The sequence below is a fragment of the Teleopsis dalmanni genome, chromosome 1, assembly GCF_002237135.1.
Source record: "Teleopsis dalmanni isolate 2A chromosome 1, ASM223713v2, whole genome shotgun sequence".
NCBI lineage: Eukaryota > Metazoa > Arthropoda > Insecta > Diptera > Diopsidae > Teleopsis > Teleopsis dalmanni.
The window spans coordinates 14,045,356-14,117,444 of NC_051846.1; the positions used below are offsets into that span (position 1 = coordinate 14,045,356).

General features: G+C 31.5%; 3 protein-coding genes across 3 annotated transcripts; 2 read left to right on the plus strand and 1 right to left on the minus strand.

The window, feature by feature from the left end:
• Positions 1–23,453: 23,453 nt before the first annotated feature.
• On the plus strand, positions 23,454–24,292 carry LOC119669182 (dopamine N-acetyltransferase-like). The gene is made up of 2 exons (XM_038078992.1): positions 23,454–24,186; positions 24,256–24,292. Exon 1 carries the CDS (start codon positions 23,463–23,465, stop codon positions 24,183–24,185), a length of 723 nt encoding a protein of 240 aa, XP_037934920.1. The 5' UTR covers positions 23,454–23,462; the 3' UTR covers position 24,186; positions 24,256–24,292.
• Positions 24,293–25,907: 1,615 nt separating this feature from the next.
• On the plus strand, positions 25,908–26,821 carry LOC119671224 (dopamine N-acetyltransferase-like). The gene is made up of 2 exons (XM_038081761.1): positions 25,908–26,657; positions 26,725–26,821. The coding sequence occupies exon 1, from the start codon at positions 25,931–25,933 to the stop codon at positions 26,654–26,656; it is 726 nt and encodes a 241-aa protein (XP_037937689.1). The 5' UTR covers positions 25,908–25,930; the 3' UTR covers position 26,657; positions 26,725–26,821.
• A 2,193-nt stretch (positions 26,822–29,014) lies between these two features.
• On the minus strand, positions 29,015–30,267 carry LOC119671225 (MIT domain-containing protein 1). The gene is made up of 4 exons (XM_038081762.1): positions 29,957–30,267; positions 29,658–29,893; positions 29,405–29,601; positions 29,015–29,330 (listed from the first exon to the last, which is right to left on the minus strand). The coding sequence occupies exons 1-4, from the start codon at positions 30,246–30,248 to the stop codon at positions 29,180–29,182; spliced, it is 876 nt and encodes a 291-aa protein (XP_037937690.1). The 5' UTR covers positions 30,249–30,267; the 3' UTR covers positions 29,015–29,179.
• Positions 30,268–72,089: the final 41,822 nt, after the last annotated feature.

Genomic DNA, 72,089 nt, shown 5'->3' on the forward strand with positions numbered 1-72,089 from the left:
AAGGTGCTCAAATCACAAAATTTGTGTAAATAAAAGCAGAAATTTGAAAAATAACGCAACTATAAAGTGAAATAAGTGGAAGTTAAATAGTTGCGGCAATTGTACTTGTAACTTTAGTGTCTACCCTGGCACGCTACGTTGATGCGGTGTTGTGATGCTGTGATGCTGTGTTGCTGCAATGTGAGATAGTCTGCTTAAATATTTTTGCCTTGCTTTAGTTAAGTAGAGTTTACAACTTAACTTAATTGCTAGAGTTATTGCAGTTTTTGAGCTGCAGCTGCATCTTAATTTCCCCAGAAAGTCTTCAAAGTCAAAGTGCGGAATGAAATTTAATGAAATTGTAAATCATACAAGACACACGAAGCGGCAGCGTCAATTACAGCAAAGCAGCTCCATAAAGCATCCTTAAGTGCAGCCACAAAGTATGCAACAATGAAATCGGCTGCGAGTTAAGCCCGAGATACAAATGCAACGGCGGCAGGGGCAACGCTAAAAGCGATTGTATCAAACTAAAGCAAATATTTTTAGCTACTTTTTGTATAAAATTAACTTGGCAGTCAGCAATAGCACACTTCTATAGCTGATGAGCTGAAGGACAATACCATCACCACCGTCATCACCGTCAGCACCAACAGTAGCAACAACAGCATTAACACCAACAATGCTAACGAATCCATTTGGAGTGGTTCCTTTAAGACAACAGCAGCTTCGACGTTGCTGTTGCTGTTGCAGTTGTAGTTGCAGTAGCAACTGCAGTCGTGCGTTTCATTTATCTTTTTTCTCTTTTTGTTTTGCTTAATTTTGTTTGTTCAGTGTCTAAAGTCCGTGTGCAGATAATTACATTTTTAAAGATTGTTGAGCTCAAGGATTTATTTACAATCTTCGTTCTTGAGTCTTAATATCAGCTTCAAAATATACACAACGCATAACAATTGCTGGTTGCCATACTTATAGAACCCATATCCTTGGGTCTGTATGTCTGCGTATCTGTTTAAGCATTTAAATTAAAAACTCAACTTGGCTACATTTACTACATTTACTACATTTAGTTGTTCATCCAATTCGTTTGGCATTGGAATGAGGTATTATTTGGATTTTATTGGAAGCGAATGCCTTTAATTTGTTACTTCAGCACTTGAAGACACGGCTGACATATTTCCAAAATTCAGTTAAACGATGTTTTAATTTTACGATTATATACACGATACATTGTAGATTGTATATCTTGTATAAAATAGGTGTCATATTTTTGTATTTGATTGAATAAATAATATTTTAAAATAAAACACAGGACAACTCTGTAGGTTATCCTATAGAATAACTCTACAGGAATGACGAATTCAATCTATCGATGATAGTCGGTATGATGCAATGTGGAGACAGTCCAAATATACAGAAGTTCTCCCATAGATATATTTCTCACGCTATATAAAAAAATTGAACAGTAATAAAGAGTATTATCAGAAGCCTGATCTGCTTCTAGGCAGGTATGAGCATTTGTCACAAACACACTTTAGTTTCCTCAAGTAAGTTCATGTCTTATTGAGTGCGACATCTCTATGTAGTTATATGGGCAAACCAGTATTTAAGGTTGGTGGTTCTTTGACACGTTCTGATATTGTTTGTTTTTTATTCATTTATTTCTGAGAGACTAAGCTATGGACCAATGATGTTATATTTTATACACACAGGGTTGGCTATGTTATTCACTCATCTGATAACACTGTAACTTTGAAAAGAAAAGTGCGTATGACTAATGATAGCACGTGCTTGAAACAATTGTTTTAGGATATTTTTGCTATGGAGCAGTACCCACCAGTCGGATGGATTAAAGCCCAAAAAAAAGTTTGACAAACAATCATTAGCAAGGATAAGGTCTGATAAATAATAAGCCCTATTATAAATAGGTTACAGTTAAATAAATCCTCAAATGATTAAGTTACTATCATAAAGTGGCAGTGTGGAGCGGAACTTGATATGATCATCGCATTATACTTTTTCGAAAATGTGATTGGCAAAGCAATAACTGCCAATGAGGTGCATTATCGGGCTAGAATAATTAATTTTTTGATGCAGTTTCTTCGTGAAAATGCTATTCAGTACCTTTGGTTCAAGAAGATGGTGCGTCATCTTATACAGCTCCAACCATAATCGATTTTTTGAAAAAGATACATTAAAAGTGCTATCTTGCAGCTCTAAAAAAATTGAAAAATTAAAAATGTGAAAAGAAAATAAGAAAAAAGTACTACAGAACAACACTTAAAAGATTGAAGAATAATTTTACAAAAGATTTCTGTAAAAACCGTTGTATTAAAACTATTGCTGTTGTGCTCAAGAAGCCATTTACTATTTGACAATCACTTATTTAGCCAGATTAGTTGAGAAAAAGCGGCATATATTCCATTTTCGAGACTGTGATAACGAAAGAATGAAGTATAAAATTTATCTAATCTGTTAACTACTCATCAGAGATGAGCTAATCATATCAGAATAATAAATTATGTGTAATATAAAACTAGAGAGGAAATTAAATATTTCCCATATCTATAAATATATTTTGATGCATATTCCTTTAAATGAGGTGTTCATTTATAGCAATCTGTGATTTATTATAAAGGAAGAAGGCTATTAATAATGTATTTAAATTAATCAATATCCTCGTTTGCGAGTATAAAATAATTATTTATGGGGAATTATATGCATTTTGTTGTGTTTGTAATCTTCCAGTAAACATGCAACACGTCTCGATTTGCAGTTTAAATTGCTGTTTTCCTATCGGGTAATATCGACATACGCACAGAGTCATTAAAGGACATTTGCTTATCTATGATGCGTTGCGAGCATTAAGCATTCCCCGCAGCTTTCTAAGTGGGAGAAAATATTTCCAACAAAATATGATTGCCCCAATAATACCCTAATTCCTAGTGTGTGCTTCCTTCCGCGTGTCCGTCCTTAACGTCAATTATTGTACATTTTTCCACGCTTCGCTGGCTTTTTTTCCTTTGTCCTTACGGTATTGACACGATACACCGTGTCCATCCCTGACTCCGTTGGCGTTAGTTCCATTGCTACTTATCGCTGCTGCGACATCTTTATCGCTTCTATGCGATATGCACATCACCTTAAATGCTTTTCTCCACAGCTTCGCTTTTTTGCGTTCGCCTCTGCCTTGCCTGCCTTTTTAGGCAATTGCATGCGTGTGCGTTGGCTGCTGTTAAATTGTTTGCCCACTACTTGCGCTTCATCCCCCACATCGAGGCTCTGCCATGGTTCATTTATGTTGTGTTCATGTGTTAGTTACGCTTCAGTGCCTTTGTTATTGTTTTGATTATTTAATCGGTTTACTGTTTGCTACGAGAAAGTATGTATGCGTGCCCGTGTGTGTGTGTGTGTGTGTGTGTGCTATATGTGTGTAGCTGAGCAAAGATGTTAAGCTAATCTAATCCTTTCTGCTGGTTTGAATTCAAATTGATTATAGGACTCTTGGTATTAGTGGTTACACCAATGAAGGTCATTTGGCTCTGTGCTTGTGCTTTGCCACCCACTTTTACATTATTTTTTATACATGCTCGTAAAATAAATTTGTGGACATTAATCTATAGAACCAGATACGGGAATAGACTTTAATTTATATATATGTGTGCTAGGAATCTACAGGATGATTTTTTATTTAAGTATAACGGCTTAATCAAGAAAATATCAATATAATTAGTTGAAATTCTTTAGAATGGAAAATATCAAAATAAGGAACTTTTCATTTAATGGACTTGTAAGAAACACCTTTTGTAAAGTTAAAATATTCAATTTATATTTTAAATTAAATAAAAAATATTTAGTCTTCAGTTACTATTGTTCTTATAATTTCCATAGTTTAGCTATTTTTATAATTTTTATACAACACTTTTCTTGATTAAGTGTTGTTTTTAGTGGCTCTTCAAGCGACCAATTTTTTTCTCCTAAGAAAGTTTTGTAGAGATCGAAGCAAATAGTACTCAGACGATGCAAGGACCAGACCATTTTATGGATGCATTAGAACTTCCCAACCTAGCACCGTCAATATGTTCTGAGTCATCAGAGATGTATGTGTTCTGACACTGTCATGATGGAACATATTTCCTTTTCTATGAGTAAATTCTGGTAGATTTTCTTTAATTGTTTTATTTACATGGTCAACTTATGCGCTTTTAGGACCATATCAACCGTTGCACCAAGTTGGAGCAGCATGTAATAGAAAATTCCGTACGAATCCGATCAAACACTCAGCATTACCTTTCTTGGCGTCAGTTTAAACTTCATCGGGAGTAATCGGCTTGTCAGAACTGGTTTGATTATTTGGTGTTTCACTTATATCCAAGTCGCGTCTTGCGAAGCGGGCTCTTATTAAATAATTTTTATTTAAAATTAATTTGTTGATCTTTAGTGTCTCCGATTCCTCCTGCTTGCTTGCTTTAACAGTTGTAACATTTTTTCGGATTTTAACAGTTGTAACATTTTTTATAGATTGAGTCTGATGTTTACTGACAGTATACGAAGCGTAATACTTATAATGTTTCTGTATCATTATATAACATTTAGTTATGTCAATATTTAATCGAAATTTTATTATATTGAGAGATTGAGAGATTAAAAAGTTCTAAGATATGAGAAATCTCAAGGTAACTTATGAACTGATATGTATGAGTATTGGAATCTTAATCACGATTAAATATTGTTTAATATTTGCAGATATCAGCAGATGAAATATAAAATATTCTTTCAGGATTGGTTAATTGAATTATAAATAAATTCCAAAATATTTTCCAATTAAATACAATAGAAAAACGAGGAGAGGAACGCTGTGACTAATGCTGATCATTTTTAGTCGATCTTAACTAACATTTTTTAAGTTCGGCAAACCGTAGTCCGCCCTTCGAATAAAATGTCAGCTACTGACGACATTCTAATGTGCTCTGCCGGACAGAGTCCATAGTTTTTTAACGTGACTTACCACGGTGCTTTCAATGGTGCCCATCAGTGTAATGCAACGATAAAGTATTAGAATTTTAAAGAATTTTTCAGGTACCAATTAAACCTATACGTTTAGGTATAATATAGTAACTTCTTGAGGAAGAAGCGAAGGACAGCTAACATTTTTGCAATTTTTTGGGTAGCAGCACTTGATTGGAAAATGTAACTCCAGATCGAACAAAAGTAATGAATTCAGTTATTCTATCCACATAACTTTGGGCTTTCGCCACAGCCTTTACAATACTCTCAATAAAGGGCGCAGCCGATGTCCTGATCTCTGGTAAAACGGGTAACCAGATTTACAACTCCGACCGGGTGCCATAACTGAAACTCATTCACTACCAGTTATACTCCCAAAACTATTAGGTTGTACCTACAGAAATCTAGTAACCTCTTGCGATAGGCATGGCAAGAATGTGCTTCGCCTGTAAACAGAGCTAACATTCATTCTTCTTAGAAAAATCTGCATAGTTAAGAGGCTATTAATTTGCAAACAATTAATGCAATAAATAAATAATTTCAATATTTTAACCCCTTTCCAAAAAGGGTACAAAGACGGACAGTTAATATTCTGTCTCCTCAGATATTCATCTTGTTCAGATTATAATGTAGGCCCTGATAATCTATCAAATAACTTCCCAACAACCTCGGCAATAAAATTTTAATTTGAAATACTTTAAATAAATTTTAATTTGGCAACACCTCAAAGCGTATACCATGCGGTTTAAGATCGTAATCAATTAGGTAAAGAGTCCTACCAGATACTCGCACCATGTTGCAATTCACTGATGAGTTCAACCACAAAAATACTAAAAAAATTTGACTGCGTGTGTCTATATAAATAAAAATGTAAATAAAACGATAATGAAATTAAATTATGTGCTTTTATTAGTAAAAGGGAATTTATTTGCGTGGCTGAATATCTCGACTCGTACCGCTTGCTGGCGCTGCGTTAAACGCACTTAACACTGTTTACAGCTCTTAAGGAAATTTTCCTTTTGACTTATTTGTGTACTTAATTTTTTTCGGCACTCCACACATACATTTGGCAATACTGTAAGTGACTTAGCTTTATTTACTTATTTACCTTTTCATTGTAGAGGGAATGGCACAGGAGACGACAGGCAAAATGACTGCCAATAGAGCTGCGATGATGGAGATGAGGATGATGCCGATTCTTTCGCCGATGCTGACGACACTGCCTTTGACGAGATGATGTGACATTTTTACGCTGAAAATGTTGTCAAAGCAAACACCTGTTACTAATTTGCGCTTTTTTGCCACCTTCTGAGGAGTCTTTTAAGGAATTCTGTGTAAACAATTTTCCTCCACTCCGCTTTTTCCTTCTTCCATTTTCTTCTAATATTGTGTAAAGCTGCCACTTGCAAAGGTCCGTATTCGCGTAATATTGTAATATGAAGAAGCAATTTCGGCACACAAAAAGGTAAATGATTTGACGTTATGGATGAAAGTATTTTTTAAAGATTACACAATGTGTACTCGCGGAGGCGTGCAATCTTTACACAATTGCATAGCATCGTCATATCAGTGTTAAGCTATTACGGCATATGCGAGTGCGGGTACGAGTACGAATACGTGTACGTATAACGCAACGCACTGTAACGTAATGCCAGCAACCAATAATTCACAAAATTTAAATCCATGCCTTATATTTTATGCAAATCATTTTCAACTGTCAAAAGCGTATCTAATATTTACTTTTCACAATATTTTTGGTTTTGTCACATGCCCCGGCAGTGCCTGCCTGTGGTACTCATATATATGCACTACCATTACCAATCTTATATATATATGTACGTACTCATACTCAAAGACATAGTCTCTCTCCTCGTCTCAGTCTCAGTCTCAATCTCAGCCATAGACGTAGTCATAGTCATAGTCGTAGTAAGATGACAACCGACAACCCTGACGATATTCAACGGAACCGAACACCACCACAGCACAGCACGTCAAAACTTTTTATTGGCAAAGTAAAATTACATTCCATAATTTATCGTATTATGAGCAGCAACAGAATCCTTTGAAATATTTGAAATGATTTTTCAGTTGAAATGCGAATACGAATACTCCTACATATAAATATCTATCTGTATTTCATCTCTACGTACGTACAGTATATGCGAGTGCAGATATCCTTTCTTGGCTTATACTCCTGCTCGTTGGTTCGTTGGTTCGTTGGTTCGTTCGTTTGTATCCTGTTGACATTTACTTGTACTTGAAATCAAATACAAATGTCATTCCACACTTTAAGAGGTGTTCTGCCGGTAGATACGTAGATACAAGCTACAAATAAAGACAACAAATCATTCATATATTATGCTTTAAGGTTTTGTTTTTAGGGGAGGCGAAGATTGGTTAAGGAAATATTTTATTTATATATTTGTTTACTTTTATTTCCTACTTTCAACAGAAATAAAAATTATGTTCAACTTGTGATTATGTTATCAAGAAAAAATATTGCAAAATGTTCCTTTTATCAGTACATAAATAAGCAGTATCAGGATTGGATTTGTAAGGATACAGCTCATTTTATAATCGCTAAAGCGGAGAATAGATAAAGTGGCTAAAACAGGAAGAAGGTGCTTATCTTGTAGTATATTTTGATTTAGCTAGAATACAAATATACTATAAAACTTAACAACTGATAACAGTATTTTAGTTATTTAATTAATAATTAAATTATTCTGATTCTGAGCTTCACATTTGGCAGGACACGAGTTCGATTCCTGGTACTTGCAATCTCAAAAATAATTATTTACGAATAATTAAATACAAGAATTATTTCCAAGACCACTAATAATGGGTGTTTGACAATACCCAAAATAGCAGTATGGTCAGCCAAAAATTCAATAATTTAAAATAATATAAAATGAATTTTTGTTTTAGTTCACTACTGTACGAAAAACCTCTTTATTAATAAATAAATAATTAGTATTTAAAAGAATTTCTAATTCCTAACACACTTCCTTTTATAAAAAATTTTTATCTCAATTTATAATATGGTTTGTTCGATAGAATTAAGATATAAAGCATCTTTATATATATTTTAAGACTTTCATTAGCTGAGTTTAGTCGTTATTGTAACAGATTGGTCAAAAATAATGCCATGTAGTAGCACAGATAAAATCTTATAAATATTTTTGGGAAGTATTTCTGAAGCTTAAACTGTATGGCTGAAGTTGCCAGCTATAAACTTCAATCTCTCACAGTAAACATCGGATAAACATAGACGTAGACATGCAAGCTCATAACGCAGTGATAATGATCATAAAGTATACGATTTTTATAGTATATACATCTAGATAGATGTAGATATACTATATATACATATAGATAGATGTATATACCATAAATGTATATACTAAATTTCAGATAGTTTTAAAGTGGATGATATAATATTATTTTTTTTGAAAGATTTACAGTGCGACATAGAGACCTGATGTATTATTAAAGTGACCTAGAATATTTCTACACTAGCTCTATAACTAGCTCTATAAAGTGCAGTATTGAACCTACATTACAGAGTTTAATTACTTCATTCAATATACGATGATTACCTCTATACTTCCTTTCTGTATATATCAGGGCTGGAAGGTCTTAGCACATGCTTTGAGTTTTTTCTCGTCCTTACAAAACCTATAAATTGTAGTTGAGTAAGTTTCTAGTTTTGTAAGATGAGAATTTAATCTGTAATGCCCTCTTAGAGTTCTTGCAATAATTGCTGAATTTTTGAAAAAAATTTTGATACACCTACTTCATATTCAAAACGTTCAAAAAATCCTTTCGTAAGACCTGATTTTTCAAGTTCATCACCAACCTATTTTAACCTCAATCTGTGTATATTTTTCTTACTTTTCATTACTAACTGACGCTTTAGGATGGTCAGAAAATGCATCACTATCATTGTCTTTTCGACGTTTTTAAAATCGTTTTTACTATTCAAGGTTCAACAGCAATGATAAGGTTTTATTTAACATTTTAAATACACTACTGCTTTCTGTATAAATTTACACTAATCGATCTGATTCGACATTTTGCTATAGAAGAAAATCACCAAACATACTAATGTATCTCTATCATACTAATTTATCTCTCACCAGAGATAGAAACTCTTTATCGGTTTTACTTTAATGCTTATTTGATTTAAAATTTCAAGCTTGTTTTGGCTAGGGTCTACTCGTCTTTCAGTCATGTACAACGGCCACTGTACTAAATTCTTACATGGACATCCTTATTAGAAAATTATTTGCATCCTTCATGAAGTGCTGTGTTACAGCACTGAAAAAAGGAAAGATTGGGTGCATTGATTTACACATGTCAGAGTGTACGCATCTTTCGTAAAACTGATTTTTTACTAATGTGTGTAGAAGTTTGGGCCACACCGATATTCTGAGATATGTGGTTTTGAGGTTTGTAGAGTCCGCAGCTTTGAAATATATTAAGTTATGGGATTGTATATTAATTAAATTGATTTTTATCGTTTCTTGACGAAAGAAACAAAATTCATAATATAAACTATTGTTTGTAGTAGAGAGATTTTTATTGAACAGTAGAGAAATTACAAAGTAATAGCGAACATTTTTTTTTATATTTAATTAATTGAATTTTTGGCTGCTCATACTGGGTTTGAGAAGGATTATGTTAGAAGACTAAGCTCTTGAATATCAAGAAGTGAACAATTGTAGCAATTTATTATTATAAGAATCAGGCAATCTGTTATGAAGTTAAGTAATTTCTTAAGCTTAAGCTTACAATCCGTCTTAAAGAAGTATAAAATTAATTAGTTTGGAACTAGTATATTTACAGAAGTGATGTAAAATTTAAATAAATCTAATCTAATCTAGATAAAAAATTAATTGGTTTGGATCTAGTATATTTACAGAAGTAATCTAATGGAACTGATTTTAAATATATGAAGCTAATTAGATAAGATGTGGCGTCTTTTCAGACTTTTAATTTAATCAGCTTCATAGAATACACTTACAGCAAATGGATTAACGAAGATACTCAGTGTTTAATGGTATTTTGAAGACGATCTTATCTTCTTTCTTCTTCGAGTAGAGCCAAAATTTATGTGTATGTGCGTGCCTTTACTATTATAATATTGGCACAGAATTAAAAAAATGTTTGTACAGTCTTCTAAGTAGTCATAGTAAGTAAGCCGGAACTATGCTCTTCAAATTTTAAAATTTAGTTAAATTGTAGAAAACTCAGTTGCATGTTAAACCGAATTTCTGCTCGATTCGATTATATACAAACACATCCTCTCACAATTCCTTATATTCGGGTGCTGCACACATGTGAGTCCTTGGCAGTTTAAAATTAGAATGCCATTTGTTCCCTTTAATTTTGCATATAAAATTTTATTAGTGTTTTTATTTTGTATTGCAATAAAGGTTTTGCTTTGTATAAATATCCTTATATGCCAAAAGTGGAAATCTTTGCTCTTTCTTTAATTTCCTTTCGGTAAAGTTTTGTAACGAGTTTTAAGTTAAAAATCGAAACTTTAGCCATAATAATAAAATCGGACATTTCGTACAATCCGAAGGACATAATAGGAATACAATACAAAGACGTATAAAATGCAATAAAGGCAGGAAAATAGAAAAATGCTGCGTGATTAAATGACAATGTGGGGTCAACTTTATAGACGTAAACATTTAAGCCTCATGGCCAGCCGCATTTCTGTAATACAATCGCAACGCAACAATGGCACTGGCATCCCTCGTAAACGTATCCTGCCGCGTGTGTGAACAAAAAGAGAAAATCAATGCAGAAATGAATTAAAAAGTTTTTCGATTTAAAAATTCAAAAATGTTCAAAAAAAATAAAAAGGAAAACGGAAAAAACAAAAAAAATATGACAAAAGTTAGTAGAACAAGGCATATTACAGGCCAACAGTTACTAGCGGCGAGTCGGAGAGGGCCGCAATGTCCATGCTTAAAAGCAGAATTTATCCAAAGTTTACTTACCATGTAGACTTTTGGCATGAAAATGTCGTTTTTGCTGGTGAAGTTGTTTAATGGAATTATGTACTCATACATTGGGATGTTTGCAATAAAAAAACTAGAGAGGAAAGGGGCAGCACTGGATAAAATGGCAAACTTATGCATTTCATCCCAGCATGCGCCGGATGCATCATTTCGGACATTCTTGTTGAGGTTGTTTTGATATATCTTCAATCTCGAATGCATTTTAATGGCATGCCATGTGTTGCGTTTGTGTTCATTTCTTTGAACTGTTTTGGAGCCTCCGTTTTCCTTTTTAAATAAATTTTACTTTTTTTTTGGTTGCTTGAGTCCGAAGTTTATGTCCAGCAGCTTTCAATGCAAACTTTCTACATTTTTCAGTGGCATTTTAAGAACACATATTTCTAGTTTTTGCCACTTGAGTTACTTTTTTGTTTATTTCAAGAAATCTTTGGACAAGTATAAAATTTAGTGTTAAAGGGTTTAGCTGAAATTGTATCTACCACCTCCTAAAATATTCAGTCGATTTAAATTTAACCGAAAGTATTCATTGAAGTCCTGTCTATCAGTGCTGACTTCATTATACTTATATGAATGAAGGTTAAGCATACTCGTATCTACATTGGGATTATAAAGATCTGAAGATGTGGTGCGTCAAAGGAGTTCTTGAAGATGTGAATTCATATCAAAATTTTTCTATTTAAGTCAATCCCATTCTAAATTATTGAAAATGGTAACAACTGCAACGAGTTTCTTGAGATTTATAAGTTCGAAGTTGTGAAAGATTTTTTTTTAGGTGACCAACGGTGTGGGGGCGCTCGGTACTACCAATTGGCGATAGCAAGTCACTGATCGGGCTGATTGGTGATTCGACGCAGCCAAGGACAACTCTAGTTTGTAGTGGTCAACTAACTGAGTCAATAAGTAACTCTAGAAATCATGTGTTTTGCTGTTTTATGCAGTCTACAGAAAATACCGCCTACGTAGTTTAGCGTTTATATAGAGTTCTATCTGAATAGAGTAAAAAGTAGAAAAAAAAGTAATAAAAGTTGTTAAATAAATATTTTTCATGTAAAAATATAAAAAATCTGGGTTTTTAAGCTTTTTGATATTAGATTGAAAAGTGTTGAATAAACGTGGTCGACTCATAGTAGGTCATCGTGGATCCTATCTTGCAATTATCCTTGTATTTTACTTTGACCTATGAGAACTGTGATGAAATTAATAGTTCTAATATCTTAAACTAAACTATTAAATAACTCATCAAAGCTTTGAAGTTACAATGGTGTTTAAGATAATATTCCATACATAATAATTAATTAGATATCACATAAATCTTGATCTATTAGGAAGGCTATTGTCGAATATTATTTCCTAATAAATTTTTAAATTATAAATTTCATTTGTACTTCATTCCTTTAAAAAGGACAACCGTAAATTAAAAGAAATCTCTAAAAAAAGAAAGATTTATCACGGAAGAGAAAAACAATGTAATTTTATTTGCCAAATTAATTTTCTTTCAAACAATTTAATGTCATTGAAAATAAATTTCACTTTAAGTCCATGTTTTTATTCTCCTGGTCTACTAGCCACTTAAGCTATTTTAGTATAAGCTTAAATAGTTTAGAATGAAATGAAAATTAAGGATTTAAATTTAAAAGGTTTGTGGATGCACATCACCAGGTGTAACCGAAAATCCTACACAAAATCACAAAATCCTTGATGAAGAGCATTTTTATTTAAATGTGCAATGGAAAGCTGTAAACCGCACCGCAAAGTTAAATAAAAACTCATGCAAAAAGTGTTAGTTTCATTGAAACCGAACTTAGAGAAATGGAATGGTTAATCACAACTCACAACTCACATACAGATTCATACTCACAAACATAAACGTTTATAAATACTTTGGGGCAACCTCGAGAGTAGATGGAAAAGTCAATTGAATTTATTTTAAGCAAGGATATTCATTTGCATTAGACTGAATGCTTTTTCCATGGTCAGCAAAACTTAATCAAATCAATTCCTTCCATACGAAACATAATTTTATCTTTCGTTTTGAGAGAAATTAATTTATTTTAAAAGTAAATATAAATCCTTAAAGTGATTAATATTTTTAAATTTAAATGAAGTATACGAAAACTATTGGGGTTTTGGACAAAGGTTGAGGATAGGGAAAATAAATGTGAGGCGAACTTGTTGGGTGTAAGAAAAAAAACTCAATAAAAAATTCTTTACTGAAACATATATTGTTAATATCTAAATGCGTATCTAATTATTAAATTATTTAGATGTCGAGTAGAGAAAACATGGGATCCAATTATGGCTTGTGTCCACCTATCTTCGTCGATTACTTCCCACTTTTAATGCAAATTAAAACTTTATTCAAAATGCTTTTCTTTTGAAATCACGAAAGAAGAATTGGAAGTTAGCTCCTCAAGTGCTTCTCTTTGACACGTAAGACACACATTACTCCTTGGGTCTTTTCTTCCATAACGAAATTTTAGCATATATCAATGGGGAGTCATTAACCTGTCGCTAGCTATTACTGTGATTAAATCTATAATAATTTCCTTTTTGTGGAAATAAGTTCCGAATATATTACTTAAGTGATTGCAAGAATTCATATCAATATTCCAGCTGATTTTATTAACATTGCTAACACAGCCTGGGGCACATTTTGTCTAATATTTTGCAATATCATGAACGGTTCACTTTTTATTATGCCAAAATGGCACAGTGAATTCGGTCTTGGGGTAAACCCAACAATAACGGAGGTTATGCTCTTCACTAGAACATATAAGATCTTTAATTTTCTTTACTTACGATTAATGATACCTTACTTAGATTAAGCACAACTGTCAATTAGAAGCGTAAGTTATGTTAGCTCTTAACTTACTGCTGTAAAAGAGCTTCTGGTCCTAGTTGAAATCTTCAATCTCGAATTATGTACTGTATCTTTATAGCTAGCATTGAATTTAGTCTTCTCTTTGGGACTGCATTTTGGTGGCAAGTAACTGAAATGGTTGGTTATCTTAAATTGCATGACAAATAGGATGATGGCTTTATTCTCTGTCCCTACGAATGCTGTTTTTGCTTTACAACAGTGATTATTGTCTAAGCTTTAGAATTTTAAAATTTTCACATCTCTAAAAAATTACTTATTTCATAGAATCCTTCTTAAATTCTGTTTTAAATTTAAAAATTCCTTCCAACTTCATTGAAACTCTTTCATAAATCGTTCAAATATGAAATACGCAAATAAAGCTTCGAGGATAATGAAATAAATCGTTTCGGAAGGAGTAAACATTCATCTTTCAAAAAATATTTTATAGATGAAAAGAAATGAAACTCTTTTTATGCGAATTCTGCATCAAGCGTGTTAGGTCCCAAAGGTTTGCGTAAATCTCGAATTGAATTTGTACGCTTGCCATTTCTTCCCACTTTCCGCAGTACCAATTCAAAGCAAATTAAATGTGCATTAACACTAAAATATCTTTCTTTACCTCCTTCACAAAAGGAGGTTTGTATGGATCGAGAGCGATTTGATTGTTGCTTCCCGCGTTTAAGATTCAATTGTGTCTTAAATAAATTCAAACACTTCAGAAGCGTAAAAAAATGTTAAGGTACTGCAAGGATATGTGGTATTGGAATACAAATTTAATAAATACTATTTTACCTATGCTATGACTAACTACAGAAAATAATTATTGCAAATTCACTACATTAAGGACAAAGTCTGGAATTGGATTCTTATTCCATGTAAGGCATAAAGAATGAAAGATTTAGAAAGATACATTCCCCTACTTCAAAACAATGGAATTAAATTAAATTATATAAAATAAAGCAAAATCCACTTTAATTTGAATTTTAAATGGAATTTTATTTTCATCACTTTTTATTGCAGCAGTGAAGGTTGGACTGAGGCTCACGGCATTCTAGCACTACAGGACAACTCTGGTTCCCGGACAGTCTTGTTCACATTGATATTTCGTTTTTCTTCAATTTTTTTGTGATAATGCAAGACAGTGCAAGGATTTCACTTATTTAAGTAAAACTTAAACGTTAGTACGATACAATTTCTTCTCGAGCTACAAAGACGTTTCCTTGCATTTGGCATGGAAATTGTCACAATTTCTTCCAGGCAGTCTCTCGAGGAAAGTGAAGTAAAAGTTTCGTGCAAGTGTTAGAAATTGTGTCGGTTAATGAAATGAAATGATGATGGCCACCATCAAGAGGGGATGACCAAGCATTGAAACGCTGTCAGTTTTCACGCTGATAGTATTCATGAAGAGTTGATTTCTTACTGACCGTCAAGGACAACTTTCAATTAAATCTAATTACCAAAGTGTAGTAATTCCTTTTAATTATGGTAAGCAAAGAAAAGTTTATTATTTGGAAAACTTATTTATCAAAGTAAATCTTTTTGCTGTCGTTAAATCTGTCGAGGGTGGCTTCAATAGAACTTTTATTGTAGAATTTTTCCTCTATAAATGTGTCGCGAAATAAATTACAATTGTAATTGTTGTGAACAATAATGAAGCCAGTTACGAGGGATGTTTATAATCAATGTTTGATAAGAGGAATACTCAATTTCAAGGATATAAGCAAGAAAATAAATTTTCTTTAGCTTTTATCGCAGCATTCATGACATATCAAAAAGATATACTATACTTACAACATCTATATGATATGAGTATAGTGATTAATTTCTTTTTCTAGAAGGACTTGTCAGTTATAGAATAGTTTAAAAAACTTGGACATATTTAAATACTCTAAAAACATATCACTCCTTTCAACTGATATTGTTTTATTCATATGTATCTCGAGATACCCTTTTGATAGGCATGAAGAAGTATGCTTAATAATTCTATTAATATTTAAGAAAGAAGAGTTGAAAAAAATGTCGCATCTTAAAATGAGATTGCAATAAGAACCGTTTTGCATTTTCAAAATACTGTCTCCTTGATTGGAGAGTGATTTCTAAGGACAAATTTAAATCTTGAAAGCCGACTGGAATAACCCTGCCTTTCATTTGTTAGATAACCTACTTTTTCTTCTGGCAAAGTTGATCTCTACAGCCAGTAAGATCTTACCACTCTCAGAGTCTACTGAGACTTATTTTGACTGTTACTTAACTTGTCTAAGATAGCAGCAGATTGGTGTTAACTAAATCTAAACTTTATCCTTGCTAAGTTGATAGTAATACTATCCATTTCCATCGTCATCCATAAATCCATTTTGAGCTTGAAAATCATGAACATGTGAAACAGTGTATTCCCTTAATATATATCTACCACATATTTTTCCATTGATTTCTTGTTTTAAGAAATAAAGAATTGAAGTGTATAGGAAGGAAAAACGGAAGAAGAATGTTTTTTTTCAATTTTTAACCAGATACTATAATCAAAATAAGTAGTATGACCTCAAAATAAGTCTTCAATAAATAATAATGACTGCGGATTTCACAGTTTTAACTGTGAAGTCTTAAAAATTGACTTAAGTTTATATTAAGTCAGCAAAGTTGTTGATATATCTTTGTCCTTATAAGGGTTCAAACTTGATTTTATTTAAAAAATTTTTAATCATACTTATGGAAAAGGAGTTTATGGGAAGAACACAGGAAACGCGTTACGATATGTTCGTTTATCTTTCACTTTTAATGAGATGTTTATTGTTCAGTTTAGTTTAGATTAGGTCTATATAAATAAATAAGATGGACACATTTTGAATCGCATTTATGATGTTCCTTTTGCTTTCAATATACTAATTGATTGTCCAGAATGTTCCATTGTGTCTAGTGATAAGTGATAATATTAAAGTGTTTACATAGCTCCAAACCAAGATTACTGATTTTATTTTTTGTATTCCCATGTTACAATATTTTGACATATTGAATTTGCAAACACTCATCAAAGCCAGAAAAAAAAAATATTAGAATAATAACAATTTTGTCAAACAATTATTTCATGCATGCCAATTCTTGACCGGACTTAATTAATCCTCGTAACCCTAATTTGTATTGCAAGGACTCAAACATTCCCGTTTATATTGCTTGATATCAGTACAGGCTTCAACTAATAACATAATCCGAAAATAACATCACAATCAGGCCAAAATGAAAATTGACAATCCTAATAAGCAATAAAATTAATTGGATTTGAAGTCGAAGTTTCTTGCCACTACTTCTGCTTCCAGTTCCACACACGCTACCTCTGCTCGTGCTCTTGATGCTGGTTCTTCCATTGTCCTTACTGTTTTTATTGATACAAAAGTGTGGAGCGGAAAGCGTAGAAGAAAAATAAGCACGCGTGTGTGCCTTTCTTAAGATTGTTGGCGTTAGTGGGGTTGGTGGGTCGTTTACTACTATAATTAATACGATTTGTGGTCAGCATGTAAGAGCACATGACATTAACCCCACTTAATTCGCATGTTAAGTGAAAAGTCCTCCAAAGGACAGTACATTTTTGCGAAGAGAGATTTAGAATGTCTTTACTAAGAGGCAAGCAAATTTTGAGAAAATACTATGAGTGGAGTGGAGTGGAGTCAACATTAAGGGAAGTGGGTAATGCGGAATTGTGTTGTGGACAAGTTTGGCTGCAGTCTGCCAGTTGTCGACGACGTGATTGTATGTGACAACTGCGTTAAGGTGACTTAGTTAAGTGTGAATTCCATGTGCGTTTTTAATCCCATAAATCAATGGGAACTGTCGCATGAAATATTAACATTTGTGTTGAAATAAATTAATTTTTATTTGTGGTAAATTAAAACTGCCAACCTAATTGGACTACCCATTTATGTTTCCTGGTAACCTTTGAGCAGGTATAACAATCTCCAATTATTTATAAACTCAAATGATAAATTTAATTAGAACTTTATATCCAAATTTATAGTATCTATTCTATATTGTTGTTTTTTTTTGGCTCTTTCGATTATTTCACAATCATTAATCGTCTCAATATTTAATTCTAGACTAAAAATTAATCTTATAAAGTGAGATATAAAGCTATGTTAGAATGTATTTAAAAATAATAAAGAAATATATAGAATGGAAATCAATATTATTTATTAAAATAAAAAAGCAATGTATTGTAATGATATCTTGTATACAAAGTACAACCTTTTTATAACACTCACAAACACTCCCATTAAAATAAACAAGAGTTAAAGTGTCAGTTACCAAAGCAGCAATAAAATGAAAAATTAAAAAATCTATAAAATAAAATATTAAAAAGTAACATATACATATATAACATATACATACATATGTACTATATACTAAAAATAGGAAATATGTGTTATATGAAAAAAACAGAAGAAGAACACAGAAATATAAAGTGAAATGCATTTTTAAACTCGAAAGCAAAGAACAGAATTTAATTCTAATGTAAATATTTTAATGTAAATATTGAAATTATAATTCTACTGTGGTATGATATCGACTTTCTTTAAGTAGACAAATGATCATGTATGTTAGTGTGCTTTTGTTTAGTTTAATATAAAATTTTGATTTGGGGCAGTGATTCAAAACTGCTTTATGTTTGCTCCGGAATAAAGTAATATATTTTGATTCAGTTATGACGGTATAGATTTTTATATGTGAAAATGTTGCAATTATAGTTCTCATGTAGTTTAGTATTTAATTTCTATAAATTAGACAACAGATACGGTTTAGAATGACAAGAATCCATTTAATATTGAAGGTGAAATCACTGCCTGTGTAGTTCTCGTGTGTGAGCAATTACCACTTTTAGATATTTTTTTGGTTAAAAAGGTGCAGTTTTTCGTTCTATAGCTATAGGTTTATAATAGATAGAGTATATTATTACAAATAATTAGTTGCCAAATCAGACAAATTTCCTGTAGTCTTTATTTTGAATTTGCACTTGTGTGCTAATTGGATAAGCTAAGTTTTTAATCCATATCATTTGTTCTGTCACAAAGTCAACTGTAGTTAGATCCACAGTGCTATTAAGATCTCTTGTTGAATGAAAGGTTGTTTCTATGGGTTACTTACTACTCTATAAAAACAATATAAATCTTTTTAAGTACTATATACTAGAATGGGTTGGTTTTTTTTTTTTTGCTTTAAAAATATAGCAAAATATTATTCTCTAGTCCTCGGCAAATGGTCTGCTATAGACCACTGAAAATAAAAAGAGGGACATTTTTTAGTTATTTAATGCAAAGAATCTTACAAAAATATTGAATCTATTTCTTTTTTTTGCTTTAACTTCTTACATACTTGCCATTATATTCGTTAGACCTGTTTATTTGCTTAGGACGTGTGCGAGTTAGGCTAAGTTGCGTTGTAAATGAGGGAAATTCTAAGATGAGTCGATAATGTAGTGATGTGTCGATACGTGTTGATAAATGGCAACTTAGCCTAACTCGCACACACGGTTGCCACTTATGGTACTTTAGTACCAAAATTGGTACTTTTTTTTTCGTTTGGTACTCATGTTCAAAAAATGGTACATTTTTGACGACCCAACTTTATTGTGGATATTTGCAATTAATTTTTTTTATAAATGCAACTTTGCACTATTTTATATTTTTTTCATTTATAACACTATGAAAAACACAGAACAAACAAATAAAAAGGTCCAAAAAAATTTTGGACCTTTTTTTTTATAGAAATGGTACCTTTTTAAACCAATTTTGGTACAGGAAAAAATTTTCAATTGGCAGCCGTGCTCGCACACGACCTTAATATCATTTTTGACTTAGTTAAGAATATATGAAAAGAAGTTAGACTAAAACTGTTGAATGCAACACTGCAGTATATATTTCCCAAAAGGGAAATTGTTAAAATTTGACATGTGAAACGAAATGTAAATAAACAAAAAACAGACTGGTGTTTGTTTTTTATAAATAAATATTATGCATTCCTTTTGTTTTCATTTTCTGTGTTTTTCAAAATCAATTAATTAATTTCTACTAACAAACAAAAGCTTTCCTAGAACTTTCTGATACATAAAAGCTCTTTCATATGCAATAATCAACTTTTATTAATGGAAACGACCAAATCTTAATTTAATTAAGGAAAGTTGTTTAAGCTGCAGTGGAAACATGACATTAGTTATTCCTGAATTTAATATTTAGTTACAGGCTGTGTATCAGACGATGAATTGATTTATTTTAAGTCAGTCTAGTTCAATATCAAGACGCACGATATATCCATATTGAAGGAATATAAAATATTTGTATTTTAAGAATAAAATATTATTTATAAATTATAATTTAAAAGAATTCCTTACCTTCAAGTTATCGAATATACTTTATAAGCTGTTTAACTTAAATAGCATTTTGGTATAATCCGATATGTATTCCTCTTCATTTGTCTATCGACTTACTTGTCTCGTCTTTCTAATTTTAGCATTTAGTACTCCTTCAAACAACAATCTTTGCCCAACAATAAACAAACGAGCAACATAAACTAGCAATTTTCTCTAAGCTGATTTGCCAACATGTATCTTACTTGTTACATGTGCCGTTGGTGCCGTTGGTGTTGTTGGTGCCGTTGGTGTTGTTGCTCGCATTGTTGTTGTGTTGTTGTTATTGCTGGCTACTTTAATTGGATTTTGGCGAACATAAATGCACTTATTTGATAGGTGAACGTAAATGTGTACAAAATGTCCTTAGACAGTGATGTGTAGGAACATAAGTACAATTCTGAGGACACTCATACGCACTGTACAACGCACCTCGGCTCGCACTCGAGCCGAAACAGAGTTACAAATGTTGACATGTCGCAACTAATGTGTGCTAATGTAAATTTGTTGTTGATGTTATCTGAATTTGTATCTTTAGCTTATAACTTTTTGAGCTTGATTTGTGAAAAGTTGGGTGAAAGGTAGTAAGCAGAGTAGCAGAGCAGCGAAGCGGTATATTTGAGGTTTAGATTTAAGTGCTGCACTTGTTGTCGGTCACATGTGCACTTGAAGTTGCTACGTAATTGTCGTTTACTGGTATGTTAATGGATGTGGAGTTCTGTACCATTGTGTTGTTGTTGTTGTCGTTGTTGTGTTTGGCATTAATCTTTGCTTAATTTAATGTAAACCGAACTATATTTGCTTGCGTGCTACTCCAATGTTAACGTACAAAATGTTTATTCACCCAAGGATATTTTGGGGATCAAATGCCAACTTCTCACTTATTTTGGTGATTGCAATGAATATATTGAAATTGTTGGTATTGTTTATGATTTAGGTTTTTGTTTGCATTTATTTTATGGCTCACCACCCACAGCTGCGCTTCGTATTTTATTTCATTCAAATTTTATTCTATTTGTACTGAAGTCATCAGTGAGATTGTCAACCAGTGCCCCTTCTGACAAATCCTTAAGATTAATAATAAATAAATTAATTAATCAGAACTCAGCAAATATGTTAAATTATTACCCTGAAACTGCAAATGTGCATTTCATAATTTATTTGTCTGGTTTGGACAAAGCATTTAAACAAATCTTCAAGAAGCTGTGAAGTTAACGGTAATATTTTCATTTATATATTATTTTAAATAAATTAATTTAAGAAAAATACCACAGATATTACGACAAATATTGCAACGATTTAGTATTAGTAAAACATTCCTGGTCTTTACGACATATATAGAATTGCTTAGGGAATTGTTTATCATATTTTTATAATCTATATTTTTATATTACAGCTCCATTAAACTTTAAATTGGTCGGTACAACTTTAAGTAAAATAATATTATTTCACAAAAAATTGCTGAAGAGCGTACTCCCCAGTCTAAAACGTATGTGCCTGTCATTATAGCACGATGGCTCTAAAAATACTCTTCAATCATTGACAAGGCTTTTTGTTAATAATGCAGTAATACTACTGTAATCATTGTTGGATTGTTACTTACTAAGTAAATATGGTGTGATGAATGCATCCAGGCAGGAGTTCCATATTATTTCTTCCAATATAAACAATTAAGTGTTCGGCCAGATCTGGAGGACATTTCTGGGAAAGTATGTTGATGCAAAAGTATGTTGATCAAGCAAAGAAAAAAAAACAATAAATTTAATTTTTCTCTTTATAATTCACCCTTGAAATAGATTAGACCTCGAAACTGAATGCACCACAGTAATATTAAAATGACGTAAAAGATTTTCACAGATTTCTAGAAATGGGTAAAATGGAATAAAGGAATTTATTTACAATTTTTTTTTTTGTATAGAACGCAAAAGCCAAATTTAATTGAAATAATTGTAATATGCTAAATTAGAATGCAAATTTATTTAAAAAAATTTGCACTTCTCTTAATTTAATTGTTGTATTTTAAATTAAAATATAAATTGCTATAGTACAAAAGTATGTCACTTCCTTTCATTGTGAAAAGTATGATTCCAAAAGATAATTTTTATATAAAACCTACGTGTAAATAAAATATAAAAAAATTATGATTTGAATAAAAAAACATTTCGAAGGCTTGGAATTATTTTTATACATTAAACATTTTTTTTTCGTAATTTCAGATGTTGCATTTAAAAATTGGATACGTCACGCTAATGAGGGTGCATCCTGCCTGAATATTAGCATACAAAAGCACCGACAAACTGCAGAGAACTAAAGGCCGCAATCATTTATTGAGTTCAAAATAATCACAACTGGTATGACGTATATCCGTAAATGGGTGATGAGTAAATTTTTCATCCTTTCCAACGTTATGAAATGAATAGTTAAAATAGTTTTTTTGGTTACGATTAACAAACAATTTTTAAGTAAAATAGATAATATAATAGAAAACACCAGGGTTCTAGTAGAGCGAAACTGTTAGCTCTACTTGTTTTTTATGCTAAAAGTACAGAATATGAACACGAAAACAATATTTTATTGTGACTCTAACCTAAAAAGCAAATTAATAATTACAATAAATTAAAGCATATCATATATTGCCTTCAAAAACAGAGCTTACTCTCCCTTTCCAACAGAGTTTGTTATTGCAAACTTCAGAAGAATACTTTTGAATTGATTTTCATATCATATTTTACATTTATTTATTATTTTGAGTTATTAATATTATTTTATTGTTAATTACGTCTGACATATAAATTAAGACAGCAATTTATACATGACTTCATTTGACTATGTTGTGAATCAGCTAAATATGTAATATTATGTGATATTTTTTGTTAAATCTACATTTACAACTTAATTATTCCATTATTCTATAAATTTTTAAAATGTTTTCTTTTCAAATATATATAAAATATTATTGCAAGAAATGTCAATTATGCTAATTGAAGTCATTTTTAATACAAGAGTGAACGGTTATTGAGTAAGGGATCGTGCACTGCGACCTAAAAGATCTATTGTGCCAGAGTGAACGGTTACTTTAAATTAATTTTTTTTCATATGCCCATGCCAAATTTTACAAACAGATCACTTGATGGTTTTTTTTTATTGCTGTCACATCTGCCCTTATCTGTCATTATAGACTGTTCCCACTGATATGTTGTTTTTAAAAAAAGTTTCGGCTGTTAGGTTATTTTGTGATCGCAAGCGGTTAAAAACGATGGTGGAAACAATTTTAACTACGAAAGTAATTAAAAGGGAAGATTATGAACGTGTGCTTGAATTTCTTTTCAAATATTACTATCCAGAAGAACCATTGACTATAGGAACTGAACCCAAGGAGCCGGATCCAAATGACATTAAGTTCAATATGGGAAATATTAAACATGGTGCTTGCTTTATGGCTTTAGCCAACGAAGGTAAGAAAGAGGAAAAAGTAGCTGGAGTAGTATTGGCTGGGCCAAAAGGTGCAACTGAGTATGAACATTTATGTGAAGAAGCAGAGAAGTTAGAGGGCACCAAGTGGGGTACAACAATAAAATTTCTCGCTAAAATAGAATACGATGCCAACGTGTTTGAGAAATATGATATAACGGAAGCGTATCACGCTCATGTTTTAGCTGTCGATTCCACATATCGTGGTAAATCTCTTGGTTCCATGCTATTGACTAAACTAAGAGATCATCTTTCTAGTCTTGGTTGTAAACTGTTGACTGTCGACTGCACTTCGGTATATTCTGCGCGTCTATGTGAACGTTTGCATATGAAATGTGGAAACATTCAATATTATGCCGACTATAAGGATGAAAAAGGAGAACAAATATTTAAGCCACCAGCGCCACACGATTGCGTTAAAACTTATTCGTTATTTTTGGAATGAGGTCAGTATTTCTTTTGTAAATACATTTAAACCGTTTTATTAAAATTTCTTATATAATTTTTATTTACAGTTGTAACGATTCTTCATGCTCCGCTTTCAAAGAAGTTTTTTAAAAAACTATTTTCAATTTTAAGTTAGTTTAAATAAATTGTATATAAATGTACATCTTAGAACTACAATATAAAAAATAAATTAAAAAAGTTTTATGTATTTTGACAAAGAAAATGTTTCACTTTCATTGGATTAATATACTTAAGTTCTCCTAGCCCAATTGTAAATAGTTTTAAATGTTGAAAATATAAAAGTAGTTTTTTTTAGTGTATAATAGTTGATGTTCTTATTACGTTCTTATTAATGGTTAAACTCGCCGTAACGGTGAGGCACTCAGTTAACATGAGTGTTTTGAGTCTTGTTATCTCTAGAGCTTTATATGAGATCTGTAATATATGAATATTTATTGCAATATATAGTATATGTAGTGAAAGCTTCGTTAAGTGCATGTTCTAGCAAACCCTCGTCCAAATGACTTTTGGACCCACCCCATTGAAGTGGCCAGGTTTTTCAGCTGGATCCAGATTAACGTTCAATTTCATCCAACCCGCTCAATTCTCATCATCTTCCCCCCTCCATCTTACCCAGCCACTAACCAACCAACTCCCTACCCACGTAATTGTCTTGTATATCCTTTCATGTTGTCTGCTTACAGGTCTCAGCGGTTTACAACAACACAATAACATTAACATATATATTCTACTTAAATTAATACACATTATTAATACGTTTTTTGAAGTTAATTCCATTATTTTATTTGAAATTTTGAATCTTTCATTTATATCTTGAACGTATTTGTCATTGGATCGTTTTGGTTTAAAGGATATTGAACATTTAACTCAGCAAATGTTATTAATACTTTTTAAGTTAAGTTAAATCGATTCAGTTGCTTTACATATTTTTTTATTTTTTTTGTATAGTTAAAATAGTTTTATTGGTTAATATTAGCAAACAATTTTTAAGTAAAATAGATAATATAATAGAAAACACCAGGGTTCTAGTAGAGCGAAACTGTTAGCTTTACTTGTTTTTTATGCTAAAAGTACAGAATATGAACACAAAAACAATATTTTATTGTGACTCTATCCTAAAATGCAAAATAATAATTACAATAAGTTAAAGCATTTCATATATTGCCTTCAAAACCAGAGCTTATTCTCCCTTTCCAACAGAGTTTGTTATTGCAAACTTCAGAAGAATACTTTTGAATTGATTTTCATATCATATTTTACATTTATTTATTATTTTGAGTTATTAATATTATTTTATTGTTAATTACGTCTGACATATAAATTAAAGACAGCAATTTATACATGACTTCATTCTGACTATGTTGTGAATCAGCTAAATATGTAATATTTTGTGATATTTTTTGTTAAATCTACATTTACAACTTAATTATTCCATTATTCTATAAATTTTTAAAATGTTTTCTTTTCAAATATATATAAAATATTATTGCAAGAAATGTCAATTATGCTAATTGAAGTCATTTTTAATACAAGAGTGAACGGTTATTGAGTAAGGGATCGTGCACTGCGACCTAAAAGATCTATTGTGCCAGAGTGAACGGTTACTTTAAATTAATTTTCTTTCATATGCCCATGCCAAATTTTACAAACAGATCACTTGATGGTTTTTTTTATTGCTGTCATATCTGCCCTTCTCTGTCATTATCGACTGTTCCCACTGATATGTTGTTCTTAAAAAGTAAAGTTTCGGCTGCCAGGTTATTTTGTGATCGCAAGCGGTTAAAAACGATGGTGGAAACAACTTTAACGACGAAAGTAATTAAAAGGGAAGATTATGAACGTGTGCTTGAATTTCTTTTCAAATATTACTATCCAGAAGAACCATTGACTATAGGAACTGAACCCAAGGAGCCGGATCCAAATGACATTAAGTTCAATATGGGAAATATTAAACATGGTGCTTGCTTTATGGCTTTAGCCAACGAAGGTAAGAAAGAGGAAAAAGTAGCTGGAGTAGTATTGGCTGGGCCAAAAGGTGCAACTGAGTATGAACATTTATGTGAAGAAGCAGAGAAGGTGGAGGGCACCAAGTGGGGTACAATAATAAAATTTCTCGCTAAAATAGAATACGATGCCAACGTGTTTGAGAAATATGATATAACGGAAGCGTATCACGCCCATGTTTTAGCTGTCGAACCCACATATCGTGGTAAATCTCATGGTTCCATGCTATTGACTAAACTAAGAGATCATCTTTCTAGTCTTGGTTGTAAACTGTTGACTGCCGACTGCACTTCAGTATATTCTGCGCGTATATGTGAACGTTTGCATATGAAATGTGAAAACATTCAATATTATGCCGACTATAAGGATGAAAAAGGAGAACAAATATTTAAGCCACCAGCGCCACATGATTGCGTTAAAACTTATTCGTTATTTTTGGAATGAGGTCAGTATTTCTTTTGTAAATACATTTAAACCGTTTTATTAAAATTTCTTATATAATTTTTATTTAGAGTTGTAACGCTTCTTCATGCTCCGCTTTCAAGGCAGTTTTTTAAAAAATTATTTTTAATTTTAAGTTAGTTTAAATAAATTGTATATAAATGTACATATTAGAACTACAATATAAAAAATAAATTAAAAAAGTTTTATATATTTTGCCAAAGAAAATGTATCGCTTTCATTGGATTAATATATTTAAGTTCTCCTAGCCCAATTGTAAATAGTTTTAAATGTTGAAAATATAAAAGTAGTTTCTTTTAGTGTATAATAGTTGATGTTCTTATTACGTTCTTATTAATGGTTAAACTCGCCGTAACGGTGAGGCACTCAGTTAACATGAGTGTTTTGAGTCTTGTTATCTCTAGAGCTTTATATGAGATCTGTAATATATGAATATTTATTGCAATATATAGTATATGTAGTGAAAGCTTCGTTAAGTGCATGTTCTAGCAAACCCTCGTCCAAATGACTTTTGGACCCACCCCATTGAAGTGGCCAGGTTTTTCAGCTGGATCCAGATTAACGTTCAATTTCATCCAACCCGCTCAATTCTCATCATCTTCCCCCCTCCATCTTACCCAGCCACTAACCAACCAACTCCCTACCCACGTAATTGTCTTGTATATCCTTTCATGTTGTCTGCTTACAGGTCTCAGCGGTTTACAACAACAATAACATTAACATATATATTCTACTTAAATTAATACACATTATTAATACGTTTTTTGAAGTTAATTTCATTATTTTTGGAATTTTGACCCTTTCATTTTATAATAACTTGAACATATTTGCCATTTGGATCGTTTTGTTTTAAAGGATATTGAACATTTAACTCAGCAAATGTTATTAATACTTTTTAAGTTAAGTTAAATCGATTCAGTTCCTTTACATATTTTTTTATTTTCTTTTTATAGTTTTTTTTTTGCAATGCGAATTTCAGAAAAATTTTAAAAATAAAAAAAATTTAATTTTATTTCATATTTCAATATAATTTCAATTTAAACATTACGGAAAAAATTATCAAAATGTAAAAGCAAAAGAAAATTGTCAATTTGAAATATTGGAACGATTTTACTTGAATTTTGCCAACAATGCTGTCGTTTTCCAGGCTCGACTACGGTAACAACTTCTGGAGCGGAGAGCTGCAACCTAGCAGTTGTCGCACATGGCGATTGCGATGCAACAACTCAAGCGTGTGTAATGCTTTCGATTTTATTTAGCACTGCAATGTTATCTAGAGAAAATGCATCCTGCTGGGTTGAAAGCAATGGGGATGTGGCATTTCCCACCCCACACACAATAAAGCACCAAAATAATATAGTTTGTGTTTGGTGTCTGCACAATTACATACCACCACACACACACACAAAAAGCACAGGCACATACACATACGTAGATGATTTTACAATGGAGCAACAGCCCAGTATTTAAAGTATTCTTTGGTGGTTCCAAAATCGGTGGCATGAATTTAAAATACTGCATTCAATGCCGCGCAGCATGCACTTTCTGTTTTTTGCAGTGCAGTAGTTTGCCAAAAATGCTACTTGACAGCTACGGATTCTGTAAGTGATTTATGCCGTTGATATGTAGTACAGCCTGGTATGCGGTAGGTATTACTTTTGGCACCCTAACCAGTACATATTAGTACATTTGTAACGGTAAAAACCATTGAAATTTAGCGCGTGAAAATTTATGCGCATATAAATAGGCGCATAGAGGGTTTTCTGTGAGGTACGTTGCAGCCCATTTTCAATTAAAATAAGGCAAGTTTAATATTATTTGTATATTTCAAATTCAAACTTTCATGTCAATAAAGATAACATATCTTATTTAAATAAAATATATTATTATTATGTTGTGGATAGTTGAGTCACTTGAGCACTTTTACTCTTTATTAACTGGGAGGTTTCTTTATAACCCCTCTCCACGCCTTGGCTGATAAACACTTCATCAGACTAAGCAATAATTGACCCCTTCTCGAGGAGTCTACAACCATTTTGAGATTTGATAACGCAGTGTTGGTACGCCATTAAACTATGTTCTCAATATTATCACAAATGTTTCTGATACAAATGTTTCTGAAAAGGATTGCTTATCTATCATGCACTGAATAAAACAAATTAAAAGACAATCGTAACGCTTAGTAATCATGTCTTATCTTTTTATAAGTAGTAAATATAATCAGAAACTTTCACAACATTTTAAAAATGTACACCTGATTAGTAATAATAATTAAAAATAATAACGAAAAACTGAAATAGTTTTTTTGTCGAGTACAGAATTTATTAAAACGCTTACATGTCATTTGGTATGAATGTCATCTTTATTCATGGTACACGTAAAAAATTTATGAGTGTTCTCTTCTTAAGTACATTTGTAAATATTGTATAAAATATCTTCTTAAAATACGTATTATATATAATGGAACTTATTATCTAGAAAAAGTACAGTCAAAGCATACGCTGCTTAAGTAAAACCAGAGCTTCGCATAATCGTTATATCCGTACGTTTGCACTTTCTGTAAAAATAATCACAAACACCTAGTCCAAAATTGCCCTCATTCTTTTTATAAATATCAAGTCCTCTACCAGATATTATGATGTATCCATTGCTTAGACTGTAAATAGAAAACAAATACAATTCTTTGGAAAAACCGCTTGATATCAAATTACACATATGTTCTGTTCTTACACAATTCTGCGATCATGTATATTGTCATACACAATATTAAGATGAACATTTCTGTTGGCTAAATTCGTCTTTATTTCATCCAATATGGCAGCTTGTTCGGACTTTGTATTTGGATCTACGGTAGTTACCACACGCACATATCTGCAATTTGGGCAGCTCTTAATTGATAATTCAAAAAATCTTACGAGATTTTTTAACTAAATTAAAATAAATAAAATAAAATGAAAAATATATATAATATTTGTAACCACACCTGATGTTTTTCTCTTAAGTAGCTTTCCTCAATCAGTATTTCTTTCACCCCTGCGTTCAAATACGTTCCAAATAGCACGTCATAACTGTAACCTGTAGCATCATCTTCGATATGCACCTCAGTTACATGATTGCCACAACGTCTTAAAGTGTCAATGCGCGTTCTAACTTTCTCAGCTTGTTCAATATACTCTTTGATTTTTTGCAAAAATTTTTTCTTTTTTTCGTCATCGAAGGCTGTTATATATAATATTTAATTTTTTAGCATAAAAACAATGTAAACAAAATTTCTGCATTTACCTCTAACCATTTCCATTACAATTTGTATGGCCTTCGTATAATACATTTCGGCTTCCATGTTTCTGTTTTCTTCATCACATTTAAATGCATTTTGCAAAATGATTGTAACATTCTCCATCTTTGTGGAAGTTTTCGTTGAAAATCTTAAACAACTAATAAATCTTTTCTTAACACCTATCAAAGCGTCCAACCACTTTGTGCGTTTGCAAACAATGAAACAAGAACAGCTGTTTAGGAACAGTTTGTCGAAATTACTAAACAGCTGTCTGACATGAACAGGGTTGTTATCCATTTTATGTTTTGTATGAAAACTGAAATATTATTAAAAGCATTTTTATTTAGAATATTGCACAAAATATATATACAATAATGTTAAAACTTAAATATATAAAAAACATTTACATTATAAATATAATTGCATATATGAAATGTTTTACTTAGATATTATATGGTATAAAATTGTTTGAAACAAGTAAATGAAATTTAAGTGAAATATCAAAACAACTAATTATTTCAACTTGTTTGGGTTTTGAATAATGATTTTATGTATGTTGTATAGTTATAATGATAATCAAAATTAAAACATTATCAATTAATTTATTATTAGAAATATATATTTATATATATATATACATATAATATAAATATATATAAGTATATATAAGTACATACTAACAATTCATATGTATTTCTTTATATAAAAATATATTCACACACAACTATATACATATATATTACTTGATGCATATAAATTGAATATAATATATATACAGTATATTTAGTTTTTTTTCAATTTCATTTACGTTTTGAAAGATATTTACTGTTTAAATAATTTTAATGAATAATTTTCGCTAAAACAGTTTTAATAGTTGTATCTGTAATTACAATCGGAGTAATGTAATAAAAATATTCTAATAGTTTCCGTTGCGTTTCGCTTTATCACCCAATTTTATAAAATATCTTTGTCTGAATCTCTTATGTTGTAACAGATAAAAATTGTAACTGACGTCATATACTCATGACGGAAAATTACTAACCACTTACATTAATTCTTTTAAAAAATATTACAAGATAAGATTTTGATAACGCGCCGATAATTAGAAGAACTCAATTGTATATATGATTATATTTTTAGGATTAACAAATAGCTTTCATTTTTCATTTTTGTATAATAATATAAAATATATGTATATATAGTGGATAATATATAATTTCGTTCAATCTAAATTATTGGAAAGAAATTAGTAAGGAAAACTAAACACATAATTTTATCAAATATATTTTCTAATACACTGTTACATGAACATACCTAATCAAATATTTTTGTAAGTTTAACCAATGTGGGTGCAATATTAAATACGATTAGTTGTGTCGCTACCAATAAATTATAAAATAAAAAGCTAAAATTGAGCGAAGAGTTTAAACGTATTTACAAAGAACAGGCAACGGGTTTCCAATCAGCTGTTATCTCTGTGTTGACAACAGATAAATGTTTACGATAAAATTATTCGGTAAAACGTTCCTGAAAATTTATTATTTTTTATAATTGTTGTTTATTAAAATTCACACAGCGCCTGTCGGATCTATTGTGTCCCCTTCTCTAAGACCTGTTGCATCAGTAAAAAGTAGTATAGAACCTATTTTACAGAATTTTAAAATTTAATAAATTTTATTCAGTAAATTTGCTACTTCATTTACCAAGTAGATAAACTTATACATTTATAAGGTTTATAAGGCATTTATCAGTTTAGATGAGTACGCTTAATGTCTTTTAATAAAATGTGGGGTTTAAAAGTATATGACAAATCAAATGTTGTATAAAAATGTAAAATGATATCATAGAGTTTGCATTCACGACATTTCAAAGAGGTATCTTGTAGGAACTTAAAGAAACAAAACAGCACGTTGAAATGCATTCCTGCGGTCGGAACTCGTTAAGTAAATTAACGATGAAAATTTATTAATAACAATATAAAAAATGTGTGTATAAGACTTAAAAACCATCCAGAACCTTTAATAAAGCTTATGATGCTATATAGAGGGAGGTCTCGAAACTAAATTATTAACATATACTATAAAATAGATAAAGTATGATATAAAGTTAAACTCACTCTAAAGAGTGCATATGAATTATGAATTATTCTTTTAGTTAAAATCAAATTATGGATGAAGTGGTATTCCATAATTTCCATAATCCAAAACTAATGAAAATGTTTTGAAATTCAATGAAAATTTTAAAATTGTACACAATTTGATACCAATTAGATACTATTTAAATCCTTTGAATCTATTATGATAGTAAATTCCATACTATCCACAAACCAAATTTATTTGCTTTACATTTGAACAAAAGAAATATGTCAGTGTGAACACCACTTTACGTTTAATGTCATGTAAATATGTTTTATGCGTTAGTCTAAACAGCATTTATTTGTAGTGTTTGCCTAATTACCTTGAATATTGCAAGAAAAATATCACTAATGGTTTGGTAAGTAGTAAATTAATTGAATCAATGATCGATTGATGAAATGGTAATTAAGGTACCGAGATAACATTGTGAAAATTATATTATTATAAGACTTACTTTTTTCAAGGGCTATTGTGACATTGTAACTATTAAATTAGAACGAAAATAAGATGCAACACCATAATTAAATATATATTCATATATATATGAAACATACAATATATATTAAAAAATATGTGATATATAATATAGAATATTTCCTTTATACCTCCCGCACATTTTTGAGTTGCTATATGTATACAGTTTAGTTTTCAAAGCTCGATTAAACTATTGGGTCCATAATTTTCTTGAGGAGGTTTCCTGCAGGGAAGGCTTAACATTACGCTTCTATTAATACATGTGTAGATATAATGCCCCTAAATATATGCGTACTTCCAAGAAAATTCATCGATACAAACTGAATCTATATGTTTGGATATAGTTTTTTTTTGGAAAGGAAAGAGACCTATTTAACAACTCTGCTGGGCGTGGCTTGTAGTTAAAAACCACAACTTTACATTGAATGAAAGTAATGAATATAAACATTCTACCCCTGTAATACAGGTTTTAACAACAGACACCGCGATACTCCCTTAAGGGGCCAACTTCTATATATATAGCAGAATAGCAGAATCTTAGAGCTCTGACCACCGTAGTACTAGACTTAAGTTACTGCTTGGGTAGCGTAAGTGATACGCACCGCTACAACTTGTACTTCAAACAATATCAGGTGGTTTCTACTGAATTTTAGGCACCTCTTACGACAGGCATGCCTTACTCGATTAGATTATAATCGCTGGCTATTGTATTTCGTATGATACCTAACACACGATCAAGCAACAGTCGCTGACTACTGTAGCTAACGACTACAATGACAGTAGTTAGCTATAGCACATTATATTAGTCCAATTATATTGAATGGAGTGCTCAGCGATTATTTACAACTATTGTTGTTTAATTGTATTGGGTATTGTCTTATCAGGCAGTATACTTTTCCAGTCATCTTTTAGTATGAATTATCAGTATTTTAAGCCAACTTAAAAATAAAGGAAATAAACAAAACAAAGTTAAACCAGACAATCAAAATTAAGTTATTCAATAATTTTAGCTTCGATTTCATTCATTATTCTACAGAAGGAACTTATCCCAATAAAAGGGGTATCAATGTAGGGTTTCTATTAGAAGTTCTAGAAAATGCTTATAACGTCTATATAAATGCACTTTGCATAACTCATGTATCATATTTATTAAAAGCTTTATGTTTTTTTTTTTTAAGTTTCAGTTATAATTTAAAGAGTGTTAGGGATTTCCTCTACTGTCCTGCGATTATTATTGCTTGACACTCTTCCGATATGTCAGTTTCAATTTGCGAAACATTCGATTGCTTGCAGCTTTAAATGCTGTTATCGTCCGCGTGCAGTTGGGTTACAAATTGAATTTTCCAATGCATGAACTGAAATTGAACATCACTAATCCGGCACAAGTGAATGGTATAATAGAAATAAATTCCAGAAAATGGAGAATTATTTGTGTTCGCATGTAATTCAATTTAGACCCTGGACATCCGCATACGTAACACTTATGCAAATACACTGAGCGCTCCGGAATACTCGTACGAACAGACATAAGCAACAATTTTTATTTAAGCAATTTTTTACATTCTTATGTATTTTGTTTTTGTATATCCATTTTTGTGTGAAGGATCCAAACAGCTTCATTTTTTATAACAATTTTAATTTTATTTTGCATTTCATGTAAAAAGGTTTCGCTGCTCTGCCCTGCTCGGCGCAGTTCTGGTCTGCTGTGTTTTGCGACTCTTCTGTTAGTCAGCAGCAAAGGCGCTTGGAAAAATAAAAAAAAAATAATTTTAAAAATCCGTTTAAGGCAACCAAAACACAAAAATGTCCTTTGTTATCATATAAGGCATTTTAGACAATTCCTAATATAATTTCAACAATAAGCCAAAAAGTCAAATAGAATGGAAACAACACACCCGTAACCTTTTTGAGTTACGTTCAACAACTACAGTAGCGGACTTCAGGCCGGGATATCTTACCCAATGTGGAGAATGAGGAGAATACATATTATATATACTTCGTTATCAAACTTCACTCAATATTGACTTCTTGATAGTTATAGAGTTTTTCTAGCGACCAATAAAGTAATCAAGCTATTACAAGTTAGTGTAAATCGATTTTTGAATATTACAAAACAGTCTCCTGACGGTGGATTTTCAATGGGGTCAATTGAGTATAGAACTGTTAAATCGAGAATTGTGTGGAAATGCTACACCTCAATAGAACATTAAGCACCACAAGGTTTCTCTTGGTGGGGTAACTGGATATAGAGATATCGAAGGTAAAACCAGCAAATAAGATGACCCGATGAAGATGTGAATGAGGTCAGTACCTTAATACAAACATTGATGTTGAAACTATTTACGAATAAATATGAGTTTACCACTGTGGTGACGAAATACTTATGGACTTGTCATGTAGAGGAGATCCTTAAGATCCTATCGCCTAGAAAGCACAAGAAATAGAGGTTTCTTAAGTTTCAGGAACCTAAAGCTTGTGTGTTTTCTATATTACTACCTTCGTATTATGCTATTGTGTCGATTCTTTCAGTCTGACACATTCCAACAAGCAAAGAATTTATTATTTTCCATATATGTTAATTATTCAGAACAGTAGACAAAGTGAGTTTAAAGCAAACCATTTCCTTACTGGTTTCACAGAGACTCACTTTCGGTTAATCCTTATTTGGTCCAAAAGACCAAGTGGTTGAACGAGGATAACACGAGAAGGTATTTTGGAAACAATGGTTACTTTAACATATCATCTAGTTACCTGCGTATCAATTAAAGGGGGACACAATTAGCAATAGATGTTCCCGAATGAAACAGTTGATATTTGCAGGAACACGCATCCTTTTAATCCAACATAATCTACTCAATATCATCTATATATTATTATGTATGAAGTCGTAAAGTAAATATCGGAAGATCTGTAAATTATAATTTATTTTGATCAACATGGTGCGATAAATCGATTCAGTAATTAGGATTTCTTCAGTATTTTAGAATTTTGGCAAAGTGGGTTCTTCGAGTTTGAGCTATTTGAATTGCTTTTTCTCACTTTAGAAAGATAGAGTAATTGTAGGATATGAATCAATATGTCCATTAAAATTGATCTCAATTATAATAGAATGAGTTTGAAGGTCAGATGTTTTGAAAGTTATATGATTCATGATTTGTAGTACATTATGAACTCATAAATTCGCTACTGTTTAGTTTAACTATACGCATATTTACACATAAATAGTAAGTTTGTATTTTACGGGGGAATATGAAGGAGGGATGAGATATGAAGTATGCGAGTAGTTGTTACATTTTAGCGAAAAATGTTAAGCTTTTGTAAGTGGAAATGACCACGACCACAAAATATGTTTTGGATTTCGGTACTACTGTACGTCACCAGATAATTCTATAAATGGCCTTCCAGGAAAAGGAAATAAAGTGGTTGGAAATATGCATAAATTTATGTGATTTAAGAAGAAAAATAGTAAAATTTGATTTTATATTATGGGTGCAAAAATCATATGCAGAAATTTTGAAAGCTTAAACTTAGTGTATGGAAAAGTATCTCTTCGATAGAAAGTAACACAAATTCTGTATTATCGATGCGCGTACTGAATACAGAATACTGGGAGTAAACTTTGTTTTCAGAAAATTTTCTTAATTCATCATTTTTATTTTAATAGTTTTAAAAAGCGATTGTTTGTCATATAAGAAAATATTCATAATCAAAAAATAGAGTTAACTGAATATTTTTAATCTGATTTGTATAAATTTGTTTGTAAGGATATATTGTATATCATAATAATATAAGGTATTCTAGATTCTATACGAAAGCTTCCAATGGGTCAGAATAATTATTTTATTTTGTATCAAAAACAAGTTTTCAATCAAAAAGGGAATATATAGTGTTTTCAATAGAAGACGTTTCAAGTTTTTACTTACCAGTGCCGTCAAGAGTTCTTGAGTCAAAAAATTTCAATATTTGCTAAAGAGAGTATATAAGATTTTGATTTAGATTCAATGAGTGCACACCCCTTGCTCTATCAAAAGGACTTGTACATTTTCACAATTACTGCTTTCTCAAGAACATTTTGGATGAAAGTCAAGACATTTGATTTGAGTTAAGTCGCTAATTTGGATTTACGCTTATATAATTAAATTCATTAGATCCTGGATTCAGTTTGTATCTTTGTTAAGCGTGTAAGTTACAGATTTTCTTGGAGTAATATATACATCTCTCATTATATTCCAGTGCAGAACCATATGTTAGATGGCGTATATTATTTTAGTTACAGTGTAATTATATTTTCCTGTTATAATGATGGACATATATCTAATAGTAGTATAGTCATACTACTGCAGCTTAACTGTTTAACTAAAGTAACAGGGTTTTTCGTATTGTCTAGATTGCATATCCTATCTACCAGGCCTCAGGGCTATGATATACGAGTTATATACCATTCGACCAAAGTTTTGTGTACAGATTTATTTGTGGGGCTATCGAAATTATACCGTTTATTCCGAAAGGCAAACAAAGCTTGCTTTCTGAAGTATAGTGCAAAACGATTTCAGCAAACTTGACTTAAGATCAGATAAGTTGTACTGAGATATAGACCATATATTTTGCAAACAGAAAGATTTGTTCTGAAAATGTAAACATAAGTAATTTGTTTTCTTTAGATATATTCCTATTTTTTTTTTTTTTGAACATTATTCATCTTCATCAATTGTATTTATAGCTCAACATCCGCTTTAGTAGTCATTTTCTCTATTGACAATTTTATTTCTCAATAAGCGAGTTGCTCATCCATTAGATTGTAACATAATCTAAAAAGTTTTACGAAAATATATATTCAGTTCAAACTGCTAAACTTATAAAATTGTGAATATATAAAACATACATAAAATTTCCCTGGCCTTATCAAAGCACCCTTGTTTCCATACCAATTGGATATTATATCTTTCTCTAGGTTACTCATATTACTCTGAGTGCACAAGGAGTACGTGATAGAGGACAGTAAGTACGATGGGCCAAACTATCTATGTGCACAGTACTTAGGCGTTGCCATGCTATTTCATTCTCCTGCTTTTAAAGCACATTATTAATATAAAATCCATACAATCCTATCCATTCATATATGTATCCATAAAAAACTATAAATTCAATAATTAATAATTATTTTAATTAATTTAACTGCAAATAGCCCATAAATAAGATTTCAACCATATCACAAAATTTCTTAACGTTTATCGTAAAATTTAAAAATAACTTCGATTCATTTGTCAATAAATTTGTTCATTTCGGTTAATTCATTTAATTTGATTACCTTTTTTTAATTTTATGAATTTTTCATTTTTTCAATGTAATTACTTACGCATTTTCCCCTCATAAATTTAACTCAATTTAAATATGAAATTTAAAATTTTAATTTGAACGTTAACGACCTTCAATTTGCGGTGGGCGTTAGGCAGGAGCTGGAATCGGAGCCGGAGCGTGGTCAGGCCCCATCTGTACGCCTAGCTTTTGTGCACTTTATAAACACACATTTTCAATATTTTAGCCAAATATTATTTTAGCCAACAAGTAAAGGGCCGTAAGCGCCGTAAGCGCTTTGAAATGAAAGCAATGAAATTAAAATTATTTACATTTTAAATACTGAAAGCCGCACGTAATTTTCGAATTTTGCAAAACAAATTTAATTGCACCGCCTGAAATTCAGGATTTCGTCCAAATCCTTGCTTAATGAGATTGTAGTTAGCTTTTTAATTACATTGCTTTAAGTTAGTTCGAGTACTTTTTGTTTAAACACGTTTAAATTTAATGGCCGCAATTACTGACCCATGTAAAGCAAATGAATGTAGGTAAAAATTCTGAGTCCATAACTACAGGTGGACAAATAGTTTATAGACGCCCCCATATCTTTGATTGGAAGATCAATTATTACTTGTCTGGCTGAAGCTATAGGATGCAAAGGAGGGACGACTAACGACTTTTATGATTAAATAATTAAGTAACTAAACTCACTGTAAATAGATCATAAAGCTCACTTAAGTTTAATATTTATAAAAGTAATTTAGGTTTTAATGAAATCTTATTTTATATTAATATATGTAAAAAAAATCTTGATGTAGTTAAATTCTTAATAACAATTATTGTAGTATTATCATTATTCCGTCGACGTTGGTTGCTCTTTATACTTAGGAAAGCATTTCACAACGCAGGTCGAAGCTAAGCCCGGTTACATATTACTTAACTAGCAGACCATTGCACTAAAACTAATTCATCCATTAAGTTAATCAAGTAATATTAATGAAAGAGATGTATTCAATTTGTTCATCTTTTTAATTATCATCATCATAATTTCCCTATGTCTTCATAGAAAAGTTTAAGAAAAATTCTTACTTAAGCTGATTCTATTTCCCTCAAGGTAACAGATGCTATATAGATTATCGGAGATTTTATAACCACGATCTCAAATCATACTAATGCAAAGCATGACAATTAGAAAATTAAGTATTATAATATGGAACCTAATATGAAAACCAAATTAAGTATTGTAATAAGGAACTAAATGTGAAGATTATTGCTGGTTATAAAGTCAGCATAAGACCTGCTTTTGACAAACACTGGCGGAAGTTCAAAAAAACTCAGATATCCTATTGCAATTACAAAATCCCAGGAAATGATTCGAGTACCTCAATTTGGCTTTTATTAAACCGAATATAGTGTGGGGTTTTGAACCATAAGAGCTTGTTGGGCATATCAATTGCATTAATTTTTTTGTGGTATGGGGAGTCTCTCCCGAAAAAGCATAATAGATCTCATAACTCTTGATAAATTATTGGTCACACAAAATGGTAATATATGGGAGTATAGGTATCATACAAGTTTCTGATATAGGTGTATATTGAAACACTAAGCGGATTTCAGTTAGATATGTAGTATCTAATCCATGTAATTATGATTATTTTTAAGATATTAGTGATTTTTTTATATTTTTCATTTTGCTGATTTTAAGTCTTTTTCTGTGGGTTCCATACGATGTTCCGATAATTAGAAGTTTAATAGAACAAAGTTTTCTTCACATCTGTACATATAAGAGCTGTGCAAGACATTCATTAAAGTAAATAGTATATAGTTCCATATTAGAGAAGTAATATAAACCATAATTGACTTCCATTAAGACATAAATTTTCAATAAAACGAAACAGAAATCTAATGCCGAAATAAATAAAATATAAAATAAATAGTTCCCTATTTTTTAACAACATATTATTACCTCTCCGTCCCTCTTTCTTCCTAGTTTAGGTACAACTATACATCCTTGTGTATATATAATACTTCACTATATGTATGCGATGCACATTATACGCGCAAGAGGACTTCATACGGTCTGTGTATTTATAATGATTTGTTACTATTGCCATTGTTGTTGTTGTTGCTGCTGTGGCTGCTACTGAATCTGTTGCTCCTTGCACATCAGTTGTGCTCGCATAGTTGTTATTGTTTGGGATTTCGTAAATAAAAATGCACACACACACACTCATAAACAACCACGCACACATATCGATTACTATTCCTGCTTCCACGAGTGCTCGTGTAAGTCGGAAGTAGAATGCTACGTTGGGCGCTTGCTACATTTGTTGTTGTGTCGTTGTGTCGTCGCGCAACTGGTGCCATATGAGCACAACTTTGAAAACTTGCTACATGGTTTTTGTGCCTTCGCGCACAAAATAAAAGTGCATTGACTAAACTCGGATTCAAACAAGCCATAAAAATTGAAAAATGCTATTGTTGTTGTAGCTGCTTTTGTCTTTGCTTTGTTTTTATTGGTTTGTTGTTGTTGTTAAACTTTTTTGCAACGCAATTATTTCAGTTTTTTCATATTTACTTATTTATTTTATTAATGTTTTATATTTCAGTTTGGCATTTTTAATTTATGGCCATAAAAACTGACATTTTGAATTTGTTCGATAACATTTCGAAGGCCTCGTAAAATGTTTGTTCCGAAAATGAAATAAAATAAAGGTCGTTTGTCGGCCGCCATCGACGCAACACAACAGTTTAAAGAGACGAACGACGACATTTGCTGCCTGTTGGCTTCCACGGCAGCAAATTCACCACACACGTATGCACGTGTATGAGTGCTACATTGGTAAATGCGTTTGTGTGCGCCAGTACACATACATAGAGAACACAAAATGGCAGCCAAGTGCAATTATTGCGTTGATTGATGTTGAAATGAATGTTTGCATGGTACATGTGGAGCTGATACTGAAGCAGGAACAGGAGCTGGAGAGGAACATCATAGTGCTTGTTTAGAAGAATATTAAATTTTGTTGCTCTGTTGCCTTTGTTGTTATTCTTGTGCGGATTGTTTTTGTTGTCTTGTATGCTTTCCCCAATTTGTATGTAGCAATTTAAGGATTTTTTAATGCAAAATATTCACATAAATTGCATAAAAACAACTATAAAGAACATCGAATTAAACTTTTATGAGACTATGTTGATTTATTTTTGTGCTACTAGCTTCAAGCACTTTTTATTTTTATATATACAATAGAAATAAGCAGTTTTATTGATAAATAGTGGAATGCATTCAATATTTATCATTACACAAAGTATTTTTCTATGGGTTAATTGACATTCGTATGGTAATACATTGATCAACTCATTCTGAAGAAATTCTAATTTGGAGTTTTATGAATTTCGACTACCTCATCCAAATAAAGCAGGAGCTATTCGAGCCATATCACCACATTGATATAATTCAGAGAATTAACATTCAGTGGCTTCGCTGGCTTGGTCATGTCCATAGAATGACAGTACTCCAGCGAAAATGTTATTTGAAGCTGTAGTTCAAGGAAGAAAGTGTGAAGTAAGGCCGTGTCTTCGGCAGCGCCCCTCTTCAGGCGTTATCCAATCTCATATATTAAGTCCTGTTAATATAACTTGAGTGAACACGTTGAGAGAGCACTAACCGGACTTAATGAATAAGATTGGAAAACGCATGAAGAGGGGTGGTGCATCAGGCCAAAGCTTGGTGGGTTGTTATGGTTATTTAAGTAAGGAACAATGCGAAGAATTCCTTTCTACGAAGAAATATATGACACATGCACTGTTGAGAGATTGAGAGAGTGTGGAGAGATTATAACTTTGATTAATTGTAATTTTATATCTCTTTATTGAAGAAAGTCTTTGGCCTAAAACCAAAGAAAAATCTCAGTTAAATGAAATTCACATTTCTTATTTTTCTATTTTCTCGCGATTTTCATTGACGACTCTTAAATAGATAATGGTATATGCAGTGGAGTTTCTCAAAAAAAAAAAAAATAAATATAAACTACTATATCTATTAAAATAGATAAATCTATTAAAATCTACAAAATAAATTAATAAATCTATTTAGTATAACATTCTTAATCATTGTGGTGTTTTTTAGGCGCAGGTGATCGCTATTTGTTAGAGAAGTTATGACTTGTTTGGTAGTGACTAATTTATTTAGTTAACATGTTTATATATCAGACATCTGCTTTAAAGTCCTTGAGTTCAGTTCAATTTACATCCAGTGCGATTTGTAATTACTGCACAAGATATTGACAAATCCCTACTTTGGGTTCCCGGTTATTGGCATATTTACGGCAACAACAAAGTGTGTTGCCCAGACGGGGAATAAGAGAAAATCTCTCGGAACGCCTAAAAAATCAAGGTATATCGTTGAAATCATGCAAATATTCGTTGAGTTTTTGCTGCGCCGGGGAATCCTGTGAAGAAAGAAGAAAGCACTCTTTAAAACAAGAATCCAGTACTTGTATTAAGATGTCCCGTAAAGATATTAGTCTTGTGGTAGGTTTATTGATGCTTAACAGCCGTTTAGGGAACCATGTTAGAAGATTGAATCTTCATTTCAATCATTTTTGTCTTAGTTGTGGAGAGGACGATGAAAGTGTCTTATATTTCCTTTGTTATTGTCCAGTGCATTCGCGGCAAGGAGAACTGTTTCTTTGAAGATCAAAAAATTATGTAAAAGGCATTTTATGTTTTGCTGACAGTTTAAGGTTTGTTTTCTAAGTTTCTTAAAGGTAACACAATAGGTTAATAAGCCGAAGTGCATTATTAGGATCGCCGGTATAAGTTAACTTAATTCAACTAAAGCACATTTGATGATTACTTTTAAGGCCTACTCAAGGATAATTCTGTTTAGATTGAGATATCCTTTAAATATTCTACGAACAATATTTCAATTTATGTTAGTGCTTGCATTTATTCGGTTTTAAATACTATCAAATATTATTCGATTTAGTTATGTTATATGTACACATATATCACAAAGTATTTTACTTTCCCCCACTCATTTTTCGTACATGCCGTCAGTCATATTCACTTTCGAACGAATTACGTATAATATTAAACCATAACGAATGTTCACACAACTTTGTTGGGATATTTTCATGTTTTTGTAATTTAATTGAATTTTATCAAATTTGTCAAATGAACGTTTCAATTATTTAAAGTCAATCGTTTTGTGGTTAAGCATAACAACAGCAAATTTATTAAAAATCCAAACAAAAGCAATAAACAATTTTAATATTAATAATAACAATAATAACGATAATGATAATAATAATTATAATCATTTAAAACAATGATATCAACTTTATGCATTTTTTGTGTTCTGTGGAGTTAATGTTAGCATTTTAATGTTGTTTTTATTATCCGACAAGCGCCAACTGCGGCTTTGGTAACTGCGACAGAGACAGCGATTGTGGCAGCGATTGTGACAGCAACAGCGACTGAGACTGCGATAGCAACAGAGACACTGAGTTGAGTGTAGCTGCAGCATGTGTGCAATTGGTGCTCATGTACTTTATTGACAATAAATTATTATTTTGAAAAATTCAATTGAATTATTTGCGATAAATTAATTTTCAACTCTGGAGGTGGTGTACAAAGCTATTTAAACAAATGCGTGGCTGAGTTGTGGTGAATTTGAGTGTGAGGGGAGAGAGAGTTGTCAAGCTGTTGTTTACACTGCTGCTTGATTATTGTTTGCGGCGCGTGAAGTGATTTTGTGCAACGCAAGCTTTTATGCTTTTAACTGAAATTAATAAATTTTAAATTTTATAAAAATAAATGTTTTTTTTCCTCTTTTCAACTTTATTTACATGCATGCAAATATTGTGTGTGTTTTTGTGTTTTTGTATTTGTCGAATTGTTATTGTTATTGTTGTTGTAGTAAAATAGCATGCATAGCAGTATTTGAAGTTGTTTTCGTTGTGGCTTTTTTTGTTGTTATTGGACATCCTTTATTGGCACCAAACATTTGTGTTGTTGTAAAACTGTTTTTTGTTCTTTGTTGTTTTTGTTATTTATTTATAAATAAAATTGTAAATGAAATAATTTGTTAATTGCCATGCAAAATAATAAAATGTTTACCCTTTCATAGTGTGTGTGTGTGGGTATGTGTGTGTTTGGCAGAAGGACAATAAATTGTATGATTGGATAAAACTGCAGGCTATCAATGTAAGCGAATTTAATTAGATTCGATCAAAGTTTTAAAATACCAAAATATTTAAGTACAACATTTGAATTTTTAATTAAATTACGCATATGTTTTATTTTTGGGAGTTCCGATGGTTAAAGTCGAGTTCGAGAGAATAAAGCAGAAATATATTTCAAAACCATGTGAAGCCGCTGGCTAAACCTCTTGCTAATATGAAAAATTTCTCTAGACTGAAATGGAATGATAGCTCTGTCATCCTGATTTTCTAAAAATTACCCTGATTAATTAAACTTATAGAACGTGATATCTGGTAAATAAATGGTAAATGCCCCTTAAAATAATTTACAAATCACTATACATTTCATTATAGTATGTTTATATAAAATAATTTGTAATGTAATGTTATTAGTCTTTAAGATTCTAAAACTTATTGTTAGGCTTTAATTTAAAGCGATTCAATAAAGACATATTGTTTAATAACATCTGCATAACAGATGTCTCTACAAGAAAATAGCTTTGAAATAAAAATAGGCAACTTCAAAAATTAACTTTCAATTCGTGTTTCCAAATAAAGCTGTAGTTTGTAAGCTCGGTTGGTGTCACTAATTAAAATAAAAATAAGTGACAACAAAACCTGGAACTTGAGCATTGGAAGTTTGTGCAACCTTGGCTACTTGTGGATAAACACGTTTAATCATCGCTTCTAATTTGACAGGCACAAGTTCTAAGCCTGGCACTTGCAGTCCAAACAAATTATATAGGGACTATAAACTAATCAAAAAATTCGATTATTTCCTCAGATCACTGATGATGAGTATTTGGCAATACTCGAAGCAGCGTTGCATGGTTAGCCAAATTTAAATAAATTAAAAATTAATTTTTGTTCTTGTCTTTTCTTTGCTTTTTGGATCCGTCTAACTTTTAAATAGTTTCTTTTCGTCATAAAGACAAGTCACTCTCGGCAAGAAAAAACTAACTACAAAAAAAATGTTTTATTTTTGAGAAAATAAGTTTTTTTTTAAAAAAGTGTCGCTATAAGTATATCTATTAGAACTTTATAAAAAGACTTCGAAATTCTTACAAAAAACTTTTTCATATCATTTTATAAAATTATTTAGTCACACATTGAAAATGATATCAATATTAGAATTTCGTTCCATATGACAAAATACCAAGGTCACATTTGGTAAATGAGTCCAAGGAAGGACAGCTTCCAATTTTTTATATACATTCAGTAACTCGAATGTAGATAAGCCATTCAGTGAAATATCAGAAATTTCAGAATGACAAGTATTTGATATATGAATGCTTTCTAACATCAACTCAGAATTTTGATTTTGAAAAGACATTATATATTAATTAATTAAAGAGCCAACGAGCTGTAAGAGAATTCTAATATCATAAATACACAATTCAGGAAACTGACATTCATCTGCCAAATGTCAAACTTCACAGATTCGAAGCCATAAACATACACAGGCAGAGTAATACAGTGTGCTTATGTGCTTAACAATGCAGTTTGCTGTGCAATTGAAGAAACAACAGCTTTTGTGTCACTCCAACAAACAACATTGGCATCATGAGAATTCAAGCAGACTTCATGTTTGGCACTCAAACACACAGCCTTTGGGACCAACATAAGCAGCCACAGCCACAGCTACAGCTACAGTCACAGTCGCAGCCGCACCCTCTCCTCCAATCAAACGAAACCGTTTGAATGTGAGAAGTCGTAAATAAATGTTTGCATTATTGTGAACGAAGAATGTAGGCAATGGACGCGTTTTCAATATACGCAAGTGAAATAGAAATGGCAATGAGTAACTACTCATAAGTGAAGTAAAACGCAGCGTAATGCAGTGCACAGACTATTATGCCATGGCGCTGTGGTATGCAATTGAGCACATATCATAACGTATCGCATAAATGGTACAGCATTTCTTGTTGTTTTAGCAGATTTCTCGTTTTACAACAGCATTTACACTCGAAAGGGTTCTAAGTGTTTGGAGTGAGCTTAATGTTCGGTTGGGGAAGTATAGTTGGTTATCGGTTAAGAGTACGTGTTAAGCGTAAAAAAAAGGCTAAAGGCGCTATTTTTGGTTTTAACATATTTGACTCCCTCACAAATGCTTCAATGCTGGCATGTTTGGTGTAAACATACCAAACATATATGTGAATGCGTGTATGTGCGTGAGTAACTTAATTCTATGTTTTCGTAGTGTATGTAATTTTGTTATTCTTCTTGTAATTTCTCTTCTTCGCTTATTGCTATTGTTATTGTTAATAGTGTTGTTGTAATTGTTGTTGCTTAAATTGTTGCTGTTGCTGTTGCTGTTGGTGTTGCTTTTGTTGCTGATATACTTACTTGTAAATGCCGATTATCCCTTTTCGAGTTTATATGAATGTTTTTATTTATTTTGTGTGTGTTGTTTTTGTTTTGTGTTTTGTTTGTATTTTATGTATTTTGTTATTGCAGTATTTTTATACGTTTCGGTTTCAATTTATTTTTGCCATTTGTTTCATGAGTTGTTTGTTTGTTTAATGTATTTAATACACCAAACGCTCATGCTCACCCTCACTCTTCTCGTCATGCACTTGAGTGTCCGTCACTCATACGTTTGCTTGCCTTGCCCTTCATCACTTTTCGATTTATATTGCAACCATCCGACTGCATGTACTTGTCGCCCTTGGTTCAGTGTTTGTGTCCTTCTCAATGAGGATCAAAATTTATATTGGCCAAAAATTCCCTCGAGTGCTTTCATCTCACACATTTACACTTGTTACAAATTGTTAAAGTTCCAGTTAGCTTCGTTCGCGTCAATTGGATTAGGCATGTCACAGAAAGTGGGACTCAGTATATTGTGGGGTTTTTCTATAAAAATAAGTTAGTTCATAAATTAAACAAATAATTAAATAAGTAAAAATACTGAATTTCTCATTGTTGTGTTTAGTTATATATACATATGTAGTTATATATACCTAAGTGAAGTAGAAGGAGTATCCAAGTCTCCTCAATTAGCTAAGAAAGTCGTTTTGATCCTATATTTCTCGTAATTATGGGTAGAAAGATAGGTATACATATAAAAACCAGCCGGGCACATTGATAAATGCAAGTATCTGGCTAGAACTAAGGTTGGAAATAACGTCGAGTTTACTAAAGAATAGGACCCCAAAAGGTTAAGCCTGGTTTTATACCAGTAGTTGGTATGTACTGCAAGAGATTCGATATGGCAGACCGAGAGTGAACTCTTGTCTTCCTATAGTCCAGTATACCGTTAGAACAGATATAATCTAATATAACTCTGATTAATCTTTGTGTACTAAGTTAGAGGTACTATAATTCCAGTTTAAAGCCATGTAGCTCCTGACTTGGTTGCTAAACAAATATGAGCTTATTATCTATTTGCATGCGGTAAAAATTTGTCATATATCAACTCTCGTCTACGGTTGGCAGGAACAGGAACGCGAGGTTCCATGGAAGAGGATCTTGATAGCTTATATACATATAACTTTGATTAAAAAAATGATGTAAGCCCTGTTTTTTTTCAGAGAAAGAGACATTTATAAGATTTTTAAATAATTAAATCTTTCTAATAATAACAAAAGGTGCATCTTAAGGCAATTACATATATTCATCTTCATAAATTAAAGATTATAGTAAACGGTGTAGATAAGAGAGATGAGTTATTTTGAAGATTTGGTAGTACGATGCTTAATAAAATAGTTTTTAACACTTGTTATCATTAAGTTAATTAGTTCCTTTTTGTGCTTCTTAATAACCCCGAAGTTTGATAAGTGGCGCATTTACAATTCGAACTCTAACTTCTGTTGTATCTAAAACTATCTTTTTTTTGTCAAATGGTATACAAAAGCCAAAGTGCCAATTAACAATACTGAAAGTATCAAGAAATTCTCAATATTGAAAGCCTTTTAGGTGAACCATGCTTCAGTTCCATTAAGGTTTTATTGTAGCGTACCCCCAAAATTTGTTGTTTATTGTGCTCTTAATGAGATTTTGATATACCTATTTAGTCATGTGTAGCTCATATTCCGAGTCTTGTAGACAGACTTTTGACACTTTTCGCATTGTTTGTTTGTTTGCTGGTAAGCATGACAGTAGTTACAGTAGCACTTGAAGTAGTGATGGTGTCGTAAATGTGTTTAACTACGGCATATAGTGTTGTTGTGACTTCGTGAAATGACTTCGGCATACTCGTATAGTAAACATATCCCGAAGACATATTTATGACCTCTATTTTTGATTATAACCGCTACTTTGGCTGTGACGGTTACAGCTACTATTTGCTGAAAAAGGAGCACAGACATTTAAGAAAACAGAAAAACTGTGGCAATATTTGGGTAAAAATCCTTGCGTCTCACATATTTAATAGTAGTAAGTTGCTCAATTTTTGCTAGGTTGCTTTTTTTATGGATTTTTTTTTAAATTTTAGCCACTTTGCGGGGCTTGAATGACTTTTGGGGATTGCGTAATTTCGCAAGTTGAAATTGATAACGAGATTTTCGTATATTTTTGTTGTTGTTGTTGGTTTTAAGCGAATTTCTTGTTCCTGCCACTGTTGCCATTGCTGTTGATTTTAAACTCCGTAACCTTTTTTACACCACACACATTGTCATTATCCTTACAGTAAGGCTAAGTTAATATGTAGAGATATATTTGGTGCAAGCAATGCTATATATAAAAAACACCCATTTATATAGATACTTGTACATTCAGATAGATACAAGTGTATGTATATCCAATCCATATATTAGTGTGAGTGTATTTTTTTTATATATGTTTATGTTTTCAATTGTTATTAGTTTTATGTCCTTTGGTGGAATGAAAAGTAATTGGATTTTGTTGATGGTATTCAATAAATAAAAGTTCATTATATTTGGATTGCTTTTCAAAAGTGGTTTATATTTATATGTGGTCTAATATTTATTTTGCTATTGATTACAAGACGACATTGTCGGTATAATTGTCACTGTCAATTGTGTAACTCGTGTTACTGCCTTCACGTATTTATTTAATAGGCGACCAAATTGTCAATAAATTTTTGACTTTACTTAAGTCCACTCAAAAAAGTAAATATTTAATTTTACGTTATAGAAGTGAAACAATTATTTTTTCGTTTAATGATTTCACAATAAAGAGTGGAATTACTTTTTCTTTATAGAATATGATGCATGTGAGTCTTGGACTGATTATTAAATTATTTAAAAAAAATTATTTTAATCATAAAAATGTGAAATTAGTTAAGTAATTAAAGATTTTGATAGAATTCAGTGTACACTTTACAGTTCCTTTACTTCATTCTCATAGATATTAACTTAAAAAGGTTCTTCCTTTTTTTCTTCTAACAGGTTTTTTGGATCATTTCACAAAATGATCCAAATGACGCCCAAAACGCGCCCAATTATACTTTTTTAGATACACAAAGCCAAACGTATTTAAATATTCATACACTCTTTTGGGGTGTTGAAAAATGAAAGCAAATGACTGTTATTGTTGCAACAACTTTGAGCAGCAACAATTGCATTCTTGTTGGGCTTTGTTTGAACGCATTCATTGCTTTTGATGCTATTTAAATTGTTATTGGATGACGTAGACGTCAATGTTTCTATGTTTCATGTTTTGACGTTTCCACCTACTGGCAAAAACAAAGGTTTCTCTTTATCAACTTTAAACATTGATGCAATTTATGAGAACTTTAGAACTGGAATCATAATAAGAAATCCTGGAACTTATTAACAATAAACTGAATTTCACAAACTAAAGGAATCAAAATATTTTGATAGGTGGGCAGTTTTAAGCTCAAGACAACTTTGAACATATAGCTGCCACTCTAACCTAACCTAATCTATATAATTTTAATCTCACTTTATAGTTTATAAGCAGTTTTGATATTAGAATATAAGAAAATAGAAATGAACAGAGTATTTGTACTCAATATAGCGGAGCATTTGCGACCCTAAAATCTGGTTTAGTTATTATCGAACGGAACCACCTTGTACAACATTCATTGTATATTTCTCAATATCAGACTTGAGAGTAACTGATTTCATATTCTTCACCAAATTTGAATCACAGTTGAAAAATTATGAAGATTATGACTAGAGGTTTCATCCTCTTCCAAATAGAGTCGAAATTCTGTTGCTTCAAACACTATCATTTTGTTGAGATTGCAACGGAGGGCACGGAGGGCCTTCAGTTAATTCTGCAGCATCCTCAATTCTGTTTAAATCAAATGCCTTGCTGTGATTATAAGGTTGCATTAGTTTTAATGTTTGATTAATTAGAGTGTACATAGCGCAAATAGCAATTTCTCTAAGGTATCCTTTTATTAGATTTCTTTCCAATGAATTGAGCGATTTTATGAGAGTGTTCGTGGAATCTTAATTCTTTTACTGGTTGAATGAAATTGATTGTAGTGAAAGATATAAAGTTTTTATGTATTATAATAAAGCATCTCGGAATACCTTAAATTCCAGACATTTTAATATAAAATACTCCTATATTGATTTGTAACTGTAGTTACTTTCTAATAGACATTACTGTATGTGTGATTAAGCACATATTTTCAAACATATATAATAATCCAAATATCAAGCACTATATATGCATTACGTCTTTTTAATATAAAAAAAATTTGACATTACTTGTAATCAATATTTTGAACTTTTTTGTTAACAAATTTTTTAAAAATAATTATGTGGCTTCATAAATGCAGTAAATTTGACAAGATACTTGGAACTCGCATGTACATAAGTTTATAAAACAAATATTAAAGTAGACAAACAATTCCAACACTTTGTATAGATATTTACAACTTACTTTTATAGAGAGATTGCATTAAAGTGATTTAATAGTTAATTTTAATGCCTTCAACTAGCACTATTTTATACTAAACAGCAAGAATACTAAAATTTATAATTTCTGTTGGAAATAGACACAACCATGGTCATTATTCTTTGGATATAGAGATTACAGCTCCCTTAAATTCAGTTGCAAATTCTCTAAATACTCTTTCCACCACCCAAGCTAGTAAATCTAATATATTATTTCTCGATTTCTGTTTAAGACTTTAAATAGTATCTTCTTTCAAGAATTGTACTCTCTTAACTCACACTTAGATTTCAAATATCAGTGTTTGTGGTTTTTTTAAGTCTCTTGATTAGATAATAAGAGTACAGCACATACAGTACATACTCTACAATTTAAAGACTAACTGTGAACAATCTATTGATTACAATATCTCGGTGGGTACCTACGACTTATACTCTTTCTGCAAATATGACAAGATTCTTTCAGAAGGAATTATAACGAAATAATATATGTTATACGTGGAGTAAATCACACTTACGCAAAGCGTTCTTAAATTGCATATGTCGGAAATTGACATTCTGAATATATTGACATATTTGAGGAATTAAATTGTGCTTGAACACAACCTAGCTTTCTTGATATGATAGGTAGAGATGTACTATATTAATTCTATAAACCTAAGCAATTGAATTCCCTTCAAGGATTGCCCAGTTTCTCTGCGTAGGTTCTTATACACCGGTGACCAGAGAGAACCGCAGTTAACCTTGCAGTATTTACACAATCTCTTGTTATATTTATATCATTATATTCAATTTATAGGAATTTTTTGGTCTGCTATATAGTTATTTTGAGTATATGTAGTATATCCTATTATGAGCATATTTCGAATTGCTTGTCTCTATCTTAAATCCTCACAATACTTTAGCAAAGGGTCTTCATAATGATTGCATCCTATTTGGATTTTTTATTGTTTTTATGATCTAACAAAAGCAGCATCATATGGCAATTGCAAAAGAAAATATTACAATAGGAAAATCGTAGAAAAATATATTCGCATTAAAGTATTTGAAACTGTCGCCTGATAAGCTTTGCACGCTTGAAAGGCACATTTACCCTGACTGAAGTGCAATTGTGCACCAGCAACAGGATTCTCTGCTACTATGCATATGCTTCGGTAAGAGTCTGTTGGTGATAATGTTGCTGCTGTTGATGCTGGTGCAGCTGCTTCGGCTGCTCCGGCTGCTTACATTGTTGATGATTTTGTGGTGTGATGTGATGATGCTTGTTGAAAATTGTGCTATTGAAGTGCACTGGAATTTGCCTGTAGGTACATTGTGACGCGTCAGTCAACCCATTACGTTACGAGAAACATTTGCTGAATATTGTTTCATTGCAATTCATCCTGTTGAATTGACTCATTTTTGCTGTTGTTGTAAATCTGGCAACTGTCATCACTGACAATTTGCTTTAGACGCAAGTGCAGTTGAGTTCTTTTTTGTGCCGACTTTTTGTTTCACATATACTCTTTCTTTTCTGAATTTATACCTAATCGTTGCAGAAGTATAATGTCATCCAACAACCAACAACCAGCCATAGTCGAGTTTCGTCTCGACTATGGCCGACGCATCCATATCATTTGCACATCAAATTCTTATCACACTCAACGACTCAGCGAAACGTCAGGACTGTCTGCAGGCTGTTGTGTACTTTTGTTGTTGTCGCAAGTGCGGTTGGGTGTGTGCTTTTAAAGCTTTTCATCTTTTGTTTTTATTTCCTGTTCCTGTGAATTTCTATGCACTCAAATTGTATACTTCCGGCTTAAGTGGCTGCAAGCGTGCTCATTGTTGCAGCCGTGCTTGAGTTACCTTCACGTTCTCGCACCACCCCTCCGAGCGTGCGAGTAACTACCTCGATGAGAATTTCTTTGTTAGATTCATTCATGATATTGTTATATATTGCGAGCTGTTGTTATAGTAGCTATTGAAACCGTTCCTTCCAAAGTACCACCACTACTCGAGTCCTTCCTCACCACTCTTGCATGAAAGCAGCATTTATGTTTGTCAATTGTTCTGAAATTAATTAAAATGCAACGGTTGCATATAGAAATAGTGCTTAAATATATCAAAAAACAAAAAAAAAAACAAAAAAAAACAAAAAAAAACATTAAAAACAACAAAAAAGAAATAAAAAATGAACAACAAAAACATATAAAACATTTGCATAAAAATTAAAGTACATTAAATTGCTATAGTTATTGTCTGTACTTTGCCTAAGATTATAGCGATGTCCTGGCGCGGCTTGGGTGAATCAGAGCTCAACACCTTCATTGCAAATTTACGTTGCAATTGCAATAAAACTGTAGAAAGTTAAATTCCTTACATGCGTGACAGCCAGCATCATTGCCGAATGCAGAATACAGAATGCAGAATTGCAATCGTTGCAGTTAAAACTTAAACGTTGGTAATCACGCCCATTAAGGAGCAAAGTAGTGCACCAATAAAGTTTCCAGCCGTAAAGTTTTTAAGCAACGAAACAACATAGCGTACAACAGCAAAAACAAGGGGCAACTGCATTATTTTCAATCGCAAACTATAGACACGTTAAGGTGAGGATATGCAGCAGGAGCCACAGCAGGATGCACCAAGGATGCTGCTGAAGGCGAGAAGTTGGCTACAATGATGCTACTTTCTGAACGAGTTTACAAACTTTCCCACGTGCCTACTTGGAAAATTCAAGTCGTGTCTTGCTTTCGGTTTAGCAATTGTTGTGCAAACTTACAAAATAACCAAAAGATATAAAATTTGCAGTGCTGCATATTTATAAATACTCTAATAACTGCAGAAATTCACCACAAAGGTTAAAGGTCGCAGTGGAAGGATGTTAACTTCTTAATCTGAGACTTTCGAATTCTTAGTAATTTTATAAAACTGCACGTATAAAGACATAAGCTTCTTTGGTTGTTTTTGAGTTAATCTTGGAATAATATATGAAGGAATATTTACATTAATTTTAGCAACAAATGCATATTAACTAGACTTAAAGGTAGACTAGAATCTTCTCTAGATATTAGTTTCAATCACATACTTATATTGGTTATGAGATACTTTCCCAATTTAATTATTCTGAATAAATAGTTGAAGGGATATGTTAGTCACAACCTATCAAAAAAATACAAACTTGAATGATTCGTTTATTAGATAATTCAACTCAAGGTTTAAATTTGGTGATAAATTAATCTATTGATTTTCTTCTTATAAAGATATTTAGATACAGAACGAAACGGAAAATTTAAATATTAAATTTACTATGTCACTACAGCCTAATATATTATTTATTTACCAAATTTCACTTAAGTACAAATAATGTCTAATTTCTGTTATATTACCAGGGATGGGATACCATTCTTGTGCCAGATCTCAAGAACCACCTTAAAGGTAAAAGTCTCAAAAATTTAGTGCAGGAACAACGACCCCTTGAGAAAGCGTAACTTTCCCGCTGGAGCAAATTTTTGAGGTCTGCGAAGAGATAGCAATCGCTTTGTGCCAATTTTAGCGAATACGATGGGTGCATAAGCAGTTCAAAGTTTGATTTGTGAAATTTGGCCATGATAGCCCTCGATTTGTAAAACGGCACGTTGTGTTGGTGAAAGATGACTTTTTCATCTACATAGTTTAAGATATTTCAAGATAATTACTGAACAAAAATCCACATGCATCTTAACACATCAACTGACTGCCGATGAGATTTTAGAGTGAAGTTGTGGATCTAAGTATAGTCTACTAATGCAAGACTTCCTTTTTATATCACTTCAACAACTGGAAACAGCTCTCAGAATTATTGAGACTTTATTGTTTTTGATCAACTGTTGGCAAACACTGCACCTCCCTTCAAAAGTGCTTTCTTATAGATCAATGTTCATGCAAAATGAAGCCAACATATTCCTTTGATATCTTTAAGGTATCCAGCTATTCAGATATCTCATGCAACTTCACTTAACGGTTTGCCTAAACAATTTTGTGACCTTTTTTATTGTTTAATGGTATCACTACCTCTTTTCGCCGACCTTTACGTTTGATTTCACTGGTATTTGTATGACCGCATTTAAAGTCAGCAAACCATTTCCTTTCCATTTGTCTCGATCGACCAGAGTCCCGGTACCAGTTATCTAATCTTATTTTGCTTTTGTCATTTATACAAATCATCATTTGAAAATCATACAGATACTTATTTACTTATCTTGAAGATTACAGTGGCCTAATCTGAGCCACTTTTCCGCTGCGGTATATGCCAATATGGTTTGATCCTTGAAATATTAGCATGTGAAGTTGCAAATGTTTACATGAAAATCATCCACAACAAATAGGCATGCACTCTTAAATATTTTATTACTCGATTTACTATTAATTACAATAAATTTAGTATTTAATATGTATGTGATATTAAATTGAACTTATATCAATGCTTCAGAAGATTCCGGTGGTGAATTGCCAATTTTATCACAAACACAATTTAAAAAAACTTAAACAGTAAGGAGAACTCCATTTCCTTAACTCATACTAGGGTACCGTAATAAGTTTTCTTTTAAAATACAGAAAACTATTTTCCTATTGGTGTTCTGCAGATGCTGCAATTTTATATTTAGTCTCACCCATTGTTGTCAACTTCGGCGTTGTCTATGACCCTTTGTAGACTATAAAAATTTGACGTGCTTTGCAAAATTTTGCACTATAATGTATCCGTATCCTTCGGAGATCAAGGGAATCAATTTAATTTTTATTTTAGAACATTAAATGTCTTGGAAAATTTTCGCAGTTCAACAGGCTGAAATATGGTCAGGAGGCGATTAGGGGGAAAAATAGCTGCGTTGGCAGCATCATCGGTGACGGTAATGATGAACGTACTCGTATATGATGGCACTTATGCCTGAATACCGAATTATATACTGAAAATATGAAAGTCGCGCAAAATATTAAAGTTAATGCTTTTTTTCTTTTTTTTTTCCTGCGACCAAAAGTCACACGTGCAGCAACTTAGCCGTGCTGTCATGGAGAGCTGCTGGATGTTGTTGGGCGGTTTTCGCATAGGTTGGGTACTGTAAATGTGAGTTTGAACAAATTGCAATTATGTGCCTGGGCCACTGGGCTTACAAACGTGTCTTTATGAATGCAAGCAGCGGCTGTGCTTATTAAAATAGAAGAGAAATTGTTTGCTTTGAGTTTCAAATTCCGCTTACGAACAGGCACATAAGCGTTTAGTAAGCTTCAGTGAATAAAATAATAATGAATGACGTTTCTAAAGCACCAATCCAACCCGAAATGCCAGACTTGCTTTGGTGCCTGCTCCTTTCCGCTGCGTATGCGTTTCCAGTGTGTGAAAAGCGAAATTCGAACTGTCAAAGTTTCTCGGTTAAACCATTATCCAGCTGCTTCCTGCTCCATTTTTCCATGCTCCTAAAACTGAAACTCATTCCGTATTATTTTTAGTGTAGTTTTATTTTCATTTTTATTTCAATTTTTGTTTCTGGATTTGTTCCGAACTGAATTATTTTTCCACTTTATATTCAAAATGGTTTTGCATTTTATTTGCGCTTCACTGCTGACTTTCTTTCTATCTTGGCTGCTCTGCCCGAGCGACAGCAGTAGCTTTTCTTCACTTTCTCGGGGAGTTGCTGTCAGGAAGATTAAGTGTTTTCCAGCGAATTGCATACAAAATTCGAATTAGAATATAATGGAATTAAGTGCTCTTTAAGAAAACTCTTGGTTTATTTTAGTGAATTGCAGTAGAGATACTTTAAGCGAATCAAATTATTCAGATTATCATTCTCTTAAAAAAATTAATTTTTGGACATCGATTCAACTAAATTCCAATTATCTAATAGAAAAAATTTTTTAAATATTTTAATAATTATTATTTTACTAAAATTAATAATCAGCAAAAATTGGAATTTATTGGTTGAAAAGAGTTTGCTTCAGTAGTTTTTATTACAGCTCATTTATTTAATATTTACTCAATAAATTTTTCATTTGTTTGATTAACCCTAGAACGTTAATGTTATACGAAACAGTTAACATTGCTAATATTTAATAATTCTACTTTATTTTTTTTAAAACTAAATTAATTTTAGGTTTGCTAAATAAATTTCTATAAATTTGGAAATATTAAAATCTAATTAATAAATGATACAGGATGATATGATAGTTTTAGTATATACCTTTTAGAAAAAATTTTAGTGAATGATTAATATCATAACAATATAATGGTTATAATATATAATGATCACATTATAATATAATTTTACAATATCATTATAAAAGTAAAATTGACGTTTATTTTGTTTTAGGCGTACCTGCTGGAATCAATCTCAAACATTGATATAGAGATATTATCTGGTTGGTCTTACAGAAAATCATGGTACCTGATTTTACTCTATTAGTTAGTTAGCAACTAAATCAACGCCAGATGAATTGAGATATCGGTTTATTTTGAACGATAGTCAACAATCTTAATACTTGATATAATTTTCGGTTTCTTTTCTGTGTTTTCAACATCCCAACAAAACTTCACTTATATTTCCTTCAACAATACTTCGAATGTTTTCTTTTTCTACTATATAACTATATGTAAAATAGATACTAGCATCAAGTTACTAATTTTTTAAATTATTGATAAGCACATATTTATTCTTGACTTGACTTCTTGACCAATTTGAACTTAACTTAGTGTAAGATATATTTTAAATAATTTGGCGAATTACAGTAGTTCTTTACAGATATTTACATAAAGCATCTGATTTAGAACGCTTATTCCTTTATTAACCATGAAACGGAAGGTGATGTATCTTTTCAAACACATAAACATTTCTTTACTATCAACTATCATATCGACAATTTTTTCTATTTCACATATACTCAACGACACTTTAGTATAAAACGTTTGTCATTTCTCTACCACTCTAAATTGTTAGAAGATTTTTTACCTAAGATCTGAAATGAAAGTCCAAAGTCCGTTATCCTAATGTAAATATATTACTATTTACTGAACTATTTTTGTTCATTTAGGTCATTTTTAGTGACTTCTGTAATTGTAATTCCATTATTTTTAGTTTTGTCAGATATAATATGATGTACCGATTGTTCGCTTGACTTCGTTGTCAATATTTCATCAATGCCACATTTTAACTGCAACAAAACAGACAGAAGTCCATTAAAAACATTTCAACTTTGGCAGAGAGTTTGATACAATCAGGAAAGTTTAAAAGGATGCTTTACCGATTTTTATTGGTTTGCTATTTTTTTACTTAAGAATAATGATATTCAGAATAAATATTGAAAATTGCAAGATTGATAAGTATAAATTATGAGAAGAGAAATGATAAACTATAAGACATTCAGTAGCAATGTACCTGTTTGAGCAGCTAAATAGTAAAAATGGTTCATCCCTATTGCCTGATCTGGTGTCACTTAATAGCTAGAAATGTGAATGACTAATATAATGTCATTTTATTTAATTTAAATTGATATTTCTTATTTAAAGGTTTCTATACTAAGTTATCATTTTCTCATTTGAAGTGTGAAGTCTAGTCGTTATCTAATATTTCTAATACTGGTCCAATTTATAATTAGTTATTTGTAGACTTTACTGTTAATCGCGTCTAAGTTGTATTAGAGCTACATTCTTAGAAGTTATCTTATATTATAGGAAATTTGAGATATGTCGGAGACATGATATCCAGCGATATTAACGATATCGTTTGCAGACTTACATAATGTGTGCTCAGTTTATACAAATTTGCGTTTTCTATTTTATGACATTGACATGTGGAATACTTAATGAAATATCGAAAGCTCATTTATCCAGATTATGATTTATATTTGTCTCTTTGTTAAAATATCTACCGGTAGAATGGCTTATAGCATGTTGTTTAATAGAAAATTACATTTGGAAAATCACAATTACTATTATAAAAATATTACCAAATCTTATATATGGTAAAACACAGAGTTTCGTTTGAAAGAAGTTTAAAAGAACAACAACTTATAAAGATTAAGTTAATTTATATAGCTGTAGTTTACGCGTTAGTTCTAATTAATAATACAGCAAGTGCAATGGTTCTTTATGAATACATGAATAAACAACACAAATTAATAAAACTCAAAATTTAAGTAGCACAAGTTAAGTGTTGGTTGGTTCTGTATGTTAACATGAAGGTCCACGATTCAAATATGATAGTACTAAACTTCGGATACTTTCAGTTCAAAAATTATATACAACGTAAAACCTTTGATAAGAGCAAAGTCTGTCTATCTGAAAGGTACAACTACTGCTTACTTTCTTCACTATTCAAATTAATGTCTATAAAGAAACTACATCAACAGAGGCAGGTTGTCTGTCTAAAGGTACTATTAATTAATTAAATTAATACATAATTTGTGAGGAATGAAATTAATATACTGTAAAAATCTGTTAAAGGTACGAAGATTTGAATTTGATATTATGATAAAATTTTTGAAACTTGTACTTTTAGAAAACGATGAACTAATTGATATGGATGAAATCAGAAAATCTCCTGTGGCGATATCTTATATGTACATATTAATCTTATGTTTAGTTTCACCACGATGAACACAAGTTCAATTAAACCTATAACGCTCCTTTCACCAGCTTCTTACGAAGAACTTTTTATTTATTAATGAGAGTCTACATTAATGCAGAAAAAGTGATGATATATAAGTCAATATAAATTTTAAGATAAATATATATATATTTATATTAGTTTAAGTTATGCAAATAATTTTAGTATGAATACAATATTTCACAATTCTTCTAACAAGAAGAGTTACGCGATGATTACGAAGGATATTGTAGTTATGGTGAAGCCAATCTTATGTTTGAATTAAAGTTAAAATTAAAACTATCATATTTATATATGATTAAAGACTTGACTTGACCCTTTACCTCTAAGTTAGTTAAGCACATAATATCTAAACTGAAATGTTTGCACCCAAAGTATGAAGCAACCGACAAGTGATAGATGTGTACTCAGACACCAGGCAACCTTCTTGTTGTTGTAGTTTTTGTAGCTATTATATCTTCTAATTCTCTGGCTGCCTTTGTTCCTTTTTCTAATAATTTTGCTCTTAACTATTGACCCTCACATTTTTTCACATTATTTGTTAGGGTTGCCGTGTGTACTTGATTTGCTCCTCTTTGTTGCTAGCATTTCCTTTTCGTCTATTGCGAATTTTTCTGGCGAGGCTGCAAAAGGTGCTTTTGCTTCATTTATTTATGCGTTATGGCGTGTTTCTGCAATTCAATAGCAGCAACAGTAAATTGTTCAGGTCCTTGATGAAGAGCTGCCATGTCGGTGTGGTACTGAAGCATTGGTAGCATATAATGGCGTGTACGAGTATATTTATTCCAAACGCAACTATGAGGGATTAGTTATGTACTCGTTCGGTCTTAAGGAATTACAACAGCAAATGATGTTATATTATTCGTTATTTCTGTAATTGTTCTTGATTTCTTACTTTATGGTTGACTTATTCAAAACCTCAAATAGAACAACAATCTCCAGTATATGAAGTCTATCGATGTGGTATGGTTTTAAGTACATTTCTTATGAAATTGATAACAAAGTATTTTTACTTCTTCATAAAAATTAGAAAAAAATAAATTAAATCATATTGTGTTATTATTTCAATAAGTTAATATTTATGGTATTATATGATAGATATGATGAATTTCTTTAAAAAAAGCTTTAATTTATAATATTTATAGCATTAACTAATTGAAATAATAGCAATAGATGTAATAGGAAGATTCCTAAAATAAGGAAGACTGAAGAAAGTCTACAGCAAATGGCATCAAAGTAGGATAGCAAATAGTTTAAGTCAATCGATGAAAATTGATAGTCATATTACCTAAACTTACTTAATCCAAGGATAATATTTTAATAGTTTAAGTGTAATATTAAAAATTTTGAATGGTTTTGATGACACGGTCTATTTAAAAGTTTCTTAGAGAAAAGATTAGAAACACAAATTGCATTCTGCAGTAATGCTTGATATGGTTTTTAAGAGCTTTTTAATTAAGAAAGCTAGTTAGGACATAGACATTAGTATTTGAGGACATTAATTTTGATATAACTTTGGTTTATTTTCTCTTGGATAAAAGTATCGAGCTGTTATCTTAAGCACAAATAGTGAATGCATTTTTGAGCTGATATCATTGTCAGCTTTGATCACCTTTATAAAAATGATCATTTGTAACCCCATTTTAGCTACTCAGAATACATACCGATCTGTTACATATTCACAGATTCCTAGAGTTTATTTCTGTATGAAGACACATGGGTAAATGTTTAAAAATTAATTAACTTAATCAGAGTGCTACCATAGAGATGATAGCACTCTGATCTGATAAAACTTCTTTAGTAAATTACAGAGAGGAGTAACAATGATCTAACAGATGTTCATTTATATTAATTTTTCATTTTTTCTTAAATAATTTGAAAAATATTTTTAATTCAAATATCATTTTACAGATTTTCTAGAAGAAGTCATAGAATTTCGTTTTCTCCCCAAGTGTTGCTTTTCCTTCGCCTTCGCACTGTGTCTTTTGCAATACTTCAAAAAAGTAATAAATTTTTAATATCAACGTAATGAGCAAATCAAATCTCACTTATAATTCCGCATAATCTTTTAAAGCATTTAAAATTATAACCATGAAACTATTTGCTCATGAAAAACAAAATAAATTAAAATTGTATCTGAAATGTACATGCAATCTTGTGTTGGAACAGAGCCCGGCACTCGAGAGTACGCATCCAATTTTCTTTGTAAATTAAAAATGCTAAATTAGTCCAATTAAATAGAATGACGCTGCGCCTCTGGGGAGGATTAACGCACAGTACAATGTAACGAGAGGATATAATACAGCTACCGTGGCGTCAAATCATTGGCAGCCGCAGGCGATGTGAAACGCTATTCGAAACTCTCAACTCGTAACTGGCAACTGGCAACTCGCAACTAGCAACTCGCAACTGACAATACTCAGTTCGTCTGCCGCTGGAAGTAGCGAGGAAAATCAGCTAATTGCATTGAATCAAGCGGCCTTATGCATAAATTCAGACAAACAATTTTTTCAACGCTTTTCCAACTTTTGAAAAATTCTGAGTTTCTGAATTTAAACTTAGTTTTTTTATTTTTTATTGTTAAATGTTCATTTTTTGCTTTTATTCATTTTCTATTTAAATAAATTTTTTGCGAATTCAAGTTCTGCGAATTTAGCCCTTTTTTGGGCTGGTGTCAGTGTTGCTTGTTTTGTTAGCGTTTCTTGTCTGTTAATACAAGGCAAAGCATAATAAAAAGTGGCAACGAATGGCTCCAGGACAATTGTTGGTCTCCATTACATTGTACGGCCCATGGCGAAATGAGGGCCCACAACCGACAACCGAAATGCTAATGTAAGGCGAAGTCCCCAGCATAGCAGAATGGAAAAAATGGTATTAAGACACAAACAAAAAAGTGGTAAGTAAAGCCCCCAAAAACAATTTCATTTGATTACTTTTAATAGGTTGGCTATAAGTTTAAGTTCCAGCAGAAATGTACAAAAGCTCGTAAATTAGCGTCCGTCTGTCTGTTTGTCCGTCTGTCCTTCTGTTTGTTGCTGTATGTTTACGTGGCTCTTAACTTGTAGCTCCAGGCACTTACAGGCTGACTTCCATAATTCTTCTCGCAACAAATTCTTGAAGCTCTTCTTCCTACTTTTTTTGTGCTTTGCCAAGTTTTGACCCCGCAAAACTTAAACGTTTACTTTTTTCCTGGAAACATTTATTTATTTGTTTTTTTTTGTGGTTCATTTTTGCTAATGTATCAACTTAAAATAGATTTTAGATTTTGTCGTTTCTTAGCTGGAAATTTATATTTTTGGGAAATTCGGTATCTTAAGTACTAACTGACAACGTCAATGTCAGTGCTTGCGTCAGTTTTTTTTTGTTCTGCAAACCAATTTCAACTCTGAAGTGACCTTTAGCTCGCAATAATGCGCGCGAAATGCATTAAAATTTATTTTTCAATTATTGCAATTTCGTAGGGTAGAGGAAGTGCAATTGGAAGTATCAATACAGTTACAACCTTTAAGTAAAGCTGAAACTACAATTGTTATCTAAAAGTTGATTCCTAATAGAAACTAGCAGTGAAAGGTGAGGTTAATTAAAAGGAAAGATAATCACAATTAGATTAATAGGAGTACAGTACAATGTGGATATGTTACTTTGACCAGATGGAAAATGGTGAGGCTATAAAATTATCTGCACACACTTCCAATGATAAATATAGTACATATATATAAAACTACTAATAAAGAAAAGAATTCAAGTTAATTCCTAAATGTATATTTTACGTCTCACCGATCACTTGAATGTTGGACTATAAACTAAAGAGTTGGTTGGCGGTACCAAATAGAAGGCGCTTGGAACTGAAAAAAAACTTGATGCACTTGACACGAACCATTCATACAACAAAAAACGAATTTATATTATCGATGGTATTTATAATAACCATCGATAATATAGTAACTAATTGATGTTCTTTATTGTATTAAGGTAAGGTGGTCTCGAAAATGGTTTGGAGCACTGGCTAGTAATAATAATATACAATTTTACTACTTGTTGGTAATTTTTAGTAATTAGAAAAATTCAATAAAAAAACCCATGGGACCCTCTTTTTAAGAAGAGCTGATAGCACTCTCATCTTTCAAGATAAGGAATACAGTCAAGTTACTAGACAACTTAAATGGAGGACTCGTGTCTTTTTCAACGTTGTCTTCTTGGTCTGGAGTATGAACAATGTATTTATATCATGTGACTTTTCTGGCTACATTTATAACTCTATTCGTTTATAAACAATGGTATGCAACGATGAATGTAATTAGTGCATTGAAAAACACAGACTAAAAAGACTAGATAATTAAGCCTTGCGAAGACATGGTAAAATTGTGTCAAAAAAATACGTGAATAAAATCTATAGTATAAGTTCCATACTACAATTTATAAAGAAATTTTGACTTGGAAAGATACTCTAAGTTCATAAAGGGGGCACAATAAATTTCTATATCGTAGCGTATGTACTTGAAATATAGTAATAATCCATCAAACAATAATAGATCGATAAACGCATTATGGAACAAACCTGAAGAATCAAAAGAAACAAAGTAACCTTTCGGAAAAGTAATTTAAAGAAAATGCTGGTCAGTTTCGTCAAATCAAAGCGAATTGTTGCGAGTGAATTAACATGCTGAATTTTAAGTGAAAGTTCAAGAATATTTGTGGATCAGAATTACAAATATCTGGACGATTGGATATTGATCTATGAGTTCAATCGGAATATTGAGAGCCAGTTAGTTTGATTCTGTTGTATGATATGTAAAATCGCACAAAGCCGGCGTGGTACATAAATTCTTGGTCAAAAAAGGCTTTATTGTAATCATACACAATATATTTTCGATTTGGTTTGGATTTTGAAACTGTGAAGAGGATTAAAAAAGTAATTATAAAAATTGTACGATTTTTGAGACTAGTGACATCAAGTCATATACGACTATATATGTATTCCTGATACAAGAACTGCTCATATCACATTTGCCCTGAATACTTTGTGAGACTTTTGATGTTAGCATCTGATAGTTCATCGGGAATCTTTATGTGTTTTGAGGTATTATTATCGTATTGATGTTTTAGGATTGTACTAAATACGATTGTATATGGCCGCAGTATTATAGTTCTTATAATATGATAAACCATATTGCAACAACAGTTTAATTATAATTTTCATTTCTTTCAAGATTGCAGCTGGGTGTACAATGTACAAGAATCATTAATATATAATTTATATCGGTCCTGGACATGCTTTCCTGCATTATTTTTGGTAAAATAGTTTTTAAAAAATATTTCTTATTTTCTTAAATTTTTCAGGTTTGCACATATAACTTAATGCAAATAATATATAAATTAAAACTTAAACTTAATTGCATTTTCCATAAATTGTTTACGAAAATTTGCGAAGATGAGTGTGGGACCGTGGCGTAAGGACTGCGCTGGTGCTAATGAAGTTCTGGTTTCGGTGCAAATGCATTTTTAATGCCTTCATTTAAACCAGCAACCGACGATAAACGTTCATTTTGTGTGTTAAAAGACCGTGACTCATTTATTGCGATTTAAATTAATACGTTGATTATCCTTTTTGTGGTGAAGTTTAAAGGGCGTTTGTGAAGCGCAGCAGTTAAAAAACCGATAACCGATGCCGTAAAGGACACGCCTGACGCAGCCCGTTTTGCTTTTTTATTCGAAATTAATAAGTTTAAGTTTTAATGGAGTTGAAATCGGAGACAGGAATAAATTCCGTTAAAAAAAAATAATTCACAGTTTTAAAACTTGTTGAATTTGGATAAAATAATACTAAGTTACGTACATTTCTGGAGTAAAATTCTTAAGGCCATTCAATTTTTAATCAACGCAAAGTTGCAGTCAACCGTTTTAAGGACAAACGCGGAGAATTTAGAAGGAAGTCAAACCGAAACGTAAAAGTAGCCGAAGATGTTATTGATAATAAAATCAATTTAGGAACTTTATGAAAAAAGTACTTATGAACATGCGAATAGGGTTGGTTGCTGGTTTCGTAGCGTGGATGAGACCGTAACATCGATGAGACATTCGCCATGTTGATGGCGACATTCGAGTGTAGGCGTATGTCGGCTTTCGGCAGGTTGCAGTCAATGCTTAAAATTTCTAAAACTCATTTACAGTTTGGCGCGGATAGTTAAATAAATTGATTTCTCAGCCTAACGTAAGCGTAGGAATAATTCAATTCAACTTTGTTGCCTAAAATTGGAAACTGATTCGTTCGTTCTCTCATCAGAATGTCGCTTGCGAAGTAACGTTTTTCCGTTTCTGATTTCGTTCGCCGATAATCCATGAGATATGCATTCGCTTGATGATATTTTAATTAAATTTTAATTTGAAATCATTCAATATAAGCCAGACGAGTTGATAAATGGCATGAGCTGGCAGGTGTTGAGTGTATGAGCGGACAGGCAAAGTACATCAAAGAAAATTTTGTGGAATAATCAAGCAAAAGTAAAGTTTCATGCGGAATTTAGATAAATTATTTTAATGTTTATTAATTATCAATTTTCAATTTGTTGCCTTGAAATTTGCATTTCATTATGGAGAACGAATGTTGGCGTGACAATATTTCGCATTTTGTTAAATTTATAAACTGTTAATTGAACATTTTAATTTTATTGAAATGACTGAGCTTAATTAACTATACTTGACAATATATTTTGATAAGAGTCAATTAAATTTTTTGAAATGCCGCAGCAATATTAATAACTATTACTGATAGTATAAAAACATCACAAAAATTAATGGTAATTATATTAGTAATCATGAATATATTAATGGAATATTGAGCTTAACTGAAATAGTTTGATTATTTATTCATATTAATATTTATTATTCATTAATCGGATACACTTTTCAAATACTATGTGCCCGTCCTACAATAAATCCTGTCACACCATCAAACCATAAATTCTTTAAATTAAATGCAAGAACGCGTTTTTTATCCATCCTTTGCATCAAGACAAGGATTATCATCAAAAAGTTATGTTAAGGTTTAATATATACTACTAGGACATTGCAAAAGTATTTATCGCATAAAGGTTGGTTATGTGAAATTAAGTACAGATAATAAATTCAAAAATTCCAGAAGATATTTCAATCTTAATAAATAATTAAAAGGCGTCTTTAATGTCGCCAGGCACTTTTTCACGCTTCTTCAGACAAACTCATGTGTTGAAAGAACATTATCTGAATAAATCTTGGCCACTTAGCTGTCACAGTATTTCTAACCAATTATTAACTGCGCAGAAAGGCAGAAACTTCTGCAAGGAAAATATTACAATAGCTATAATAATAACCGGAAGGATGGTTTTAGCTTAAGTTCCTCGGATGATATACCACCACTAATTGTATTTGCAAGCTTGAAGCCATCTGTATGAATTTTGATGCACTCATTTAGAATCAAATTGTGTCTTATTTTGTAATGATGTGACTAGAAAAGTATGATCAACATAATAAGACATAACACTACACTCGCTATAGAGAAGAAGGTTAGGTTAGGTTAGGTAAGGTTAGGTTTGGAAGGCGCGTGTTGACAGCTGCCAGCTCTTTCACTCGGAGGCATATATTGCCCATTGTGATATCTTAAATATTTCACATTGAGAAATGCAAGAACCTCTTCTGGTCAACTCATCTGCTCATTGTATGCACCTGTTGTTAAACCTGAAACTCAGTTGATAATCAATAGATAAAACAAATAAAGTATTGTGTAATAAATAATGTATTTATCTTTACTTAAGCTTAGAAGAATTTAGGTATTCAGTAATTATTAGGATAGTCATTAAACTTGATGAATACACAACCTTATTGTAAAAAAATTTCTTATATCTTATCTTATAAGAATATTTATTTTTGAAAAACTAATTTCCTTATAAACGTGTGATTTTGGATTAGGCTGTAGTCATAATTGACTGTCATGGTTGTCTAAAAGAAAAAGTGAAAACCATTGTAAAACAAATTAAAAACTTTACGGATACATTATCATTGCCAGTCAATATCTTTTCTCCTCATTTTAAATGTTCTCCAAATTAATCAGGAAAACATTGCTTTGATTACTTCACGGCTTCTACAATATATACGTGACGGCTTCTACAATAGAAAAGCGATTAATTTGATACAGAATATTTTTTATTTGTGATAAATTATATATCTGAAAGTACAAAAATTAATTTGAGAATATAGTTGAGACAGTATAGTTTTCTTTTATGTACCACTTTGTTGTTATTCTTCTTGTCCTTGTTTGCTTGATGGGACGTGAGTTACTGTTTAAAGCATTTTTACTCAATAGTGTCTGTGATGATTTGGGTGATCAACTGTAACAGATGTATCATTAAAATATGATAATAGTTTGAAGCCCAGCATATCTTCCTGATGGAATATATATTGCATTTGTTTTGAGTAAGTGCAATTTTGAGTTAAGTAGTATCCACTGAATTGAACGCTCTATTTTTGATGTACTTTCGTACACTCTCGATTCTGAGGTTCTTGTGTATAACTTCACTTCTAATACTCCATGGCGTTTTTATCATACGTGGTATTATATATTTTATCAAATAATATTCTGAAGTTAAAGGTAAAGTTTTCTAATGATGGATGAAGCAGTATTGCCATACAACCATAAAGTAGATTTCGTCTATATAATTGCTTAAAAGCAGAGTTTTATGGCGGCTTCGTTAGCTTAGTCATGTCATGAGAATGACTGGAGGTGCTCCGCTAAAAATGGTGAAACGTTAGTTGGAGGAAGCAGGCGTAGAAGTACACCTTGTCTCCGGTGGAGTGATGAAGTGAAGGAAGCGCCAGCTCAAAACGCGGATATGAGTCGTTATGAACTTTTAAGTAAGTAAGTATATAAAATATTTGAAAAATTCGAATTATTCTAATACGAAAAGCACTATTGTGATTGGTTCCTTATTAAGCGGTATCGCTTGATTTTTTTTTTGAATAGAATATTAGTTTAATATTTTCTACATATTAAAAAGAAAAAATAAATATTACTTTGAAGTGCAGAAAATAATATAAAATTGGATGAAATTGCTAATCAAGCAACAAGGATCAAAACAAAATTTTAATTATTTTCTTGCAAATTTCCTTTCGGATGTTGAGGGAATTGGTGGGATTCGATAGGAGAAGTAATGCCAAAAGCATTGACAATAAAAATTACAAAGTTAAATTACGAAGACGAAGCAAAGGTTCCATTCGGGAAGCTATTTTAATCATTTTAGCATAAATTAAAATTAATATTCTTGGCATGACAATTTGGCAAGACGATTTTATTTGCTTTACTTTTTATGCTGTGTCTACGGCTACTTTAATATCTCTTCGCATAATTTATTAAAGCCTTGTAAAGTTTTTATGGGCGAAGATTTTTATTTGTGGTGGCGTCGATATCTACGAACAATTAAGCAGAGTCCTCTTTTAAGCTTAATATAAATGCAATAATATTAAAAATTTTATTAACAATTTATTTGGCATTTCTGGTTGTAATTTTATTTGAGCATTTTTTAAGCATATAAACTGCTAAACTGCGCTCTTAACACTTCCACATAATTTCATATAGTATACGAGTACGTATAGATGGTTCAGATTTAATATCTATTGTATGGATTGTATGGGTTGTATGGAGTTCACTGCTAATACGGCTGAACTCGATTTACTGTTGAGCTTCATACTATATGTAAATGTATAAACGTTAAACGAAGCAATACAAATGCTGCAATCAATTTGATCGAAATAATAAAATATAAAATGTGGATGGTATGTTGGTTATTGGAAGTGGGGGCACGAATGCGGCAATATATAGTAAATATTTTATTTCACAAATATAATCCGAGCTAGCATTTAACTGGCATTTGAGTGTCGAAAGCCAATTGCCAATTGACTGTGTTTTTTGTGTTGGTGTTCTGCCACTTGTCAGTGGTAGTGGTGGTAGCTTCAAGCAACAAATACATACATACCTGCATACGGTCATGTCATAACTTTATTTTTTAGTGATTTTTTACAATGTGTGTAACTATAAAATCACTGCGAGAGTATGGGTGCTAAAAAGGGAAGGACAAAACAAGAATTGTTTACTGCAATTTACTGCTTATTTTTCGGCATTGGTAGCACTTTTATATTGTATATTGTTGTTGGTTTGCTTGTTTGTGTGAAAATGTTTACGTTTGGTTGGTGGTGTGTGTATTTTATACTTGATTTCCTCAATAATATGGACGAGTATTTACAAACAACTACACACATGTTTACAAAGGCAACAACAGCGATTTTTACGAGGCGTCAATTTACTGGTAATATTTTTTTTTTAACATTTTTTTGCATTCAGCTGACAAACATACTTACACATGTGATTGCATTCACAACCGTGTAGTTGTTTACATACGTACATTTACACTTGTTTATATCGCTTCATTTATTTTTTATACATTTTATGTTGTTTGTGTCATAATTTTTTGTTATTATCGTCCATTGCTGTTGGCGTCCAGAGGGAGGTGGTATTCGTTTATTTGATTTGTGTCTTGTTGTTATTGTACTATTGTTGTTGTTTTTGTTGTTGTATGCAAGGGTGGCTATTTACGAAGATGCTATATTTCCTATTGTGTTATAATTTAAGTTGTTGATGCTGATGTAGTTGTTACTTACTACATTTCGCTCATAAACATCAACTCTACTGCCGAAGTGATGGTAGCGGGGCAGTAAACGAGAATTGTGTTGTGATAAAGTCATAAAACAAAACTAAAATTATATGAATGAAAAAAAAAATACCAAAAACAACAATAACTGTTAGAGCAAAAAATAATATTTCCGTTGTTGTGTCTTTAATAACTCAAACCTTTAATCTTCGTATCTCAGAACGAGTAATCGGTTCAATCAAACAGAACAACTTGAACAAATGTTCGTTGGATTTTATCGTTTAATTGTCTATTTGACCACGGATATTGGGGAATCATGCAGTCATTGTTGAGATTACAGTCGAATAATGCCTCGACCGGTTCCTTAAGTATATCAAAGATTTCTAAGGCGCTTAGCCAACTCGACATATGTGAAGAAAATTAGAGAAATAATCCAAATTAAAAAAGAATTCTGCAAGGAATTGCTGGGTAATTGCAAATTTGCAATATTTTTAAACTGAATAAGACTTTTCATTTTCTTCATTATTAATCGAAATATTTCAGATTCTATTCCAATTCAATCACTTAAGGAATAATCTGCATTCTTTGTCTAAAGCTTTTATAAGTCTTCATATGTTTAAAAGATTGCTGAGTGTCTTATAATAATTGTTGTTTGAACTAGAAGATTGAACAAATGTCCCTATCTCCACCTTGCGAATATCAACCGTATAATTCGACAAAACGCAGAGCTCTATAGATATACTTGCTGAAGGAAAACGATCTAAAGTGAGTGTTGATTTTGGATTTGAAAACTTGATATATATCACTCTTTTTCAATTTGAAATAGACTTCTTTTCATAGGACGAAAATAATTTTAAATTAGAACTTACACATTATTAAATATATTGATAATGTTTGTTGAAGGCGGTTCAAAAATCATTTTTCGTAAGTATTTATATAAGAAGAAATAGCTATCTTCCTCTTATTCAGTCTAGGGCTTAAAATCAAAGTCAACATTATAAATATCTGTGAAGACATCCACTATCAGAACGATAATCGATAATCCACATGTTAGACAGTCGAGTAGCCAGTAAAGCTTCAGCTTCGATCTTGAAAAATTCTATATTAGTTTGGGAGAAAGTAAATGCCTTACTAAACCAGAAAGCTAGGAATTAAGTGATATTACACTGGACACCTTCACACAGCTGTTTTGATGGTAACGACGTGAGGGACAAATTAACTGAGAAACTAGCATCAAGATAACCTTATTGGTAGTAGCAAAATCTGATTTCTTAATATGTAGTTTAATATGACTTTCTGGATATTTAATTTATTGTACAAATAGGGGTATAGTCTTAACGCCACATACCTATATGAGCTTTTAAGGCTGCCTCCTTATTTCGTCCATGATATAATTAGTATCAATATCAGATATATGGTACAGGACAATGTATTTTATGGCTTTGAAAATAAATGTAAATATTACACACTTGTGCTTCCAGTTGTTGCCTTAATTCCTAATGAATGTTAAATGTAACTTCAATTAAATATCTCTCACAAGACAAGTAATGGTATTGAATTCCTTTGGCATAATTTTTGATGAGTCGTCGGCAATTTGTGGCAATCCATAACTAGACGGATGGTCGTTTTCAAAGAATCACTTTTGTTAAAAAAAAAAAAATTATGGTAGCAAATCCTATAATGGTGTTTATTAATTTATACAGTTAAATGTTTATTTAAACATCCAGGAAATTTAAAATATGGCAACACTATTCTGTTGAGACTATATAATAACACCATACAATCACTTTTTGTGAATACAACGGTTCTTCTACAGTTATTTGTGGATTTTTACTGCCTCAGATGTGACAGTCTTGTTCGTTGATATATCCAGCAAAAGTATTTTCGATAGCTAAAGAAAATTCTATAAG

Coding starts and splice junctions, on each gene's coding strand:
- LOC119669182 (XM_038078992.1), top strand. CDS start 23,463: ATGTTGTTTTTAAAAAAAGTTTCGGCTGTTAGGTTATTTTGTGATCGC.
- LOC119671224 (XM_038081761.1), top strand. CDS start 25,931: ATGTTGTTCTTAAAAAGTAAAGTTTCGGCTGCCAGGTTATTTTGTGAT.
- LOC119671225 (XM_038081762.1), bottom strand. CDS start 30,248: ATGGATAACAACCCTGTTCATGTCAGACAGCTGTTTAGTAATTTCGAC. Junction 29,894..29,956: donor TGTAATGGAAATGGTTAGAG/GTAAATGCAGAA, acceptor TATATATAACAG/CCTTCGATGACGAAAAAAAG. Junction 29,602..29,657: donor ACTTAAGAGAAAAACATCAG/GTGTGGTTACAA, acceptor ATTTTAATTTAG/TTAAAAAATCTCGTAAGATT.